Raw genomic sequence first — 72089 nt, 5'->3', positions numbered from 1 at the left:
ACAATTCATAATTCTTACTTCAAATTTACGGGAATGTTCTTTTATAAAAGGAATAGGCCTAGTGTTTATAATAATTTAACTGGTCGTTACACAACTACAGACACAATACATGAATTTTGAGTTGTACTTGAAATAAAAAAAAGATAATGCATAAGTACCCCCTAGACTATAACCGAAATTTCAGAGACACACCTAAACTTAACTAGAGTCCTATTACTCCCTAAACTAATTTAAAATGTAATAAATACACCACAAACGGTGACATGTCATGGAGAGTGTGCACACTCTCTTGAAGGCAAGTGATAAGTGCACAAATTGGGCACATGTCATTTTTTGATTGATAATTTTATAATTAGTTAGTACACATATTTATTGATAATAAAACTTATATATATTTAATTATTTTTATTTCTTTCTTTGTAAAATATTTATTTTAATTTCTTTTCACTTTAAAATTTTTAAATTAATTTATTATCTTTTCACTTTTATTTTATTTTTATAAATTATGTGTATTTTTAAATTTTTTTTAAAAAAGTGTCCTTTAATTTAATGTTTTAATATTTTTATGTTTTATTTGATTTTCTTCACTTATTTTGATATCCGTTTTGTAACATTTTGCAATTTAAAATAACTAGGAAGAAGCTAAGAATTTGAAATAGTCATTTTTTGGAAAGAAAGAAAATTTGGAAATTTTGTTAAGTTAGGAAAAAAGTGAGTTTTGAGTCAACTTCAAATGACCATAACCTCTAGCTCAGGATTATTTAGGAGCACTTCTAGTTATGGTAGGAAAGCTCTTGGAATGATCTTTCCAACGCCTCTGAGTTTGCGCAATTCTGAGTTCGTATGAGTAAGATATTCCCTTTGGAAATTGGGCTGTTGGAATAAGGAAGGTTCAATCCGAATTTTGGAAGGGTAATTTAGTCTTTTTCCTACCTAATTATTCTAATTCGTTCTTAGGAGTTTAATTGGGGTAAAGTTTGATTTTAGTCAGTTTTAGAAAAGTGAATTTCACGCTAGGGCTTGGAGAAAGGAGAAAAGAGGAGTAAGGAGAAGAACGTTCAAGATTCATCAAGATTAGCTTGTGGATTTCGTCGGGGGTGATCCCTACAAGGTATGTGAGATCACATAGCATTGGGTTAGTTCACCCACACGCCAATCATGATTTATTTCAGCGAATTTAAGTTCTTGAAAGCTTAGAAATTGAGTTCTTGATGGGTTTGTTGAAGTTCTATTAAATTCTTGATTCGTTGAAATTGTTGAGGAGTTGTTTGATCCAAATCCGCGATTTTAGGTTTGATTTTGAGTAGAATCTGATGTACTTTGAGCATATAGTCGATTCTATGTGTTTGGGGAAAGAACCCATGGAGTTTAGAGGGTTTAGAGCTGGAAGATGAAGAAGAAATGTCGTCGATTGAAATTTGGCAGTGCCTCCGCATCGCGAAGCTAGTCCCCAGTTTTGGGAAAAGTCGTTTCTCATCGCGGAGCGGTCACAGACCGTTCTGCCTCAAAAATTATTTTCAAAACCAAAAATTAAATGCTTCTCTGCGTCGCGAACCCACCCTCAAAAAGTGAATTCTTGATCTTTTCTCATGTTTAGCTATCTAGAATCATTCCAAAACAATATGAGATTCCAATCACAAATCACAATCCTTGAATCCATAATTCAATTCAAGGATCAGTTAAGAGTCAAGCCAAGAGAAGTTAAGAGTTAACTTAAGATCAGTTAAGAGTCAAGTCAAGAGAAGTTCATAGAGTCTTCCAAAAGTCTTTTACAAATGATTTAACCTTGTTTTAAGACTTGAGTTTTGAGTTGAGTAAATAGTAAAGTTGAAGTTCATTTCTTCAAAGTATATGGGGACTATGTATTCCCAAAGAGTTAAAATATTTTCACATTAAACAAAAAATGAAATCTTGATTTCCAAAGAGTCTTTGAGCTAGTTGTTTAGTAAAGAGCCTATGAGCTAGATTTTCTGTAAAGATCCTTTGAGCTAGTTTTTCAGTAAAGAGCCTTCGGGCTAGTTTTCAGAAAAGAGTAAATGCTTTCACAATAAAGCAAGAGAGGAAACTTTGATTTCCAAGATAGCCTTTGAGTTAAGTTTTTGAGCAATTATCTTAAATCACAGAAAGAAGTTTTTTGTTTTAAAAAATAAGATCTAGTATCATATTTTGGGAGTAGTATTGAGTACCGTATGGGGGAGAGTTCAGACAACTCAGAGCCCTCATAAACCATGTAGCTACCATGGGTAGAAAAGGGTCATACTTTTTAGATAATTCCTTTAGTGTTTTTTAGCATAGACTAGTGGATCCACTTAGTGAGTTAGGTTCTATACTCCCGGCAAGGTATAAGACGGTCCTTGGCAGCGTGAGGTAAAACGTTGTATCATCACTGTAGCTCTTAAGTGATGGTTGTGATTAGAGAAACTCCCACAAAAGTATTTTGTATTTTTATATACAAATAGAGTTCATATTGTAACTTTGAATACATACATAGTTATTATTGTATTTCTAAATACACAGAGTTGACATCATGTTTTAAACAACTTTTCCTTATATTGCACTTGTTTTTAAATTGCTTTATATTGAAATGAGTTCAATTATGTTGAGTTGAGTTGAACCAGGTAAGTTTTTCAGTTCCTTTCATATTCCTTTCAAGCCTATGTTGCGTTTAGCATTCCAACTCGCATACTCGTACATTCAATGTACTGTTGCCAGTTGGCCTGCATCTTTTTATGATGTAAACGTAGGTAATCAGGATCAACATCCAGCACATTGTTGATCCTGTTGAACTTCAGAGTTGTTGGTGAGCCTCCTTGCATTCCAGAGGATCCCCTTTTTTCATTACTTTATCATTTCAGTTCATTAGGATGTCGTGGGCCTGTCCCGACATCCATCTCAGTTGTTTTAGAGGATTCATAGATAGTCAGTCAGATGCTAGTTCATTCATCATCATTATGTTATTGGCTTATGTTCAGATATGAGTTGCCATTTTGGCTAAGTTAAATGTTCATTTTGAAAACATTATGAGTTCAGTATGAGACAGTTGAGTTATTTAGCATATGAATCCTTTTCTTAATGCTTAAAGTCTTCTGCTGAGTAAGTAAGCCAGACCAATGGTTCACTTGGGGCCAACAATTGTTCTCGAGTGTCGGCCACGTCTAGGGTGTAGGCTTGAGGCGTGACAAACTTGGTATTAGTGCATAGAGTTTAAGAGCTATAGGGAGTCTATGAAGCCGACATGAGAGTGCGTTTATTTCCCCGTGAGCTAAGAGGAGAAAAGAGATGGTTGCTAACGTGAAGATCAAAATAAGTTTATTCATTGTTGGGTTGACTAGTCTGTCAAGTAAGAAAAGTAACGCAGCCATGCTAATAGGTGACATGGGCATAGTAAGACTAATGATCCATGTGCAGCAAGTTTAGGAGGATAAGCTGAAGGATAAAGAAGAGTTTAAGAACAAGAGAGCTAAGACATCAGGAAATAAATCCGGGCAGAAAAAAAGTAATGCGAACCGGTCTTCTTTCCAACATAAGTAGAAAGGACCTGCTCTATTATCTGCTAGTGCACCTGCACCAAAGGAACAAATGTGACTACAATAGTCAAGATTCTCAGAACTTCAGAGCTAGACCTACGCATTCACAAGGTAGTAAGGCACAAGGGGTAGTAAGCCTCCTGCATGTGATAAGTGTGGAAAAAACCACTCAGGTATTTGTCGTGAGGGCTCTATTGGTTGTTTCAAGTGTGATCAGAATGGTCATTTTATGAGAGAGTGTCCTGAGAACATACAAGGTAATGGTAATAGGGGCAATAGAGCCCAATCTTCATCAGTTGCTCCACCAGACAGGACTACACCTAAAACTGCTACTTCCGGTACTGGCGGAGGAGCAAACTGCCTTTATGCGATCACTAATCGCTAAGAGCAAGAGGATTCGCCAGATGTTGTCATTGGTATGATCTAAGTCTTTGACTTTACTGTTTATGCTTTGCTAGACCCATGAGAGAGTTTATCTTTTGTAACTCCATATGTTGCTATGAATTTTGATGTTTTTCTTGAGCAACTTCTTGAGCCCTTCAGTGTTTCTACACCTGTTGGTGAGTTTATTCTAACAAAAAGGGTCTATCGTGATTGTCCCGTTTCCATCAATCACAAGAGTACCATGGCTAATTTAGTTGAGTTAGACATGGTATAGTTTGATGTCATTCTAGGTATGAACTAGCTTCATGCCTGTTATGCATCAATAGATTGTAGAACTCGAGTAGTCAAGTTCCAGTTTCCAGTGAACCAGAGATAGAGTTGAAAAGCAGTTCAGCAGTGCCTAAGGGTCGTTTTATTTCGTACCTTAAGGCGAGAAAGTTAGTTTCCAAGGGGTGTGTCTATCACTTAGTCCGAGTTAATGACTCTAGTGTTGAGATACTCATATCCAGTCAGTTTCAGTAGTAAAAGAGTTTCCAGAAGTTTTTCCAGATGTTCTACCCGGAGTCCCTCCTGAGAGAGAAATAGACTTCGGTATCGACCTTTTTCCAGATACTCGTCCTATATCTATTCCGCCATATAGGATGGCACTAACAGAGTTAAAATAGTTTAGAGAGCAGTTGAAAGTAAGGGAATGTGATGTTCCAAAGACAATATTCAGGACCCGTTATGGTCATTATGAGTTTTTAGTCATGTCCTTTGGCTTGACTAATGCACCAGCAGCGTTCATGGACCTTATGAAAAGAGTCTTCAAACCTTATTTAGATATGTTTGTTATCGTCTTCATTGATGGCATACTAATCTATTCAAGGAATGAATAAGGTCATGCTAGTCATCTCAGAATAGTTCTCTAGACTTTAAAAGATAGAGAGTTGTATGCCAAGTTCTCTAAGTGTGAGTTTTGGCTTGAATCTGTGGCATTCTTAGGCCACATCGTGTCTGGAGAGGGTATTAAAGTTGATACCCAGAAGATTGAGGCAGTGCAGAATTGGCCTAGACCCACCTCTCCAACTGATATTAGGAGTTTCTTGGGTTTAGCTGGCTATTATAGAAGGTTCGTAGATGGGTTATCATCTATTTCATCCCCATTGACCAAATTGAATCAAAAGACAGTTAAGTTTCAATGGTCTGAAACTTGTGAGAAAAGCTTTCAGGAATTGAAAAAGAGGTTAACTACTGCCCCAGTATTGACCTTACCAGAAGGTACGCAGGGCTTTGTGGTGTATTGTGATGCATCTAGAGTTGGTTTGGATTGTGTATTAATGCAAAATGGCAAGGTTATAGCTTATGCCTCCAGACAGTTGAAATCTCATGAGAAGAACTACCCAACCCATGATTTAGATTGAAAATATGGCGACATTATCTTCATGGTGTTCATGTGGATGTGTTCACCGATTACAAGAGCCTTTAGTATGTGTTTACTTAGAAAGAGATCAATCTCAGATACATGAGGTGGTTAGAATTACTCAAGGATTATGACATGAGTATTCTTTACCACCCAGGTAAGGCTAATGTTGTTGCTAAAGCCTTAAGCAGGTTGTCTATTGGTAGTATCGCCCATGTTGAGGAAGAAAAGAGAGAGTTAACAAAAGATGTGCATACACTTGCATGCCTGGGAGTCAGACTTGTGGATTCTGCACAAGGAGGAGTAGTGGTGATGAATGGGTCTGAATTGTCATTAGTGTCAGAAGTAAAAGATAAGCAAGACAAAGATCCTTTATTGCTTGAATTAAAGGCAAGTATTCATAAGCAAAAAGTGATGGCTTTTGAACAAGGGGGAGATAGTGTATTGAGGTATAAAGATGGATTGTGTGATTGATTTCAAGGGTAATTGGGATGATCATTTACCTCTCATTGAGTTTGCCTACAACAATAGTTACCATGCTAGCATCAAATGGCTCCTTACGAAGCTCTTTATGGGAGAAGATGTAGATCTCCTATTGGATGGTTTGAAGTTGGTAAAGCAGGGTTGATAGGACCAAATTTAGTTCATCAAGTTATGGAGAAGGTGAAAGTGATTCAAGAGAGGTTGAAAACAGCGCAGAGTCGTCAGAAATCCTACACTGATGTTAGGAGAAATGAGTTAGAGTTTGAAGTAGATGATTGGGTATACTTCAAAGTTTCACCCATAAAGGGTGTTATGAGATTTAGTAAGAAGGGGAAGCTTTGTCCTCGGTATATTGGCCCTTACAGAATATCAAAAAGGGTAGGTAATGTAGCTTATGAGTTGGAGCTACCACAAGAGTTAGCCACGGTTCATCCAGTCTTTCACATCTCCATGTTGAAGAAGTGCATAGGTAATCCTTCATTGATCATACCAAATAAAGATATTGGAATCAAAGATAGCTTATCTTATGAGGAGATTCCTGTTCAGATTCTAGAATCACCAAGTTCGCAAGTTGAGAACAAAAGAGGTAACATCAGTTAAAGTCCTTTGGAGGAACCAATTTGTTGAAGAAGCTACTTGGGAACTGAGGAGGATATGAAGAAGAGATATCCACATCTCTTCAAATTCGGAGAAGTTCCGAATTAAGGTACTAATCCTTTCTTAGTATATATGTATAAGTTGGCATGTTGTTTCACATTTTCTTGTGGGTATTTGAGCTGAATGTTGCATGTTACACCCTTAGCCTAGTAAGAGTAATTTCATTCGAGGACGAATGTTCCCAAGGGGGAGATATTGTAACATCTCGCAATTTGAAATAACTAGGAAGAAGCTAAGAATTTGAAATAGTCATTTTTGGAAAGAATGAAAATCTGGAAATTCTGTTAAGTTAGGAAAAAAATGAGTTTTTGATCAACTTCAAACAACCATAACTTCTAACTCAAGATGAGTTAGGAGCACTTCCAGTTATGGTAGGAAATATCTTGGAATGATCTTTTCAACGCCACTGAGTTTGCACGATTCCGAGTTCATATAAGCAAGATATTCCCTTTGGAAGTTGGGATGTTGGAATAAGGAAGGTTCAATCCGAATTTTGGAAGTGTAATTTAGTCTTTTCCCTACCTAATTATTCTAATTCGTTTTTAGAGTTTAATTGGGGTAAAGTCTGATTTTAGTCAATTTTAGAAAAGTGAATTTCACGCTAGGGGTTGGAGAAAGGAAAAAAGAGGAGAAAGGAGAAGAACGTTCAAGATTCGTCGAGATTAGCTGGTGGATTTCGTCGGGGGTGATCCCTACAAGGTATGTGAGATCACATAGCATTTGGTTAGTTCACCCACGCGCCAATCATGATTTATTTCAGTGAATTTAAGTTCTTGAAAGCTTAGAAGTTGAGTTCTTGATGGGTTTGTTGAAGTTCTATTAAATTCTTGATTCGTTGAAATCGTTGAAGAGTTGTTTGATCCGAATCCGTAATTTTAGGTTTGATTTTGAGTAGAATCTGATGTACTTTGAGCATATAATCAATTCTAAGTGTTTGGGGAATTAATCCATGGAGTTTAGAGGGTTTAAAGCTGGAAAACAAAGAATAAATTTCGTCGGTCGAAATTTGGCAGTGCCTCCGCGTCGCGGAGCTAGTCCCCAGTTTTGGGAAAAGTCGTTTCGCATCGTGGAGCGGTCACAGACCGTTCTGCCTCAAAATTTGTTTTTGAAATAAAAAATTAAATGCTTCTCCGGTCGTAGACCCACCCTCAAAAAGTGAATTCTTGATCTTTTCTCATATTTAGCTATCTAGAATTATTCCTAAACATCATAAGATTCTAATCACAAATCACAATCTTTGAATCCATAATTCAATTCAAGGATCAGTTAAGAGTCAAGTTAAGAATCAAGTCAGGAGAAGTTCATAGAGTCTTCCAAAAGTCTTTTACAAATGATGTAACCTTGTTTTAAGACTTGAGTTTTGAGTTGAGTAAAGAGTAAAGTTGAAGTTCATTTCTTCAAAGTATATGGGGTCTATGTATTTCCAAAGGGTTAAAATGTTTTAACATTTAAAGAAGAAAAGGAAACCTTGATTTCCAAAGAGCCTTTGAGTTAGTTTTTTCAGTAAAGAGCCTTTGAGCTAGTTTTTCAGTAAAGAGCCTTCGGGCTTGTAAAACCTCAAAAACCAGGCCTAGAAAAAATTTGCAGAATTTACCTGAAACAGTGAACCACAACAGGGTTCACGGACAGTGATAAGGTCCACTGCCCGTAGACCTGCCCGTGGTCTAGACTTGGACTTCACCAGGCCCAGGAATCAGACAACGGGACCCTTCACGGACCGTGGTCACGACAACGGGACCCTTCACGGATCGTGGTCACGACAACGAGCCGTGGTTGCGACAGTAGTGTCAGACTAGTAGACCCCCAACATGGCCCTAGAACCCCCCAGGTTTAAGTGAAGACCACAAACACTTTTGTGGTCCGTGGTCCTTCACACGGTCTGTGGGAGCCTCCGTAGAGTTTAACCAGTAGACTCCCAACATGAAGCCTCTACACCTCAGCCCAAGTAAGGACCGCGAGGACCTTCACGGTCCATTGTCCTCTACACGGGCCGTGGTAGTGGCCGTAGTCCAGACCCCCAAATTTTCAAAACCAAGTCCAGATCACGACCGACTTCACGGTTCGTGGTCCCTTTCACGGTCCGTGAAGATGATCGTGGTCAGCCCATCTACAGCTTTAAGTAAGGGTTATTTCGGTCTTTTCCTATTTCGTTGGACCTCTAAACTACGTCATTTTAACCCTAAACTATGTGGTTTTGATTAGTTTTAGCCTAGAAACATAACTAGAACTTACCTAAGTCAGATCATTCTTCAAAACTTAGAAAAATTAGAACGCTAAGAGGAGAAAGAGGTCAAGAACCCTAGTTCAAGAACGCAACAAGATTCCATCAGTTCCAGCCCCGAAATAGAAAGATTTCTTCATGGAATTCGTCACCAGATATGTGGGATTTCACTAGTGGGTTCCTTTCACTCATTAGGTCCCTAGTTTTCAGTCAGCTTCTTGATTCCCTTATTATGACTAGACCTAGGGTTTATTGAATGTTAGAATTATTGGGTTCTTAGCTGTTAGAATGATCCAAATTAGATTAGTATATTAATATTTAGTTTATTGCATGAATTCCAGAATCGTAGCTATGTATTTCTTTAGTTCTTGAATTACACATACTAGGTCAGATATTTCAGTTATTCAGTTATACATGCCTCAATTATTAATGCATTAATATCAGTTAATTGTTGCATACTCAGTTTGCATGTCCAGTTTGAGCTATCCAGTAACTTACAGAAATTCAGTCATAATGTGTTAATCACTTAATCCATTAGGAGTAGCATAATGCCGAGTTGGACTAGGGTTCATCGTACCCAAATAGTCCCAGAACTACTAGCCACGTAGGTTGTAAGTCCCCTCTGTGGGCATCATTTCAGTGATCATGCCAGTATTCCTCTATAACTCTGACAGGGTATATTGGGTCCTCTCGATGAGGCATATACATCGGACACCACATTTAGCTCATGTGGTTTTATTATCGGTTATTAGTAGCTCCCATAGTTCAGTCAGATTCTATTGCATTGACCATGTATCAGTATATTCAATATTCAGTCTCAGTATGTTATAAATTGGTCATTGCACTCAGTTAGCTCAGTATTCAGTATCTATATCATGTTCGGATTATATCATTGCTTATTTGCTTTGTTCAGTTATATGTTATTTTCGTTTTATTCTATAATGTATGTTCAGTACCTTTCAAGTACTGAAGCATACTCTGCACTACATCTTCTCATGATGTAGGTTCAGGTTCTCAGCATCCAGATCACGCTTAGATCGGTTCTCAATCTCTAATTCAGCAGAAATTAGTGGTGAGTCCTCATTCTCCGAGGACAAGAGTCATGTGTTTCTTTCAGTATTTTTAGTCCTTTAGTTTCAATTTTTCTAGACTTAGTTGGGGCCTGTCCCAGCATTTCTAGTCAGTTAGAGGCTATTTTCAGACATAGTTAGATTCAACTTAGTATTGAGTTAATATCTTCATTGTATTAAACTCATCAGTTTTCATTTATCTCAGTTATAGTATATGGGTATTCCCCATCTTTTCAATTTATTTATGATTTAGCTTCCGCGTCAATTTATTATCTTTAGTATGCTCGTGATCATGCCAACATGGTTAGCTTGGGATCACTTGTGGGCCTAGGTCCCGTGTCCGCATCTCGGAGATAGTTCGGGGCGTGACATGACTAGTTTTCAGAAGAGAGTAAATGCTTTCACAATAAAGCAAGACAGGAAACTTTGATTTCCAAGATAGCCTTTGAGCTAAGTTTTTGAGCAATTATCTCAAATCACAGAAAGAAGTTAGTTTTTTTGTTAAACATAAGAGCTAGTATCATATTTTGGGAGTAGTATTGAGCACCGATATGAGGGAGAGTTCAGACAACTCACAGCCCCCATAAATCATGTAGCCACCATGGGTAAAAAAGGGTTATACTTTTTAGATGATTCCTTTAGTAGCATAGACTAGTGGATCCACTTAGTAAGTTAGGTTCTATACCCCCGACAAGGTATAGGACAGTCCTTGGCCGCGTGAGGTAAAACACTGTATCATCACTATAGCTCTTAAGTGATGGGTGTCGGTTAGAGAAACTTCCACAATAGTATTTTGTATTTTTATATACAAACAGAGTTCATATTGTATCTTTGCATACATACAGAGTTATTATTGTATTTCTAAATACACATAGTTGACATCATGTTTTAAACAACTTTTCCTTATATTGCACTTGTTTTTAAACTGTTTTATATTGAAATGAGTTCAGTTATGTTGAGTTGAGTTGAACCAGATAAGTTCTTCAGTTCCTTTCAAGCCTATGTTGCGTTTAGTATTCCAACTCGCATACTCGTACATTTAATGTACTGATGCTAGTTGGCCTGCATCTTATTATAATGTAGACGTAGGTAACCAGGATCAACATCCAGCGCATCGTTGATCCAGTTAAGATTCAGAGTTGTTGGTGAGCCTCCTTGCATTCCGGAGGATCCCCATTTTTCATTACTTTATCATTTCAGTTCATTAGGATGTCGTGGGCCTGTCCCGGCATCCATCTTAGTTATTTTAGAGGCTTCACAGATAGTCAGTCAGATGTTAGTTCATTCGTCATCATTTTGTTATTGGCTTATGTTCAGATTTGAGTTGCCATTTTGGCTAAGTTAAATGTTTATATTTAAAACATTATGAGTTCAGTTTGAGACAGTTGAGTTATTTAGCATATGAATCCTTTTCTTAATGCTTAAAGTCTTCCACTGAGTAAGTAAGCCAGGCTAAGGGTTCACTTGGGGCCAGCATTGGTTCTCAAGTGTTGGCCACGTCCAAGGTGTAGGCTCGGGGCGTGACACGTTCAAAATTAACTTATTTTAAATACAAGATATTTGAAATCAAATCAAAACAAAAGACAAAGAAAATAAACTCAATAGAAAAATAATAGAGAAAAAACAATGAATGTAAGTAAAAAAAAAGTTTTGATACAAGGTAAAAAATGTGTATTAACTTAATTTAAATACAAGATAAAAAAATAAGAATATTTTTTCAAAAAAATTGAATTTTTTTTTTATTTTCTTCAAAAAATAATTTTTAATAAAAAAAATAATTTACACACATGGCAGGGGAGTGTGTACAAACACAACCAACTTGGGTGGTTGAATGTGCCACATCAGCACAAAAGGTGCATAAAAATACGAAAAAAACGAGTTCAAGGGTGTAATAGGATCTTAGTTAAGTTTAGGTGTGTCTATGAGATTTCGATCATAATCTAGGGGCTACTTATGCCTTATCCCTAAAAAAACAATTCTGAATTGTAATTTGATTGAATAGAGCGTGCTCTTAAACTAAAACATTAGGGAATTAATTTGCGAATAAAGGATAGACATACACCTATTCGTAGTGCTTAGCTGAATAGTGCAAGAAATTAATAATACATTATTTTTATCTCTGATCTCATAGGTAGGTTTAGGACAAGATGAATAGCGAAGTATAAATTAATAAATTTGTATGAGTATTATCATTTTTATAGGTTAGTAATCTAGATAAAAATTGATTAGCTAATGTAATTTCAGAATTCAATAGGATTGTTAAACAATAACATAAACTTGAAAAATCATTGAAATCTTAGCTTTCGTGCTAAGTGTGTTAGTTATTAATTACTCTTTCTCTTTAACTATAACTTAGTGGTTAGAATTAATTACCAAAATCTGGAAACATGTTGTTGACTAGATAAATCTCTTAAAATGGAAATATTACAAAGACAAATATTTGCTATGCATTTACTATAAGTCTATAACATCTATAATAGAAATTTTTTTTACATCACATAGCTATACTTAGGATTTTATAACAAATCTCTCATCTTTCTCAAACTCGTGCCCGCCTCTCTTCTCCCCCTCTCACTCCCCTCTCTCCCTTAGGTTTCTCGCTCCCCTATCTCCCTTTCTCGTCCTCGCTTTATTCAAATGGGGATATTATTTATATTAGGTAAGAGATGGTAGAGACCTCTCTTCTTCCTCTTCGATTTCATATACTCAACTCTCAATATGCCTCAACGAGGGAGAGATACAATATTGTATCAATCGTATTCTAAAAGAATTTATAATATATGATACAAATATATAACAAGGACAAAATACAATTGAATACAGTGATACAAATATATAGCCACTTGATACGAAGCGAATATACAAGGAACAAATACACTTGATACTATTGGATTCGTTGATACTATTGTATTCTCTAATACAATTTGCTATAGTTGTATTCATTGATACAAATCAATTGTATCAATTATATTCATGATCCGGTATTGTAAATACAACGTGCATTTTTTCTCTCCCTCAAATCTCGCTCGCCTCTCTGCTCTTTCTAATATGCAGCTATAAATTGTAATTAAGCAAATCATAGTTATGAATCTCTAATTAAGGTCAAACTATTATCATTTTTTAAAGTTAATCGTAAGTTCTCATATGGAAATGATACTCACTCTTTATTACTTGATTGACTGCTTATTAGTCATGCACAACATAATTTTGCTTGGTAAAAGCATATTCATACCTAATATTTACATCAAACGAATACATACATAATATGTACTGTTTGTAAATATATTTCTACGGGAGATTTGATTTTATCGTCTTTTACAAAGTTGTTTTTAGTTTTATGTTTTTATTTTGTGAGAGATCTTTACTTTTACATATACAACAACTTCACTTTTACCATAAGAGATCTAAAAAAAACTATTTTCTTCTATTTAATTAAAATCGATGCGGAGTTTAACATTCATTTCTACAATGATATTGAAATGAAATTTGTATTTGTCCCACTCCCCTCTATATAACTTTCTAAGAAAAAGAGAAAATTTAGTGAAATGGAAGTGCATTTTTTCTCTAAAAGACAATTGAACTACATATGTATTGAAAATGTCTATAAACTTGTGAAGTCTTTATGATTAGAAACTTAATGTACTCTAAAGCTCAAAAACATGATCTGGTGCCATACTCAAAATTTAGGCCATGCTCTGGATGATATTGGAGAGAGCTGAATACGAACCGATCAATGCAGATGCAGTACCTATTGTGATAATAAGGACACATATTGTAACCTGCGCGCATAGAAAGGAAAGTGAATAGAACTGTTTTAGGCATAACTTAAACATATAATGTGAGAACGCGTGCTGAAACTTGTCTTATCTATACCTGAAGGTGGCTTATTTTCCCCTTCAAGATTCTCAGAAAGCAAACACAAGGTAGTATTAGAGTCTGGAAATAGAGCTTTCATTAGTACAGATATATGATGACAATTAAATACATTAGCAAATAGAAAACAAACTTAAGAGAACACGGTATAGGACTCACGACTAGCATTGTAAGTAAAGATCCAGTTAATGCCAGCATTAAACCTGCAGAATAAATAGTAATGTAAGAGAAGGAGCACAGATATAGTTGGAAATGAAACCATCTGAAATAGGCAAATGCAAATTGCTGAGAGTGACAGCACCAAAAAAGGGAACAGCAAGACCAACTAGTGATGTGGAGATTGTCAATGCAGTTCTAATGAGGATTGGGTACACGTGAGATTTGGCATGTTTTGGTGGCAACAATTCCTCTAAACTCATTGCTACAGGAGACAGGGTTAAAGCATATTTTGTAAAAGGATTAACAACCTGCAAAAGAAGGATATACAAGTTAATTACATCTTCAAATGGTGGTAAAGAAATCCATCAGAATGTTAGTTTTACTTACAGTTGTCCACACAGCAACCTTGGAAGCTATTAATCCTTTAGGCAAATTTAGAGTGAATTGGGATTCAGTTGAGTCCCCGAACATCAGGTATCCCAACACAGCTGTTCCACCATACAACAGAGTTACCATAACAAAACTGCATACAAAATAAGAAAAAACACGATTATCAAAACAAACTCAGGGAAAGCAGGATCATTTTCAGCGAAATCTGGTTAAGTTGGCGTTCATAATGTGCTATTGAATGATATTACAGAATGATACCTGGTCAAGAGGACTGCAGGAAACTGACTACGATCTGCTAGGGATGTATATATATTAGGAAAGACAGCATGCCCACCGAAACAAAATCCATAAAGCCCAATAGCAACAGGAAGAGTTGGTAGATTAAGTACAGTCCCTTTGCTTTCAAAGCCTACATGATCCACCAAGCCAGCCCAGTACAAGCAAAGGACAACCAATACGGAAGCAATAACTCCTCCAACTGAAAATTACAAAATGAATGTCAAAACATCAGAAAAAATGAATTCTGTTTACCGGAAGGCTTCTTATGTATGTAGCTTGCATAAGGATAGCCCAAATTAATTTGTAGATATCTGCATCAGATATGATATAACCGTGGGATTATTGAAGTACAAATTTCTCCTTCAATCCTCAATAGAAAACATGTGAACTTGTTCATGAGTACAAGAAATCTATATACATACCCATATATCTGAATTTTTTTCTTGTAGGATTACTGTATAAATTGTCCTCTTAACCATTGTATCATATGGGTGCATTGAGGCACACGCGAATGCTATCAGATTATATTTTTTTACAGTTCAGAGATGAATCTGCTAGTCCATGATGTTGATCACTCACCTGAAATATAACTTAGGACGCTGAGGTCGCGCATCCAAACAGTAGGAAGAACAGCCAGGGTGGTTAACACAACAAAAAGGTGGCGAGCATCTAACTCAAACCCACCCAGACTTAAATGTGCATTTGGAAATATAGCCGACAAGTTATCACCCTCCACGATTATGATATCAACACAAGAGGCCTACAAGTGAAGGATAAACATATAGAATGACTACATAAGTTAGAAATGAAGCAATATCAAGATGGACGAGATACTTGGATATTAAAACAGCAACTCATATCAGTTTGCTAGGAAAAGCAAAAAGAATAACAAACTTCTAGGCCAGATGAACTTACATATAATTCCACATATAAGATTATCTGCATCCACAAAAATACAACAATACGAAAACGGATCAGTATCATGAACAAGAAATGTTTCTAAGCATTTATCAGATATAAGATATCTAGCCAAAAGATATAATGAGGAGATTGGATTTTTTTAGTGACAAAATACCTTAACGAGTTATTCTTGAAAAATCAAACTGAGTGTTTCTCTTTTACTTATGATTTTGGCCAACAAAAAGTAAACTAAGAATAGGAATTGGTTTGACTCAGGTACCATGTTAAAAAATTGACCTTGGACCTTACTCAACCTCAAAAGCTAGCCCCGGAGGTGAGAATTGTCCAAGACAATAAAAGGAGACAACGACCCATTTCCCTCACCAATATGGCACACTTGGCATGTCAAAGTCAGCAAGGCCTTCAATATAGCCTGATGTATAAGAATCAAAGAAAACTTTAAGTTAATGGAACTTACTGATACAAAAATTCGTCCCGTTGTACCAAAAGCAGCCTGGCCAATGTCTGGGTACGTCTCAATCCCCGGTTGGCTATCCAAGCAGTACCTCAGGAGCATGCCAGTATAGAAAGAAAGCACACCAAAAATGAATAATATTGGAAGTCCGGTCCACCCACCTTCCTTCACAGCATAAGGAGTAGAAAGGATTCCTACTCCGCAGAGAACATTCATGCCTGTATATAAAATCAACCAAAGAATGTATGAGAAGACTTGTGGCTCACTATCTCTGCAGGCAATCAATTTAGATAGAGAAATACAACCAAGAGCTTTCCTTTTGGTCAAAGACATAACAGGCGTTAGAAAAAAGACTGAAAATATTTGGAGCTGTATTTGAAGTCTGAATATTATTAAGCAAAATAAACAATCTCATGCAATGATGATAGATATATTAGACGGATAAATTTCATTCAACATTAATCCGAAGAAGTGAATACGATATCATGGCTATGACACCATAGAATAAGCTAAATGGCAGCACTTGGGAAATGGGAACTGTTCACTACAGTGGCATGTCAATCCTCTGGTGGCATAGTGCTCATCAATAAACTGAAACATGCACCATGACTTGAAATTATATACATGAAACATACCATTTACCACTGCTTGGCCATAGGAGCTTTGACGAGAAATTGGAAGTCCATCTGCATCCTTGGAGGGTTTCTCATCATGAGAAATATGCTTGTACACTGCTTTTTCTTCTTCTGCTGGCGGTATGAGAGGCTTGTGAAGAGAAGGCAATATCTCAGGAGTGTTTCTTCTTATGAGAGATGAGCCAAAGAATGAGCTTCCTAGCTGAGATAATGAAGGTACTCCCAAGAAGTCAAGACTTGGAGATGATACATTACTGTATAGGTCCATAGATTTCCTACAAGAGGTACTCAAAACGATTAAAAATTGGGAGTCGATGTTCAATGCACTGAAGTCCTCATGGATGATTGGATTCATGTGCATAAGTAACGAAGTTTGATAAATATAGTTGACTTGTAAACTTAGTCCATGTGCACAAGAGATGAAATTCAGTATTCCTTGTCAAAGCTTTACGTATGATCGATCATTGTTTTGTACACATCATAACAGTAATTTGACAACATATCAAATGGCCACAATTAGTTTAGAGACAGGACAAGAAGTACAAATGTCTGATAATTAAAGAAAACTCACTAAAATATGAAACATTAGATGAAGAGTTAAACACCTGTAACTCTGAGGCCAAGCAGAGGTTAAGGAATAATTGGGACGATTATTTTCATCATCATTATTGTCTTCATCGGAAAAATCAGATTCATTTTCATCATATTCCTCTTCTTCACTCTCTATGTAGAAACTCTCTTCACATACAGAATTCTTCATCATCTTAGCTCCCACAAACCTACGCACCAAATTTCATCAAATCAAACAAAAAAACGTAACCGTTGTTGAACTTTGCTTCTAGCAATCTAATTCCGTACACTTACAAGTGGAGAAACCAATTAATTACAAGGGGAAAAATAATAAGAAAGAAAATTAAATAAAAACTTGCTATAAAAGAGCAGAAAAGAAGTTCCAATATATATATACCAGACGAAGACCATGAATGGAAAAAAGAAGTGAAAATTAAAGGAAAGAGGTAGGCTTTTTTAAATTTCTCTGCAACTAGCTAGCTACTAAAATGTTCAGACTTGAATGTGCTATTTATATGGGCAAGATGTGATCACGGATTGACCCTGGATATTGAGAAAATTTTATTGAGAGGGTCACTTTCAAATGACTGTGTGTAGTGGTAATTCAAATTTAGTTGGGACTCTAATGCGGAAAAAAATAATACAGGAAAATATATACTTTCTCCATTTCATATTAATTGAATTGTTGAGGTGTTTCACATCCTTAAAAAAAATTAAGACATAAATTAAGCTTAACTTTTCATTTTTATCCTTATTAATTATTATCAAAATTATGATTAAAATAACTAAACATTAATTAATAACTAATTTCAATACTAACTAATGAAGGGTAAAGTTGGAAAAACATTTAAAAAGTAATCTTGAAAATTAAATAATTATATTAATTTAAAAAAATGAAAAAAGTCTCAATAATTCAGTTAATATGAAATGGAGTTAGTATATAATGAGAGAGAGGGCGAAAATGCCTTAATTTACAATCATGTTTTTGGAAAGGGCTAATTAATTGAGTTGAACAATTTCTAATCACGGCACCGCCACTTGTATTAATTTGGTTTTTCGTTAGTCTTAAATATATTTAATTATTTATTTTAAAATACGTACTTCAGTACAATTTCTACATTACGTTATTGAATTTACATTCTAGATATTTTGTTTTAGTTCGATATAACCTTTAGACTCTAAAATCACCTTTTCCAAACTTTCAACTTAGCTATCACTTACTTCACCATGTGTCTCATCAATCATTACTATGTTATTAATTCGTGAATAACATACACCATGATACTCCCTTTGAATATCTCGTGTCAATTCATTGATCACCACGGCAAATAAGAATAGATTCTTGGTGCAACACTATCAAAAAAGAAAAGTGTTCTAAATCTTCTCCCAAACCCCAATATTGTTCTAACCCGAGTCTTGGCTCCATGCATGCCTCCATTATACATGTCCGTAATATGTTTGTCTCATATTTCCTTTTTAATGGTTGTTTATTGTGAACACGAAACACCTAATTTTTTACCATATCTAAATCTTTTACACAATATTATCACTACTATTTATTTTTGGCTTAATTTTGATGTTTTTATTTTGTTTTGAGCAAGTTTTACTTGTAAAAAATTTAAAATAAAGTCACATTTTAGGATGCAAGTTTTACTTTCATTTTCAAAAGAAAAGAAAATTTCCATGTTTTCTTTTACTTTAAGTTTTAATAAAAAATTAGTAATTGATATATTTTTATGTGATATTTTTATATTAGTTTAGCTATATTTTATATTCAGCCACAAAAATATATATTTTTCCAATCTTTTTTGCACACTCATGTCGTTACATACTCACAAATCACATTTTAATCACTATTCAAGGTCTCCGGTTTAAACATTCATTTGGTCAATGAGAATCAAACGTGTTAATGTAATATTCTTTCTTTAATATAATATAAAGTCCACTCGTAAGTTTCTTGATGTTCACATTGATATTATCATGCATTGATACAAATGAATGTATGCTGTATCATGTTTATCTGTTCTTTGAATTGTTATTCATAATTTATTTTTGAGAATAATCAGTGAATTCAAAAGAAAATTTTACTAGAAAATGGACTCATTCAATTAAATTGCTCATGAATTGAATATTAAACATGAATAAAGGAATTTGTGTAAAATGTTCTATTATTTTTTTTAATTTATGAGGGTTGACTAAGTTGGTTGAGTGAGCGATTTCCTACTAGGAAGATTTGAGATTGATTCCCTTGATCACCAGCTAGTAGTTTTCTAAGTCAAATCTAGTTGGTTGCACTGAATTTGCCTAATTAGTGTAATTTATATTACGTATGATTTGCGAGCTATTACACAAAAGCGAATTTATTCAATATGCATCCAAACGATAAAGATTGTGAATTCCCTTACGGTCCCCCCTCCCCCCCCCCCACACACAAAGAGAATGTTTAGGATGATGAAAAGAAAAGGTAAGGTGTTGAGGTATATCGAGCTTTAAACAAATATAGATACATTTAAAAGACTTCTTGCAATTAAAAATGGGATTACACACTTTTTCAAGATGCATAAAAAGAAGTCAAAGAATGTGATTATGCATCTCGACTAAATTATTATAAATAATCAAAGGTCTTTGACTTAACTCAAGATGTATAATTAAACAAAAAATATTAGGCGATATATACACCAACAAAAGAATGATTACACTTTTAGGTCCGTGTATCACAAAACTAAAAGTGCAGTTACACATCTAAAGTGAGATCAATAAAAAGTCAATAATAATGAAGCAAAATAGGTAAGCATATACAAATAAAAGTAGTTTTATCCAAATAACTATTTTTAAAGGTATAAGTCAATCATGCAAAAATTACGGGACTGGAAGGTACCTAATACCTTTTGGTAAAATTATTTATGAACTCATTAGGTAAAGTATTTATCCAAATGAAATGACCTAACGCAATATATTTATCTTGATTGGACCCACATCTCAAGCTATTTTGATGGTATCCATCAGAAATTAAACAATTTTTTTCACTAAAACACTATGTATTCCTCCTTAATGCCATCAAAGTATATAAATATATACTCTAATGGTATCAAAAAGTAACTAAGTAGTGTTTTCACTAAATCACTATTTTTCCTCTTTGATTCCATCAGAGTGTGTGTGTATATACATACATACATATATATATATATATGCACTTAAAAAATATTTAAAAATAAAATTAAAATTAAGTTTTCACTTATGTTAGAGGAAAATGGTATATGTGAGTCATTTATATGATAATAGGGGTATATATGAGTCACTTTAATAACGATTGGTATATCAGCTCTAAATAACAAAGTTAAGGGTTGTATCAGGCCTTTTCCTTTAAAAAAAAAAGTAGAACATTTATTTCCAAGGCAAGTTGGATTTTTTCTTGTACATTTTGTAACGACCTGATTTCCGTCGTTATGGAAAAGCCAATGGGGAAAAAATTGGGGCCAGAAAATATTTTCGTAATAACTTGAGATTTCCTAGACTAGTCCAGATTTGGACAAAATAGGAGTCAGTGAGGTCTAGGGAAATCTGGTAACAACTGGGTGACTTATTTATGATTTTGATTACATGAGTAGTTAGATAAGTCGTTATGGAACCCGTACGACTTTACGGAATTGAATTCGGGTAAGTAGAACTCTCGAAATCGATTTTAGCGTGAACGGTGTTTTCTGAGCATCGTTGGTTAAAGGTGTGTTGTGAAATGGGGGTCTTGGAATTATTAAAATAGCTCACTGGTTCTGTGCAAGCCACTGGGGTGGGATTTCTGCCGCCAGGGTAGGGTCGCTGAGGCGGAATGAGGGTCGCTGTGGCGGGCCAGACGCGACTTAAGGTCGTAAATAAACCCCTAAACGACCTCATTCTGCACTTTTCGATTTTTAGAGCTAAGGAACGAACCCCAATCGACTCCTACTCATTTTTCACCATTCTTGAGGCTAAAGGTAAGCTTTTCACTCATCGAATCCTTTTTCGGATCCGTAGAACGTAAAAGAATGAGTGAATATTGATGGGGGAGGGTTTTGTTATAGATTCTATGGTGGAAACAACCTTAATTTGGATAATTGAGATCATGAGTTTGATCTAGGGTTCATAGAATTGTTAGTAATTCGGGTAATTAATGGTTGTTTATTGATTCCCGTATTCTATTGATTGTTTGTAGACCAAGAACAAGCAGAACGAATCCGAAAAGGGAAGGATCAAGTTTCTTAGGGTTTCAAGTTTGTTTCGAGGTAGGTGATGGTTGTGATTCTATGATTGTGTGATGTATATTTGTTCTTGCTTCATTATGATACATGTATGTATATGAATGTTGCACTATTGATCACATTTGTTGTAAATGAGATAGATCAATGATGGTTACCATGAAATCATAATGTATGATCTTGAGGATATACTTGTGATTGTGATTGTGGTATATTAAATGGATCATCTGCCACGTTCCGACATAACTAACTTGGATCAGTTGCCACGTTCCGGCATAACTAACTTGGATTGGTTGCCACGTTCCGACATAGCTAACTTGGATCGGTTGCCATATTCTGGCATAATTATGGGATCAGTTGCCACGTTTCGGCATAATCATTGTATCGGGTACCATGTTCTGATATGCTAACTGTTTGGGTGTGGGTTCCATGAGAGGACCATTGAATTGTGGTGTGTATCTACTTGTGATGAGTTCGTTCATATCTAATGACGATTGATATTGGAAGACGGTATGTTGCTCTAAATTGATATAATTGTGATATGTGAGAATCGTGAAGTTGTTTATTGTTCATAAATGTTGATGATATTGTATATGTTTGATATGTGCATGTGATTATATTGTTGTATTGACTAATGTATGTTACACTTATTGGGATAACCGTGTGATCCTACCAGTATATTGTGGTTGTGTACTGATACTACACTTGCTTGTTCTTTATTGAGTATAGGGCATCTTCAGGCGACTATTGATAGACCTCAACTAGGTGACTATTGAGTGTGATAAGATTCAAGGGTGAGGCAGTTCTTTCAGGCTGCCATGGATCTTTCTTGTTTAAGTACACTCTTTTCGAACTCAGACTATTTGTTTAAGGTGTTGTTTAGTTTCGGGGTCGTACCCCTTGTTCTTAGACTTGTCGTTAGTAGAGTTTTGGTACAATGACTTTCAGGTTCTGGGGGTTGAATTCCCGCATTAGTTTGGTTAAGTTATTTGTTTAAAACTTGGGGAGTTTATGGAAACTCAGTATTTCTTTTAGTCATTTAAACTTGCTTTCGTATCTTTAAATGCCTTAGTTTTCATAAAATTTGTTTGTTTGGGTTGTAGTAATGGTTCTCCCACCGGAGGGTTAGTGTGGGTGTCAATCACGACGGTATGGGTCGTAACAAAGTTGGTATCAGAGCCCTAGGTTCGTTGATCTCATTGTACTAAAATGAGTCTAGTAGAGTCTTGCGGAATGGTACGATGACATCCGTACTTTTCTTCGAGAGGCTATAGGACTTTAGGAAAAACTCACTTCTTTCTACTCTTTCGTGCTATGACTTGAATCCAATTGGTAACTGGGTGATACAAATTGGTATCTTTCCTCCTTCACTCTATGGTCCGAGCTAGAGCAGCAAAAGTGGTAACACCATCACTAGCAAGAGAGGATGTGTATAGACTATCGACAGTTGAATAAGGTCGCCATTCAGAACAAGTATCCATTGCCTCAGATAGAAGACCTTTTTGACCAATTGCAAGGAGCATCGGTTTTCTCTAAGATTGATTTAAGGTTTGCTTATCATCAATTAAAGATTGAGGCAGTTAAGAATTGGATTTGACCAAGTTCATGAAATTAGCAGTTTTGTGGGACTCGCTAGCTACTATTGTCGCTTGTGGTATGATTTGAGTCCAATTGGTATCTCCCGATTCCAATTGGTATCTCAACGAAGTGAACTAGACGCCTTAGTCCCGACTAAAGGGACACAAGCAAGTTAATTGGAACTGAGAAGGTTCCAATTGGTATTTGGCCTTAGGGGCCGTATAAGGCATAGTAATGGTCGTCTATGGAATGAACTAATTAAAGAATTTGGGCTTGTCTGCAAGTTGTAATTACTTAAGTGTCGTAAAACTTGTTGTGAAAGGAAAGTCATCACGAGATTAGGTGCAAGGGTCTAGATAAATTACTATGTGGTTCGTAAGCAAGAAATATGGACGTGCGTTGCGACCAACTGATAACCGTGTGAGAGTCTGGGTATATCCTAGGGACGACGATGTTGTAGTGTTAAAGTAACGTAAAGGGATTTTGGAGCGTGTATCGTTGGGTTGACTCGAGGTAGGCAACGATTATCCTAGCTAAGGGGATTGAGTACTCTAAAAATGCATGTGTTATAGTTAGGAACCTTTGGGGGAAATTGGGCAAGAAAAGAAACCCAGAAAAATTGTTTACAAGGATTCTGTTTCCGTTATGGCCGCTGGGGCTGGATTTTCCTGCCAAGGCGAAACCACCAGAGCGGGATTTCTCTTGCCAGAGTGGGACAGGGCCTGTTTTCTCCTAGTCACAATTATGGACCCCGAATCGTACCCGAACTAACCCGCACAATCTAATTCAGTGTTCAACAATAGAATATAAGTTATAAGGTGTGTTAAAATTGTGGAGAACCTGGGCATATGAGGAGGAAATCAGCGAGGCCGTGGAGGCCGGGGAAATGGTAATGCAGGTAGAGAAGTAGTGCAACCAGGGAATGAGGTTGTCTGTCAAGACAACATGGCTCAATTATATGCTTTTCCGGGCAAGACCGAGTTTGAAGGTGTGATGTAGTGGTCACAAGAGCTACTCTTGTCTGTGCCTGGATGACTATTGTTTTGTTTGATGTGGGTTCTACTTATTCGTATGTGTCAGTTCAATTACCTTGGGATTTGATGTGGTTTGTAATATACTTGATGCCTCCATCCACGTTTCTACCCCAATTGAAGAGTCACTCATAGTCACTCATGTGTATCGTGTTGTCCTGTTGTGGTTATGGATTTTCAGATTTGGGTTGATTTGGTTGTGCAGATATGACTGATTTGATATAATCTTAGGCATGACTTGGTTGTCCCACCCTATTATACTGGGCTTAATTGTAATACTAAGTCGGTAACTCTAGAGACCCCCAGTAGGGAAAGATTAGAGTGGGAAGGGGTGTACAAGCCTAAGCTAGCTAAGATCATATCCTCCATTTGGGCTAGGAAACTGGTAGGGAAGGGTTGTTTGGCTTATTTAGCTCATGTTTGGGATGTTGAGGTTGAGTCTCCCTCTATTGAGTCTGTTCCTGTAGTGTCTGAGTTTTAAGGAAGTGTTTCCTACAGATTTGCCTAGTATACCTCCATATACAGATATAAATTTCTGCATTGACTTGAAAACTGACACTTGCCTCATTTCCATCTCTCCGTATCGTATGGCTCCAACAGAATTAAGAGAGCTTAAGGCTCAAATCCAAGAGCTTCTTGATAAAGGGTTCATCCGTCCTAGTGTTTCCAAGTTGAGTGCTCCTGTCTTGTTTGTTAAGAAGAAGGAGGGTAGTATGAGGACTGATGATTTTATCTTAATCCATAAGGGAATGGATTAATACCAGAATGACAAGCTTATGGCTAAAGAAAGTTCCATTGAGTATACTTGGGTGAAGAAAATTGAAGATTTTTAGTAAGAAAGTGCGTACCAAGTTTGGGTTAGTCCTTTAAATTTGATGAGTATACCTGAGTTTTAGGTGTCAGGTTGATGAAAAGGTTGATTTCATAGTGATAGTCAAGTTTGACTGAGTGTAATGGTAATAAGAAGCTGCGATGGATTGTGATGGGATGCAACTATATAATAAGATTGTTGGTTAAGTGAATTCTTGTATAGTAATTACGACTTGCGAGTATCTAAGGTTATGGTTTTTCAATATTCTGTGAGTAAAGTGGTTGTATGAAAAGTTTTAAGAGATGGTGGGACACCACTCGAATAGAATTTAAAAGAGCTAGGGTCATGATGAAGAAAGATAGTGGAATGTAGTACACCTTTAGAGAGAGGCGAGAGCAAGAATATTTTATTTGATTCTTAAGGCTAAAAAGTTATCTTTAAAGGAGTAGATAATTGGGTTCGGAGACACGTGATTTCATTCGTTTTGTTGTGGCTATGGTAATAGTATCACAAGTCCATCAGATGGGTCAAAAACTATCGAAAAAGATTTGAGAAAGGAGTGTACGGACATTAGCTTGAGTGTGTGGCAAGTGCTTGGTTTTGTTTTTGAGTCTAGTAATGAGTATGATTGAAATTTTAGCGAAATATATGGTAAGATCGATGGAGATGCGATCAATGATAAGCAGAGATCCATGAATTCATAAAAATCTTCAAGGTACAAGCTAATGTTGATAGAGAAAGGGATTATGTTATATGGTGGAAATTACAATTCAGATTTTTCATTGTGAGTCTACATTCGTGGTGATATATTTTGTCAAGGTATGAATTGACAGGGTGAGAAATGATCAATTGTATCCGGTATTGGGCATTTGAAAGGACTTACACCTGGGATGAGTCGTAAGTTTACTACTATTGGTTGTTAAGTACCTAAGAAAGGTTTAATTTTTTTAAAAGTGTTGGTTTATAATAAGGTAAAAGGTCGGAGTGTTTATGATGGTTGTTAGTGTTGTGAGTATGATTCACTAGCAATGCTCTAGTGTGTTTTCACTTTTGTGGGTGGATCCCTAGTGGTGGATCAGGGGTACCAAATCCTGCGATGTTCTCTTGGTTGAGTGGGAAGATTGGGAAGATTTGGTTATTTCGAATGACATAATTGGTGTTATCTTGGAGTTGTTAAAGTATTTTAGTGGTTCTACATGTACCACCTTGCTTATGAAAATTTATAAAAGAGCTACCATGCGTATTTGTTGTTGTCCGGCAATCTTAATATTTCATCTTGTCGTCGAGGTCATGTATCGATTATGTGTGGTTGAATATGGGGATCATTGAATCCAATTCTACTATTCTTAACAGGTAATCTACAATTACTAATTATAGCATTTTGATAGTGTTGGGGGAGGGTTTGTATGCTTGGGGATACCCTCGATGAGTATTTGATGTCTAAAGATCAAAATTTTATAACTTAAACTCATGGGAAATTGGGTTGTGAGATGGAGATGTTGATAAGAATTATGATTGTTTGGGTATTATGATTGTATGTTGGTTGGTTCAGGTTTACCTCTAATTGTCGAGTTTTAATTTAGGATTTTATCATGGTTGTGTGAGAAAAGATTCGTCCTGATATTTGTGTCAAGATGCTTGATAACATGTGGCAGACGTGTGTACGATAGAATTTGGTGGTTGTTGAGAATCGTTTTGTTGATTAGTTAAGTTTACATACAACAATATTTATCACTCGAGTGTTGAGATGACTTCATTGAGGCATTGTAAGGGAGGATGTGTAGGCATTTAATTGGTTGGTTTGAGGTTGGAGATGTCAAACCCTTAGGGGGTAACGAGATTCGGTAAGAAGGGCATGCGATACAAGTATCCCCAGTAATTCGACGATTCAGATACTACTCTACCCTTACTTTAGCCAGTCTTTCCTAGTTGATCACTCGGGGACGAGTGATGGGTAAATTGGTATCTATTGTAACGACATCATTTTCGTCGTTATGGAAAAGCCAATGAGGAACGAATTGGGGCCAGAAAACTTTTTCGTAGTAACTTGAGATTTCCTAGCCTAGTCCAGATTTGGACAAAATCGTAATCAGTGAGATCTAGGAAAATCTGGTAACAACCGGGTGACTTATTTATGATTTTGATTACATGAGTAGTTAGATAAGTCAATAAGGAACTTGTACGACTTTACGAAATTGAATACGGGTGAATAGAACTCCCGAAATTGATTTTAGCGTGAACGGTGTTTTCTGAGCGTCGTTGGTTAAAGGTGTGTTGTGATGGGGGTCTTGGAATTATTAAAATAGCTCACTGGTTTCGTGCAAGCCACTGGAGCGGGATTTTTGCCGCCAGGGCGGGGTCGCTGAAGAGGGATGAGGGCCGTTGTGGCGGGATAGACGCGACTTAAGGTCGTAAATAAACCCTTAAACGACCTCATTCTGCATTTTTCGACTTTTAGAGCTAAGGAACAAACACCATGTGACACCTACTCATTTTTCACCATTCTTGAGGATAAAAGTAAGCTTTTCACACCCCGAATCCATTTTTTGATCCGTAGAACGTAAAATGAGTGAATATTGATGGGGAAGGGTTTTGTTATAGATTCTATGGTGGAAACAACCTTAATTTGGATAATTGGGATCATGGGTTTGATCTAGGGTTCATAGAATTGCTAGTAATTTAGGTAATTAGTGGTTGTTTATTGATTCTCTTATTCTATTGATTGTTTGTAGACCAAGAACAAGCAGAACGAATCCGAAAAAGGAAGGATCAAGTTTCTTAGGGTTTCAAGCTTATTTCGAGGTAAGTGATGGTTGTGATTCTATGATTGTGTGATGTATGTTTGTTCTTGCTTCATTATGATAAATGTATGTATATGAATGTTGCATTATATATCAACTTGTTATAAATGAGATAGATGAATAATGGTTACCATGAAATCATGACTTAAATGTATGATTTTGAGGATATACTTGTGATTGTGATTGTGGTGTGTTGAATGGATCGACTACCACGTTCCGAAATAACTAACTTGGATCGGTTGCCACGTTCCATCATACCTAACTTGGATCGATTGCCACGTTCTGGCATAACTAACTTGGATTTGTTTCCACATTTCAGCATAATTATGGGATCGATTGCTACGTTCCGGCATAATCATTGAATCGAGTACCACGTTCCGGTATGCTAATTGTTTGGGTGTGGGTTCCATGAGAGGACCATTGAATTGGGATCCGTGAGAGGACCATTGAATTGTGTTGTGTATCTACTTGTGATGAGTTCGTTCATATCTAATGATGATTAATATTGGAAGACGATATGTTGCTCTAAATTGATATAATTGTGATATGTGAGAATTGTGAAATTGTTCATTGTTCATAAATGATATCATATATGTTCGATATGTACATGTGATTATATTGTTGTATTGACTAATGTATGTTACACTTATTGGGATAGTCGCATGATCCTACCAGTACACTATGGTTGTGTATTGATACTGCATTTGTTTGTTCTTTGTTGAGTACAGGGCATCTTCATGCAGCTATTGATAGACCTCAGCTAGGTGACTATTAAGCGTGATCGGATTCAAGGGTGAGCCAGTTCTTTCAGGCTGCCATGGATCTTTCTTGTTTAAGTACACTCTTTTTGGACTTAGACTATTTGTTTAATGTGTTGTTTAGTTTCGGGGTCGTACCCCTTATTCTTAGACTTGTCGTTAGTAGAGTTTTGGTACAATGACTTTCAGGTTTTAGGGGTTGAATTTCCGCATTAGTTTAGTTAAGTTATTTGTTTAAAACTTGGGGAGTTTATGGGAACGCTGTATTTCTTTTAGTCATTTAAACCTTTTTTTGTATCTTTAAATGCCTTAGTTTTCATAAAAATTATTTGTTTTGGTTGTAGTAATGGTTCTCCCACCGGAAGGTTAGTGTGGGACTGTTGGTGCCAATCACGACGGTCTGGATCGTGACACATTTACTTTTCATTTGTTGAATTTAAGTGCTTGTTTGAACTTTGTATTAACGTATTTTAAAAAAAATAAAAATTCTTCAACTATGCAAGCAAGTATACTCTTCAAGATGAAACACAATTTTAGGCATGGAACTAGATTGCGATGCCCGTGCTATGCACGGACCTAATAATATATATATGATCTGTTTTGGGACTAATAATGAAGTTTTAAGTTGTAAAAGCAATAGTAGGTTACTCAAGTTGAGCACTTCTTCATTTTGAAAGCAGTTGGTTATTACAAAGTCAATATTTTGTTTTAGCCTCAGAACAATTCAACTTTTGAAGCAATTGTTTGAGAGTGATAAGGAATAAGTGTTTCTTTATCACAAACTTGACATGAGATATACAACACATAAAAGAAAGGTAGTTTATTGTGTCATGCTTATGCCATTGAGTCTGTGATAAAATAAAGAAAAAAGAACAACAACAAATATTTGTGTTCATTTTCCTTTCTCTATATCTGGCATTTTCAGTCATTTCTTTTCAAACGGACTATGTGAATTGGACCTTCAGTTTTTCCAACAATAAAATAATCTATATTAAATTAATTGAAGTAGAACTTGTTTATCGTTCATACATCAATTTAAGAATATTACAAAGAAGTCGTGAACATCTTTCGCAATAGTAGTAGGGGAAAGACGTTTGATGACTCGTGTTGTATAACTCCTAAACTGTAAGAACAATTAGATAATAGACAAGCAATATATATGCAGTTGATATGGCTGAAGAAAATATAAGAAGCAATACCAATTAGTTGAAAATCCATGAGTGCGCATTTGACTTCTGAATTGTTAAATATGCAGCCCCTCACCTATAATAACTGTCACGCCCCGAGCCTACACCCTGGGCGGGACCGGCACCCGGAGACCATTGCTGGCCCCAAGCGAACCCTTGGCCTGACTTTCTTAACTCAGCGGAAACCTAACTCAACAGAATAACTCAATACAAAGAAAGGTCATACAATTACTCAACTGATAAAATCTGGCCAAAAAGGCAACTCGAGTCTCAAAATAGAATATTTACATATATACATAGATGAGAGACTCAATACTAATTGACTGACTGTCTATGAAGCCTCTAAAATACTGAGATGGATGTTGGGACAGACCCCGCAACATCCTAATAAAACAAAATTTAAGAACACAAATAACCGAGTCCTCCGAAAAGCAAGGAGGCTCACCACTGACTCTGGAATGCTCAACTGGATCAACGGCGTGCTGGATGCTGATCCTGGGTACCTGCGTCTGCATCATAAACCGATACAGGCCAACTGACATCAGTACATTGAATGTACGAGTATGCGAGCTGGAAAGCTAAACCACAACTTAAGCTTGAAAAGAGTACAAAGGAACTCTTACCTTGGCTCTGTTCAACTCATGAATAACTGAACTCAATATATATAGCAATACGACACATGCAATATATAAAGCTTGTAAAACTATTTAAAACATGACGTAAAAATCATATTTATAATATCATGAAAATACCATGCTTCCTTTCAAAGTCTACTTGTGCAATGCATGAATGAAGTCCTATACCCCCATCCACACTAAGTAGAACTTCTCGAGGAACCAAGCTCTTTCTACTGTGGGAGTTCTTTAACCGACAAGCACCACTACATGCTTAAGTAGTGATACAACGTTTTACCTCACGTTGCCCAAGGACCATCCTATACCTTGTCGTGATATAGGAAGCTAACTTTAACTTTGGCTTAATGGATCCACTAGCTTAACTTTCGTGATCATCTAAAAAGTATGATCCAAGAAATCCCATGTTTGGCTATATGGCTCTTATGGAGAGTTGAGTTAATATGAACTCGTGTCCCCAATGCGGTACTCAAGACTACTCCCAAAAATACTTTAGCTCATTAGTGTTTTAAACACCTCTTTCTTTAGTTGAGATAATTACTCAAAACTTAGCCCAAAGGCTCTCGAAAACTCTTTCTAAAAACAACAAATCGAAACCATATTTTTAATATGATCATTGATGACTCGAGATACTCATACTGCTTAAACATTGATGGTATATCTAGAGACCATACTGTTTAAACATTGATGACATACTCGATTTTTCATACTAATCATGTTTTTAGAAACTCTTTCGCAAAACTCATCTTTTCTTTTTAAAAGAGATAGTGCTCAAACTTCTCAAAACTCTTTTGGAAATCTCAGTTTCCTCTCAACTTAAATGTAAAAACACTTATAAACTTCTTTGGGAAATACTTAGTTCCCTAATAACTTTTGAGAAATACCCTCAACTCTTGACTCTTGACTTATCTCGAAACTCTTGACTTAACTGGAAACTCTTGACTTGACTTGAAACTCGATACTCTTTACTCGACTTGAAACTGTATCTCTTTACTCTTTACTCTTTACTTAACTTGAAACTTGAGACTCTTTTCTTGCCTTGAAACTCTATACTTAACTTGGAACTCTATACTTAACTTGGAATTCGAGACTCCTCACTTAGCTTGAAACTCTATACCCTTTTTCTCGACTTGAAACTTGAACCTTAAAACGAAGTTGAAACGTTTAACAACGACTCTTGAAAAGCTCTAAAGACTTGCTTTGACTTGCTCAACTTCTAAGCTTAAGTCTTAAAACAAGGTTTAAACATAACTCTCAACTCTACCTTGAATTTGAATTATGAATTCAAGATTTTGATCATGTTAGGAATGACTTTTAGATGTTTAGAAGTAGCTTAGAGTAGTTAGAATTGAAAAGGAGTGAATGCGCACTTTAAATGAACTCAAACGGGGCAACCGACGACAACTAGATGGGGCAAGTGACCCTGGCGCCATGGGTGGCGCGGAGCGCCAGCCCCTAAACTTCAGAGGTGAGTTTAGGGCGCTCTGGCAGGCGCGTCGCGCCAGGCCCCCAACCCAGAAATTTCAGCAAGTTTATTTTCTCGTTTTCTCACCTTATTTCTCCTAAAATCGAATGGTTTCTTCCCCAAATCACATAGAATCATTAAAACCCTCAATATACCATAGATTCAACTCAAAAACTCCACCGAAAAAATACACCAAACCCACAAGAAACTTCAACAACACAACCACAAACTTCAACCAACACAACCATAAACTTCAACAAGAACAATAACTAACAACTTCAACAACAAATCCAATCTTTACTCAATAATAAAAAAGAGTTTTGTGTGGGGGGGAAAGGATCACCCAACACTAAAGACTCACATACCTAATAGGGATCACCCCCGACGATACCACGACGATCTTCTCTTTCTCCTCTTCTTCTTCTCCTTCTTCTCTTCTTCACTCTCAAGCCCTAGATTTCACTCTCTTAAAATGGAACAAAATGATCCCAATATCAACCTAACACAACAATATATTCCCAAAAGAAATGGCTAGGAAAAAGACCAAAATGCCCTTAAAATTTCCGGACGGATTCCCTGCCAACTGCCCAACTTTAAATGATATCTCACTCATACGAACTCGAAATCAAGCAAACTCGGTGGCGTTGGAAAGATCATTCCACAAGCTTCACAATCATAACTGGAACTACTCTTAACTCATCCTGAGCTAGGAGTTACGACAGCTCAAAGTTGGCCAAAAATTCATTGATTTCCATACTTAGCCAAATTTCCAAAAGGGAAAATGCATAAGTACCCCCCAGCCTATATCCGAAATCCCAGAGACACACCTAACCTTTACTAAGGTCCTATTACCCCCCCCCCCCCCCGAACATATTTTATATGTAATATTCTACCCCTTTTTTGCCTACGTGGCACTGTCATGTGGGCCCAGCGCATGTTGACATTTTTTTCAAGGATAGTGCCACGTAGCCCGAAAAGGGGTAGAATATTATAGATAAATTAAGTTTGGGGGGGTAATAGGACCTTAGTAAAGGTTAGGTGTGTCTCTGGGATTTCGAGCATAGGCTGGGGGGGTACTTATGCATTTTCCCTTTCCAAAACTTTAAAATTCTTTCCAAAAATGAAAATTTCCAATTCTAAGCCTCTTCAATTATTTCACATTGCCGGATGTTACAATAACCCTCCACCCGTCGGTAATTAAGCACACAGTAAAGAGGAACAACCGACAATAACAAAAAACCACAATTGTTTTTTAATAATTTCATTAGTTTTGGTGAGAGAAAGCCTAATACATAACATTCCGACTGTTCAACTCAGTCACATGTGTGTACAAATTTATAGGTTGTGAATACTTGCGCTTTCCAGTTAAATCAAGTTAGCTAAGGTATCCGGTGACATACTCACTACACAATCATAATAGACCTGTGTAGTTATGACACTCTCCTACTGGAGTCAATACTACAAATGGTTCAGATAACAACTCTGACTCTATTTCAAACTTTTTAGTTACAAGTGAAGCAATATATGAGAGAATAGCTCCTGGGTCTATCAAATTGTATAGATCATGCGAGAAAACAGATAAGGTACCTGTGATCACGTCTGGGGATGTCTCTGAATCTTGTCGACTGGCTAGTCTATACATATGGTTTGGGTTGGCATTTGAACCAATCCCTCTAAGGTGCTGATGATGAACAGGCTGCTGCAAACTCTGCAGGCTGTGCTTTATCACTGCTATTTCAATCTTTGAGTTGCGGCCAATCTCCTGTGAAATAGAGTTACTATTTAGGAATATGCATAAGTGCCTCTTAGTAATGTAAAAGTTTTCAAGGTTACTACTCTGATTAACAATGTACAAAGTGCAAAACACGCGAATTAAATAACTATCTTCTTTAGAGAAAATTTGAGGTGTGTACCACACTCACAATGGACGGAAAAGTTGACGAAGCAGCGATTAGTCATTTTTTTAGTTATAAAGTTGACAACAGAAGATAGCTCTTATGAACTTGCCAATGAGTTGTTGCCATGCCTTCCCAACTACACAAAAATTAGTTCATGAATACAACAATAATTTATTGCATTGAAAGTTTAATCTTTCCATCAGAAGCCATCCAATTCAATCAAGAAAATGAGAAAATTGAAGAGCACTTTAAAGGAACAGAAGAGTGGAAGACGAACTGAGAAAAAGAAAAGAAGATTTGGGTAAAAACATACCTGAGTTTGTAACGCCAATCGAAAGGATGAAAGGGATTGCCGGTATTTTTTGGGGAGCCGACAAACTTGAGAGATGAATTTATGTGGAAGCAGAGAAGCAAAGCGAAGATAAGCAGACAATTAAAAAGTAGATAATTTGTTATGATCGTCAAATGGGGCAACTATGGAAGAACATAGCGGAAGAAATGCTACATTTCAATAACAAAAGAGTACAAAAAGAATTGAAATACAAAGCTATGAATGGAAACAACATAGGGGAGGAAGAGAAAACGGCAGTGACACTATCATGCAATCAAGTTAAGCTACAACCCAAACAGTAAAATTGGAGAAAAAAAAAATTAAATCCATCGATAATGTGAATATGTTTACAGGCATACGTTCCTACTTGCACTAATCTACATGAATTAAAGAATATAAGTAGTGAGAAAAAACTGAAATTATAAGAAATGTAAGAAATTTTTCTTAGTTTGTTAACCATAGTGAGTATCATTATATCTATTGTATTGTTTCTTTGGTGAATTGTCAGCAGTAGATTCTGTGTATTTTTGAAGAAAAAGCAGGAATAAGATGAAGTTTAAACGTTTGCGTTGCAGTGTAAATTATGTGCAGGGCAAAATAAGATTATAATTATACAAATAAAAGTAAAATACCTGCATCATAATGGTGGACTGTTCTGTAGGACTTTGTTGAGTCTGAAGGCAGGCATTTCTAATGGAGGAGGTACAATCAAAAGGATTCAGTATTAACAGAACATATTCTTCTGCTACATTAAATAAGGTATTGTACATGGAAAGGTCAAAAAGAAAAAAATCTTATTAAGTGGTGGTGCAACAATAATAAGAATTGCGAAGAAATTGAAGATACTTCTTAACTTCAATAGCTCATAGAGCAGCTTTGTCCTGAAATAAGCATCCACATTTTGTTGATGTAATGCGGCAATTTGAGTATACATAACATTAACTTAAGCGTCTATAAACTTAAGTTGTCGTTCAACTCTACACAGTGAAGCAGTAATTAAGATTATGAGTAATTCGTTTAATTTATAGAGATAAAGTGTGACTATGACTTAAGTTTGACATTGGTATAACAGTTCATAAACTTTTAATCTTGAATACTACTTTCACATACCTATTTTTAACAAAGAAATCAAGCAGACGCAACTTGTAAGATTCAAATAGAAGTAACAGTAGTGATGAAGGTTTCTTAAAAACCTCAGTTTCTTGTTAGTACATATTCACTTTCCATGATTATGAACCAACAGTAAGGTATGAAAACTGGAGAAAGCTATGGAAGCTAGATCGATCCGAAGTAGGAAGAATATGTTTAACTAAAGACGGACAAATTCAGTGCACATCAGAAGAAATCCAAAGGAAGTATTACCTGAAATCAATGGACGAAGGATTAGGGAAATATGAGAAGAAATTAGTAGACGAAGCAGCAGAAATCACATCTTCTGAAGAAAGTTACATGAGTGCAGAAAGATAGATAAGAGTGTGAACACGCGGCAGAAGCTGAAATTATCTGAGACTTACTTGGGTAAGCTGAAATTACCAATTTGCCCTTATAATTGCCAGGCAAGCATGTTGACGTCCTGCCTGGTTCACCTAGTAAACTCCCTTTTATAGAATAATAGAAAAGAAAAATAGAAAAAAATATTTATTTTTTCAAGAACAATGACCACGTGCGTCATGCATGTCTAAAAGTCGAATACCATTTAATCATCTTCCGTGTTTATCAGGTACTTCTTTTGTCTCTAATTACTTGTCAATTTTTGAATTGACACATCTATTAAAAAAATAATTATTAATATAGTGAGTATATCATTTTAACCTTATTAATCATGAAGTGGATGGACTAAAAACTTAAGATTTTCAAGAAGTTCTATCTTTTTCAAAGTAATTAATTGAGGGTATAATAAGTAAAAACATTGTCTTTTCTTGATTTGTCAAAAATGAACAAGTAATTAGGAACAACTACAAAAGAAAAAGTGGACAAGTAATTAGGGGACAGATGGAAGTAACTACATACTTTCTCCGTTCACTTTTATTTAGTCAAATTTAGATTTGACATACTCAGTAAAAAAATATCAATCACATGACTATTTTATCAAACTACCTCTCTATTAATTGAAGTTTAGTATATAGATTTTGAAAAATAATTTTGGAAATAAGTAAATTAATAATAAAGATAAAACATAAAGAATACTACTTTCTCTGTCCATATTAGTTGATCATTTTCCATTTTGCACGATACTTAAGAAATCATAAATACGAAGATAAATTACTGATTCACCCATTAAAAAACTTGTTGGAAATTTTACAAACAAATATGAACACTTTTAAAAAGAATTATTTGCAAGGGTAATTTATGAAAAATTTAATTAATGTTTTCTTGATTTAGTAAGGTGATCAACTAATATGAGACAATTATTTTTAGTATAATGATCAACTAATATGGGACAGAGGGAGTAATAATTACTCCATCTGTCCACTTTTAATTGTCATGTTACGCTTTTGAAAGTCAATTTGACTAATTTTCAAAGTTAAATTAGATTATATTAATTTTATATTTTAAACAAAAAAATTTAGATATTCAAAAACTATAAAAAAGTATTATAAATTGCAATTTTTTGCATATTAATATGATGAAAAATACATCATAAAATATTAGTCAAAGTTCTTAACGTTTGACTTTAAAAAAAGAAACCATGGCAATTAAAAATAAACGGAAGGAATATCAAACTACATCTATTTATAAAATTACATTGGGGAACATCGAAAGGTGTCATAAACATGACATTAATCTGTGAGAAGGTGGGGAAAATTATGAGTTGATTTGCAGCTAAAAGTTATAGACATTCACAATTAAGATAATAATGTCTCTATCCCTAATTATTTGTCCACTTTTCATTTATTAGTTGTCCTTAATTACTTATCTATTTTGACACATTAAAATAGGACAATTTTTTTTTTACTTATTATACCATCAATTAATTATTTTGAAAAAGGTAGAATTTCTTGAAAATCTTAAGTTTTAAATTCATTCACTTCATAATTAATAGGGTAAAATGGTAAACTCACTATGCCAATAATTGTTTTTTTAATAGGTGTGTCAATTCAAAAGTGGACAAGTACTTATGGGCAAAGGGAGTAATATTTACAAATATTTACAACACTCCCCCTTTAGATATCCATTGATAGATAATGTGTTTTGTTAAAATCTTACTCCTCCATTCACTTTTAATTGTCATGTTGAGCTTTTCAAAAGTCAATGTGACTATTTTTCAAAATGAAATTAGATTATATTAATTCGATATTTTAAACAAAAAATTTAGATATTCAAGAACTATACGAAAAGTATTATAAATTGCATATTTTTTGCACATCAATATGATGAAAAAATACATCATAAAATGTTAGTTAAAGTACTTATAGTTTGACTCTAAAAAGGAAATTATGACAATTAAAAGGAGACAGAGATAGTACTGAATATTTTTTTTATATAAAAAGTATTACTATTTGTTAGCTCGTTAAAAATCTTGCTAGAAAAATCTAGTGGGACAAAATCAAACTAAGGGGAAAAGAGTATGACAAGTATCTTAGTGCTCCCCCCTATAAAATATCACATTATTTCTCTAAGACAACACATTTCAATTTTATGTGTTCTGTTTAAGCTTATGTCTTCTTTTCAAAGAAAATCACATATATTTTTATATGTGGAGTTACTTGGTTAATTGGTATCTTGGCATGCCTTATAAGTACCAATGTCTGGTTGTCTCGTCGAATATGATAATATGACAATATTCTCACATGTAAATACATAACTTTTATTATGTAGATTAAATTATCTTCTTGCATTTGCATAAATCCAAAATTTCTTGATAACATAAATTAATATCAATATTTGATTTAACTCAAATATCTCTACATAAAAGTGAAATTATGTCTTTATTGCACATTAACAAAAAATATTATCTCTTGTATAGTAATAGCAAGATATGTAAGTGAATCAATTTTACTAATACATGATATTTTCTAACCATTTTTATGAGATCGAAATCGATCTATCTTTTCTTTTATTAAGTAATCTCACAATTACAACCGTTGGGGTACTCAATAAAAATATCGCTATAAGACCTTTTAATTTTTTCAAGGATTTTTATATAACATTTACCGTCTAATTAGAAATGACAATTATTCATTATATGTATTCAAACACTTCATCTATTGTTAAAGTGAAAGATTAAATCTCATTGCATCCACCACAAGAGAACATATCTCTATACAATAATGTCAATACTTTTATGAAAAATCTTTATACTCCAAGGCATAGGTCGTACTTTATATCTTATAGTTATATTTTCCGCACAATAAGCTATTTGTACTCCACTGACATTATACTTTGACCTATGGATTATAAGTTCAACACATCGCTTTTTCAAGTGTAGTAAAAAAAATACTTGGATTGTATATTTTATTTGAATAATTTTTTATCTGTCCACACTATTTGACAGATTCAAACTCAAGATTGTTATTACCATTTATAAAATTGAGTGCTACGTTATATTGAAAATATCCTCTATGGTTATTTGACTCGATTTCAATACAACATAACTTATTGGGATCTTTCTATTTTCATCAATCTGAGGTAGTTGAACCTTTATCAAAGTTTTATAAAGTGTTATGTCATGGTTCTCTTTTAAAGCACTTGCCTAAGTATCATAATCATCTTGACCATATGGTGCTCTTTTAAAGCACTTGACTCATTTTCATGGTTATATATCTTGATCATTTGTTACTCTTCTTTCTTAATTAAGGAGTTTTATGTTTAGAATCAATTGGTCTATCACGCTTGAAGCATGCATAAACTCTATCTTTCAAGGACTTTCTATTAAAGCATTTGCCACTTAACTTAAATAAAGGGTTAGCAAATATATTTAACAATTGATTTGCAACATTTTACAAATGAATTATCTCTTAAACTTCAAGTTCACATTTCTTTTGACGAGAATTTAGATAATTCATCTTATACATAATTTTGTATAGAGTAAGTATTTATTTTGACTAATTTCACAAGTGATATCAATAATTGCAACTTTTTATTTGGTAGCTCCAACAATTAATTCTAAACTCTTACTACTCCGTCCACTTTTGATTATCATAGTTTCCTTTTTTTAGAATCAAACGATAATAACTTTGTCTAACACTAACGATATATTTTTTCACCATATTGATATGCAAAAAAATGAAATTTATAGTACTTTTTGTATAGTTTTTGAATATCTAATATTTTGTTTAAATCATCGAATTAATGTAATCTAATTGAACTTTAAAAATTAGTCAAATTAACTTTCGAAAAACGTAACATGACAATTAAAAATGGACAACGAGACTACTAAATTTAACATTTCATTTCTCCAATAACACTTCCACATAATGGGACTTCTTTTTATTCAAGTAACTGGTCTTGGGTAAGAAATCATACTGCTTCATTGGAGATCTCTCCTGTGTACGTATCGAAAAGAAGATTCCAAGACTGAATTAGCATGTAAAAACAAAATAACATATGGAATTTGCAATACAAATTGAAATGAGATTTGGATTTGTCCCCTTCAAATAACATTCTAAGAATAAGAAAAAAAATTAATGAAATAGAAGTGTATTTTTTCTCTCTAAAATACAACTGAACTGCAGATGTATTTAAGAATATAAAAGAATCATTATCAAAATCACTAGCCTGAAAATAGAGTATGGGCGCGATCTCTTCCAAGAAAATAGGAACTTGTGAAATCTATATGATTAGAAACTTAATGAACTCTAAGCTCAAAAACATCTGGTGCCATAGTATTACCAAAATTTAAATCATGCTCTGGATGATCTTGGAGAGAGCTGAATACGAACCGATCAATGCAGATGCAGTACCTACTGTGATAATAAAGACACATATGGTAACCTGCACGCATAGAAAGGATAAAACAAGTTCCATTACCTGTGAATACTTCCAGCATAGCATGGTTAAGTAGTTGAGATGCACATATTGTCATAATGTAATATTTTTGGGATAAGATATTTTTCAAGAAAAATATCTCAACTAATACAAAGTATGATTAACTAGTCAAATTGTAACGTCAGACACGAAAAGAGAATAGTAAAGGGATATGGGCTTCTCCATACCTGAAGGTGGCTTGTTTTCCCCTTCAAGATTCTCAGGAAGCAAACACAAGGTAGTATTAGAGTCTGGAAATAGAGCTTCGAATTAGTACAGATTTATGATGATAAATAGCACTAGCAAACAAACTTAAGAGAATGTGTAAAAGGACTCACTACTAGCATTGTAAGTAAAGATCCAATCAAAGCCATTACCAAACCTGCAGGATAAATACTAATGCTTAATTTATGCAATGCTACAAAGAGAAGGGGCACGTCTAGTTGGAAATGAAACGATCTCTGAGATATGCAATAACCATAAGTTATAGCAGGACCACTGAGTATTACTGTTCCCAAAGGGTTAATGGGATCAAAAGATAATTGCTGAGAGATAAGAATACGTGGAGTCAAAGCAGCAACACTCACCAAAAAAGGGAACCGCAAGACCAACTACTACTGTGGAGATTGTCAATGCAGTTCTAATGAGGATTGGGTACACGTGAGATTTGGTGTGTTTTGACGGCAACAATTCCTCCAAACTCATTGCTACTGGAGACAGAGTTAAAGCAAATGTACATCTAATTAAGGAAGACAATTTTTTTTTATTTTACAAGAGATATCACCTTAGAAAATTGCATTTATGAAATGAGACGGAATACAAAGAAAAGAATCTTTTGACAGAAGTGCCTTAAATTTTAGCTGATGACTTTTGCAGCAGCCAGCATGAAATTATCCAGGTTTTCAAATCTGTTCATTCTTAATGTAGCAGCAGCAGAAAAAAGTAGGATTCCTGTCTTTTAAGTATCATATTTTAACATAATAGCTGAGAACCAGAATTGATGATAAATTCACACCATGGATTCAGGAAAAGGATATTTTGTAAAAGGATTAACAACCTGCAAAAGAAGGACATACAAGTTAATTACATCTTCAAATGGTGGTAGAGAACTCAATCAGAATGTTAGTTACTTACAGTTGTCCATACAGCAACCTTGGAAGCCATTAATCCTTTGGGCAAATTTAGAGTAAACTGGGATTCAGCTGAGTCCCCAAACATCAGGTATCCCAACACAGCTGTTCCACCATACAACAGAGTCACCAAACCAAAACTGCATCCAAATTAAACCCAAAGTTTGCAAAATAAGGAAAAAACTGGACATCAAAACAAACTCTGGGAACACAGGATCATTTTCAGAATAATCTGTCTAAGTTGGCATTGATAATGTGCTCTAGAATTCAACCTTCGTACTGATTACTGAATGATGGGGTAAGGTTCCCGGTATGTCTTAAATTTTGCTTGCATGGATTGCTAGAGAGAGAGCTGGAACATGAATTCCTATCCTAGAGCATATCTCCAATTTAATCAACATCTATGAACAAATACCTGGTCAAGAGGACTGCAGGAAATTGACTACGATCCGCTAGGGATGTATATATATTGGGAAAGACCGCATGCCCAGAGTAACAAAATCCATAAAGCCCAATAGCAACAGGAAGAGTTGGTAGGTTAAGTACAGTCCCTTTGCTTTCAAAGCCTACATGATCCACCAAGCCAGCCCAGTACAAGCAAAGGACCACCAAAATAGAAGCAATAACTCCTCCAACTGAAAATTACAAGCAGTCAATTCAGAATCATAGTTCAGCACTTACAAATTGCATATCAAAACCACAGAAAACGTATTTAAGACTTCAAGAATTCTGTTGACTGGAAAGTCTATAGCTACAACGAAACAATCTACAAAATTGTAGATAAGTAATAAGTTTCTATGTATGCCGCATAAGGAATTAAGGATAGCCCAAATCAATAATGTAGACATCTGCATCAGATATGATATAATCGCAGGATCATTGAAGTGCAAATTTCTCTCCTCTATCCTCGATAGGCGCTATGGAAGCCTGTGAACTTGTTTTTCAGGAGTACAAGAAATCTTTATACATGTACACCAAGTACCCCCATATATCTGCATTTTTCTTGTAGGGTTACTGTATGTAGGCACTGTTTTATGAATTGTCCTCTAACCAATGTTATCATATGGGTACATAGGTGCATTGAGGCTATGTTGCTCGGACTCTTCAGAAATGTCGATGGGTGCGTGTTGGATCCTCCAAAAGTAGTGAATTTTTGAAGGATCCGACACGGGTGCGGTAGCAATTTTGGAGAGTCCGAGCAACTTAGCATTGAGGCACACGAGAATGCTATCAAATTATAATTTTGACAGTTCAGACATGAAGCTCCTATTGTAGGAAGTTGGTCACTCACCTGAGATATAACTTAGGACACTGAGGTCACGCAGCCAAACAGTAGGAAGAATAGCCAGGGCAGCTATCACAACAAAAAGATGGCGAGCATCTAACTCAAACCCACCCAAACTTAAATGTGCATTTGGAAATATAGCAGACAAGTTATCACCCTCCAAGATTATGTATTCAACACAGGAGGCCTACAATTGAAGGACAAATAGATAGAAAGAGAAAGCATAAATACTACATAATTTAGAAATGAAGCAATATCAAGATGGCCGAGATGTTTTAGATATTAAAACAGCAACTCATATCGGTTTGCTAGGAAAAGCAAAAAAATGACAAACTTATAGCTAAGATGAACTTACATATAATTCCACATATAAGATTATCTGCATCCACAAAAACATAAACAAATAAACAAATTAGTATCAAGAACAAGAAATATTTTTAACCCTTTGTCAGATATAACATAGTATTCAGCAAAAGGAAAATAATAAGGAAATTGGATTTGTTGGAGTGAAAAATTCCTTTATGAGTTATTCTAGAAAAGTAAGAACCGAGTGTTCTCTTTTTCTTAAGATTTTATCTATGATAAATGCATAAAAATATCTAATTTCAGTATTTTTGCACAGTGATGTGTTCAAATTCTACTAGCTTTATTTTTTATGCACTCATCAGTAGGTAACAATTTTATTTAGCCAAGATACCCACTAGTTGATAATACTACCTGGCTATTTAGAAGATGAAGATCACATTTCTCTTCAAACAGCAGTTTTTACAACTACTGGATCTTAATGGTGTGACAAAATTGTCTCAGAATACAGTCTACTAAAGATGAAAGCACCCAGGGGCGGAGGCAGCATATACTTAGGGGTTCATCCGAACCCCTTTCAACGGAAAATATTACTATTTATATATGGTTAAAGTTATTTTTTAGATATGTATAATAGATGTCAAACCCCCTTCCACTAGTTCGTGTGTTTACTTTTCGGATTTTAAACCCCCTTATTAAAAATTCTGGCTCCGCCACTTAAAGCACCACATATTTAAGAATATTAGATCCTCACCACATATTTAAGAATATTAAATCCTCACATTTTCTCCACCCTCCCAGCTAAATAGAAAACATTATTGCCTGTGCACATTCATTAGTTAAGAGTAGCTACTTTTGGATTGGGCATAACTCAACCCCAAAAGCTAGCTCAAGAAGTGAGGATTTCTCAAGAGAATATAAGGAGACGACAGCCCATTTCCTCCACCAATGTGGGACAAGTCAACAAGGCCTTCTATATAACCAGATGTACAAGAATAAAAAAAAGACAACTTAAAAGTTAATGGAACTTACTGATATAACAATTCGTCCCATTGTACCAAAAGCAGCCTGACCAATGTCTGGGTACGTCTCAAGCCCTGGTTGGCTATCCAAGCAGTACCGCAGGAGCATGCCAGTATAGAAAGAAAGTATGCCGAAAATGAATAATATTGAAAGTCCGGCCCATCCACCTTCCTTCACAGCATAAGGAGTAGAAAGAAGGCCTACTCCGCAGAGAACATTCATGCCTGTATGAAACAAAGAATGTATGAGAAAATGTTCCTCACTAACTTTGCAGGCAATCAATTTAGATAGAGAAATACAACCAAGAGCTTTCCTTTATGTCAAAGATGTAACAGGTGTTAGTAAGCAAAATGAATAATCTCCTGCAATGATGACAGACATATTCTGTGTAATACTTGCATGATCAATTGCATGCCTTACTTCAGCCTACAACAGCTATTATATATCTAAAGATGCTGCAATATAAAGGTTTGCTACAACTTTAGAAGGAAGAAGCCTCATATTTCTGGTTGCTCTATATTCATTTATTATGTAAGAGTATCAGTGTTTCTCAAGAGAAACTCCCAAAGATTAAAATTAATCATAAGATCCCCCATTTCACTTAAATCACAGCTCAAGAGAAATGAATTAAATTATCCTTTTACCTAACAACTAGAGGGCCAGATTTCATTCAACATTAACCAGTTACAAGCATGTCACCATAAGCACAACAGGATATACGTAATTAATGTCTTTAGAATAAGTCAAATGGCAGATTGGGAACTGTTGATGGCATTACAGTGGTATGTCGATCTTTTGGTGGCATAGTGCTCATCAATAAACGGAAAAATCCACTATGACATGAAATTATATTCAGGAAACTTACCATTTACCACTGCTTGGCCATAGGTGCTTTGGTTAGAAATTGGAAGTCCATGTGCATCCTTGGAAGGTCTCTCAATATCAGGTATTTTCTTAATAGAAGACTTCCTCGGATGTAGGGGAGGTATCAAACCATGAGAACTACGCCTGTGAGGTGCTTTTTCTTCTTCTGCTGGTAGTATTAGAGGCTTGTGAAGAGAGGGCAATACCTCAGGAGTGTGTCTTCTTATGAGAGATGAGCCAAAGAATGAGCTTCCTAGCCGAGATAATGAAGGTGTTCCCAAGAAGTGAAGACTTGGAGATGGTACATTACTGTATAGATCCATAGATTGCCTACAAGAGGTACTTAAGATGATTAGAATTGGGAATTCAATGTACATAAGTGCCAAATTTCAATTCCTTGTCAAAGATTTACATATGATCCAGCATTGTTTTATATACATCATAGCAGTAATTTGATAACATATCAAATGGTCAATTATTTTAGAGACAGTACCAATATCTGGGAACTAAAGAAAACTCTCTAAAATATGAATCATTACATGAAGAGTGATCTGCTTTGTTATAGATCAACAGCAAATAAACTGTTGCTTGTATGACTGCCTAGAAGCAAGCTCCCCACACATCAGGCATCATTTTGAATAATTATTGAAGGAAAATTCAGTTTAAAGAGGTTATGCATTAGTTTTCTTGGTCTCTCAAGGATCCCAGTGATTGGCCATATGTCCTTGTTAGTTTCATTCTCCTTCGTGTGGTTTCCAAATTTAAACTCCTCAATTAAGATACTCTTCAGACAGGGTTTCGAAATCTTAGGCCATGTCACGCCACTATAACTATCAAATCCAACAATTTTAGTAGTAAAACTGGATTCCAATAGTTAGAATCAAAATCGTTCAGAAGGTTTTAGCTCCAAATATTCCAGGAAACTGAACATAAGATGGTTTCCATTACTCATTAATAATAAATTAATCCAATTTCACATGCTTACATCAATCAACATGAGAAAAAAAAACGAGATCCAAGGATAAATTAAGATATAAAACAATGTACCTGTAACTCTGTGGCCAAGCAGAGGTTAAGGAATTTGGTCGATTAGTTTCATCATCATTATTATCTTCATTTGAAAAATCAGATTCATTTCCTTCTTCTTCATTTTCATGTTTTTCCAAATGTTCATCATCCTCTTCCTCACTTTCTATGTAGAAACTCTGTTCAGATATGGAATTCTTCATATTTTATCTTCCAGAAACCTGCACATCAGTCATCTAATCAAAATCAAAAATCCAATTATTTCCACATCGAATCTTCATATACACACGTGCATGTGGACGTAAAAATGAGATGTAATATAAGAAAAACACACTCACACAAAAGGAAAATGAATCAGAAGCGAGATTTGAGAGATACTATCAACTTTTCAGGAACAGATCCGAATTCGCAGATTCTAGTAGAGTAGTAAAAAGGAAGTGAAAAGCTCTCCTTTATGTGAAAAGGCTTTTTCAATGCAAAATACTAATAATGCTGAGTTGACGGTAGCTAGATTTGATGTTCTATTTATACAATAGAGGCATATTTATTGCATATATGATATTGATGAGGATTGAGGAGAGAGAAAATGTGTGAATTTACTAATCATCTTCACAACTTGAGTCAGAACATTTTACAATCACAAACACCGCACCACCACTTGTATTTTGGTTTTTCTTTTGTCTTCTTAAATACTCTTCCATTCCTATTTACTTGTTCACTTTTGAATTGACACACCTATTAAAGAAAATAATTATTAATATGATAAGTTTACCATTTTACCCCTATTAATTATGAAGTGGATGAATTAATATTTTTTCAAAGTAATTAATAGAGGGTATAATAAGTAAAAAAAAATTGTCCTTTCTTGATTTGTCAAAATTGCCAAGTAATTAGGGACAACTATAAAAGAAAAAGTGGACAAGTAATTAGGGACAATTTTAAAATATAAACAACCCTTTAGACATAATATATAAATATGCATTTTTATTTGGTTTTAATAACATTTATGTCCTTCAATTTTGGGTGTGTATCAGTAAACAATTAAACTTCTATAAAATTGAATAAATAGACACACACGTTTGACGTGACATAATACATGTAGGATACAACATAAGACAAAAAATCATCATGTAGGACATCACTAGTGGCAGAGCGAGAATTTTTAATAAGGGGGTTCAAAATCTGTGAAGTAAACACACGAACTGGTGGAAGGGGGTTCAACGTCTATTATACATACCTAACAAATAATTTTAACCATGCATAAATTATAAATATTTTCCGCCACCGAACCCCCTAAGTATATGCTGCCTCCGGCCCTGGACGTCACATATGATGAATTTGTCTGTTTGTTCAATTTTATATAAGTTTAAGCGTTTACTTATACACATTCAAAGTTGAAAGACATAATGAAGCAAAGTTAAGAGACATATTTATAATAAAATAAAATAAAATAAAAAGAACCCTAATGAAGAGTGCATTTTTTTTCCCATAGATAGGATACTTTCATGTCATTATTTAGGTTTTGATCTCATTTAAATAAATTTGGCTGCAAGAACTAACACATCACCACAAGTTTGAATTGACGGACAGAGACTTACCTTAACTACAAATTTGGCAGATTAATTACCAAGATTTGGATATAAATTTTATGGTAATTTGGAAATAACTTATTCACAAATTTTAACATATTATTGAAAGTTTCGAATGGATTAATAAAGACTTTCGTGACCATGTGTATTATCAATTCATCAGAACTTTAGTACAAATTTTATCATCACATTGAAATTAACTTGTTCAATAATCATCGCAAATCACTAGGACTAGCACACAAATTTCACAAATACATTTTTGCTTGAAAATTACTCCAAATTCGATATCCTACTTTCAATAATTCCCTATAATCACTTAATTTTGTTTGTCTTTCAAAATTCACTCAACTTTGTCAATTTAACATCTCTAGTCTTTTTAGCTAAAACTGTAATTCTCAACCCAATTTAATAACGTGTAAATTATAATTTATTTAATTAGAAATTATTTGTAATTGCAAACATTTTTAAAAAAAAATAAAAAAACACAAATATATGTGATCTATCAATGTGGTATCTTTCTATTACAAACTTTTAATTATATTAGGAAAAATGTCTGAAATATATCTGAACTTTGATCCAAATTACTGTAGCAATCTCAAACTTTGGGCATGACCTATTTACCCTCTGCACTATTTAATAGTGTATTTTAAAGATATATAGGTGTCCACGTGGATATCATAAATATTGCATCATTATAAATAGTAACTTGTCCAGCTGGACACTTATATATCTTTAAATACATTATTAAATAGTGCAGGGGTAATAGGTCCTACACAAAGTTTAAGATTGTTACAACAATTTCGATTAAAGTTCGAATATATTTCAGACTTTTTTCCCATTATTTTATAAAGATTCACTAGTCAACAATAGTAATAACTAACTATTATTTCCTATAATCTCTCTTCACATTGAGTATACATATATTTTTTCCAAAAATAAAAAATAAGTCTTGTTTTATATATATAAAATATAAACTTATTAATCAAATTTTATACTTTAAAATATTGAAAACAGAAATCTCAAATTCTACTTTTTTGAATAATTTAAAATTTAAAATCATTATCCGGAATAACACATCAAAATGTCGTCTAAATGGCTTCTCAGACAACGCGCAAATGTAGCACTTTCATGAATGTTACAAGTTATGTCATTTTCAATGGGTCGAAGAAGAGAATTATAGCCACAAAATTATCCTTTTTGAATTCTCAAAACAATGAAAAGACAAAATAAGGAATTCGGCCTTTCGTTTGCGGCTTTGGACAACTCCCTTCTCTACTGAAATCACACTACATCACAATTAAGGGGTTAAAATCGAACGGAAAATATATTTGGCACGATACTTTTTTGGCACGATCTGGCATGATTTTATATTTTTGGGGTAAGGCTGTAATTTCTGAGGGATGGTAAGGGTGTTAAGGTAAATTCATTTTTTTGTTGTACCCAAAATGCCTCTAAAGTAAAACCACTTTTGAAACGTCTAAACCTATACTCTTTTCTTTTCAAATCACACTGCCCGAAATTTTTTTATTCTTTCCAATACTCTATTGAGATTTGATAGCATTATATTTCTACCAAATTTTTGGTCTTTCTCCATTATTCTTCATTTTAAAAGCTCTTAATTTTTATTTGAAAAATTCAATCAACTGCAATACTCTATTGAGAGCACTATATTTGTTCCAAATTTTTGGTCTTTCTCCATTTTTCTTCATTTTGCAACAGCTCACAATTTTCATTGATAATTTTCATTTCATGGGAAAGTACGTCTATGTTGTTTTCAAGGGTAAAAAACAAAGTATATATTCAAGTTGACAAGAATGTGCAAATTTGACCATTTGGAGTTAGCGATAGTTTATACCGAAAATACAAGAATTATGATGATGTTGTGCAAGCTTTAGAAGATTGAAATATTCGAACATATGGAGTGAAATTAAGCTACGAAACTACTGGGATTAATGTTGTAATTCTGTGCATGTGGATGAAAAGAGGTTGTTAGCTAATGAACAATATGTACTTATGTTAGCAATGTTTTTTGTTGGAGTTGTTGTTGGAAAATCAATGAAAGATTAATTATATGTGTATTTGGATTGGACTTTTTTTTTTTGGATTTGTCATGATATTTTGAATTGGACCTGTCAACATAAGTACTTTTATTTACTAATTTAGACAGTAATTTATAAAGAATAAATAAATTATGTTTCGTGATTATAATCGAATGCTATTGCAGTGCGAATGATTAAAGCTTAAACGATTAGTCCATAGATCATGAGTTTGAGTCTAGGTTAGATCCCCGTTTTAGTTATTTTTTTTAAAACAACTCTCTTTGTAGGTTTGGGGATTTCAATAATTCTTAATTTCTTATTTTTTTTGGGTAAAAAAGAGTGTAAAAGTTTATATTTGGATCCTTTTTAGAACCAATGTTGATTTTTCTTTAGTATAAGTCAAGTGATTATGATGAAAATAAACGTAAATGATATAATGTTCTATGAGTGATACTCCTTCACAAATACAAGTCAATTGAATGTGATGAATATAATCGTGACCAAGATAATATTGGGTATATATCTTAATACAAAGAATTATGCTATATCTCAACCTTTGATCAATTTATTTTCACATTTTAGGGGTGATTACACTATATTTATTTATAAATTGCCTAGTTATATTGATTAAATAACTAATATGAAAAGAATACCTAGCTTTCGTTTCATGATTATGATCGAATGCTATTGCAGCGCGAATGGTTAAAGCTTAAACGATTAGTACGCAGGTCACGAGTTTGAGTCTTGGTTAGGTCCCCCATTTTAGTTAATTTTTTTAAAACAACTCTCTTTGTAGGTTTGGGGATTTCAATAATTTTAAATTTCTTATTTTTTTTTTGGTAAAAAAGAGTGTAAAAGTTTATATTTGGATCCTTTTACAACCAATGTTGATTTTCCTTTATAAGTCAACTGATTATGATGAAAATAAACCTAACAAATATATTATTCTACGAGTGATGCTCCTTCGCAAATACAAGTCAATTGAATGTGATGAATATAATCGTGACCAAGATATAATTGGGTATATATCTTAATACAAAAAATTATGCTATATCTCAACCTTTGCTCAATTTATTTTCACATTTTAGGGGTGATTAGACTATATTTATTTGTAATATCTTATTTATAAATTGCCTAGTAATATTCATTAAATAACTGATATGAAAAGAATACTTAGCTTTTGTTTCGTGATTATGAATAATGCTATTGCAACGCGAATGGTTAAAGCTTAAATGATTAGTCCATAGGTCACGAGTTTGAGTCTAGGTTAGGTCCCCCATTTTAGTATAAGTCAAATGATTATGATGAAAATAAACGTAACAAATATATTATTCTATGAGTGATGCTCCTTCACAAATACAAGTCAATTGAATGTGATGAATATAATCGTGACCAATATATAATTGGGTATATATCTTGATAAAAATAATTATGCTATATCTCAACCTTTGCTCAATTTATTTTCACATTTTAGGGGTGATTAGACTATATTTATTTGTAATATCTTATTTATAAATTACCTAGTTATATTTATTAAATAACTGATATGAAAAGAATACCTAGCTTTCGTTTTGTGATTATGAATGAATGCTATTGTAGCGTGAATGGTTAAAGCTTAAACGATTAGTCCATAGGTCACGAGTTTGAGTCTAGGTTAGGTCCCCCATTTTAGTTAGTTTTTTAAAAACAACTCTCTTTGTAGGTTTGGGGATTTCAATAATTTTAAATTTCTTAATATTTTTTTGGTAAAAAAGAGTGTAAAAGTTTATATTTGGACCCTTTTTACAACCAATGTAACAGATATATTACTCTATGAGTGATGCTCCTTCCCAAATACAGGTCAATTGAATGTGATGAATATAATTGTGACCAAGATATAATTGGGTATATATCTTAATACAAATAATTATGTTATATCTCAACCTTTGCTCAATTTATTTTCACATTTTAGGGGTGATTAGACTATATTTATTTGTAATATATTATTTATAAATTGCCTAGTTATATTCATTAAATAACTGATATGAAAAGAATACCTAGCTTTCATTTCGTGATTATGAACGAATGCTATTGAAGCTATCACGACCCAGGGATACCCCCTAGACGTAACACAACGTACTTGACTCCGAAGGGGTCGCATACAAGCCCTTAGCATAATCATAAACATAAGTCATAGAATAATGTGGAAAAATTAAAACTTTTACAATTGAAGTCAACTTCTCTTCCATAAACGAAAATAGAATGTAGACTTTGTTTCAATCACCATCTTAGTACAATATAGAGTACAAATAGGGTCAAAAAGCCCTTTACATCAACAAAGTCTCAAAATAGGGAATACAATAGAAACTAAGAAATGATAACATCTTGTCCTCGAACTTGAGGACTCACCAAGCCTAGGGAATTGTCGACCCAAGCTTCACTTGAAGTAAGAAGTGTGTCTCAACGACCGGAACCGACACTCATGGTAAAAAGTAGAAATATGGGTTAGCAAATAAAGTACTAAGTGTGGAAGCCATGCACAAAATCATTGAAATATGCATAAAACAAACATTTGGTTGAAATCTTGCCTTTATCAAGTTTGAAAACCAATATGCACATTTATGAAGAAACATATGTCATACCAACATACAAGCAACCCAAAGTCATACTAGTACAATGCAAAGGTAAAGTCCCATAACCCTACCAAATATTAAGTACCACACTTAGATTACCAACAACATACATATCTTACTTTTGGTTCATTCATAACCAACATACACAAGTAAGGAGACATTCATGATCATAATTTGTAACAAGTAAAGTTAACCTTAACATTCATACATAACATATATACATAATTCATCAGTCTTCATAACATACGAGAACCTAACCATAACTTCCCTTAAAGTCTACTTGTGCAATGTATGGGTGAAAACCCAAACCCTCACTCATACCAAGTACTACCTCTTAAGAAGTCATAATTAAAGTCCATATTCTTATTATAGTTCATATTCGTATCATATAGGGAAATTAACCTCAACCGACATAGACCATGTGAGTGACATGGAATTCGGTGTTCTACCCCCACACCTAAAAGAGGTGTCCTACTTGCCTAAGATAGGACATACATATTAGGTTCTAGGTGGATCCAATAGCTAAGTCCTATGTGGGCACATAGTTATGTGATATGGAGATTGCTTCTAGAAACCCTCACTCTAACGTGGAGGCTTCCATCTCATGAGACACTGTAATGTGAACCCCCCTACTAGTGTGAAGAAACCCATCTCATATTCATATTCACTCGGTGCTAAGCATAATTCCCTTTAAAAGTCACATTAAGTTGTTTCTTAAGTTTAGGTTCATAAAAGAATGCACTAGGCACTCAAACCAACATACATCATAATAGCTCAAGATTCATTAGAGTGAGAATGTCCTTTCAACCTTAGAATCATCAACATGTGAGTAAACCTTTCACATTATATTCGTAGTGTGTAACCTTTCATTCAACACAATAAGACTATCATAGTCATAACATGTTGTACATAGTCATATCATATCGTACATAGTCATATCATATCGTACATAGTCATGTGTAAGGGTATAGGGAAGAAGGATCTTGCATCAGTACCACAATATACACAATAACTAAACACCTCCACCTTTCAAGTGGATGAACAAGCTTAGCATAAACATACATACATACTTTATCAACATTTATAAACCCTAGTCATTGCCCTTCAAAGCTAAGAATCAAGATCAACCCTAACTTCAAGAATTACATCACTAGATAGGGGAATTTCAAGATTCAATAACATAATAAACATTGACAAGCTTACATGATCAATCAAACCATACCCTAGTTCATAATTTAAGAAGAAGGGGAAATAATGGGTCCAAGGAGATTTTCATCAAAATTCAACAATACTTCAACATTCCCATCATAAATCATCATAATCAATCATAATAAACCATAATTAAATAATGGAAAACGTTTTGGAAGAAAACCCATGTTGTAGATTGAAAACTATATATTTGGGGGATTTGAAAACATAATTTGAAGGGGCTTCTTGGGTGATAGCTACCCAAGAATGAAAATCATCCATTCCTCAAGTAAGAATCTCCAAAAAATTTGGGGAAGAACCTTGAAAATCTACAAACCCTATCTCCAATGGCTTCTTCTTCTTCCTTGAACTTAGAGAGAGAACTATTGAGAGAGGAGAGGATTTGGGGGAATTATTTGGGTGTTGTGAATTAGTGAGTAAAAATGGGTGAATTTGACTTAAAAACAATATATATACTACCCCTAAAAATACCCAAAACACCCCCACTTAAATTGACTTAAAAAGGAATTGACTTAAAAGTCCTCATTTAATTGTCCCCCGTCAGGGACCACAACCACCTCCACGAGCCGTGGTGTGGACCACGACCCATGGTCCCCCTCGTGGAGTTGGGGAAGTAGCCACCAATTTGGAGCACAATGATCCTTTGGCCAAGTCACTTTCACGGGAACCTTCACGTGCCGTGAAGTAGACCACAACTCGTGGTCCTGCCCGTGAAGGGCAGTAGCTACGCTTCCTCATACCCCCAAGCCCTCATGCCCAAGTCTCCTTTATGGAGGGCTCCACGAGCTGTGGTCAAGACCACGAGCCGTGGTCAAGACCATGAGCCGTGGTCCCTTCCGTGAAGTTGAGGCAGTGGCTTGGTTTTGGGTGGCCATTTTTCCCAAGGCCAAGTGAAGTCCACCACCCTCTTCATGAGCCATGGAGTGGACCATGACTCGTGGTCCCTCTCGTGAGGGTGGGGCAGAGTGCTTATAGCTAGGGGCTGTCTTGGGCTTTGGCCTTGGCTTGGCCCCTTTGCCTTGGCACTAGCCCCTTGGTCTTGACTCAAATACCCCTTTTTAACCTTAATTGACTTCCAAAAATTCAAGAAGTCATTTTACGACTTTTAACTTTACGTTTTGGCTCTAGTTTAACCTGTCATTTTTTCTGGGGTGTTACATTATCTCCCTTTTGGGAACATTCGTCCTCGAATGATGATTTAGACACCTTACGAAAGTAACGACTCAAGACTAGCAGCCCAACAAGCATGCAATATAACAAAAATGCACAATTCATAGCAGGAAACATCAACTCCACCTCAAGACATAATCAATGCAATCACAAGGAAGTTGGAAACTACATCTACAACCCATCATGCACTAGGTTCATCAATTCACATAAACATGGGAGGAACTACCTTCTCCAACTCAAAGCAAGCTCAACAACAACAATATAGAGCCAACATAACATTTCACCAAAAACCATAGCTAAGCATGTTCATCAATTCACCTCATGAAGTCAAATATGAAATCATCATACAAGAATGCAATTCAACATGAGGTACATACAAAACATGAAAACTCAAGTTATGCTAAATATGAATTCTCACAAGAAAATGCACACCATAAGAAAATCATAAAGGACACTTATAACACATATGACTTCCAAAATATCAAACTCAAGAAACTACTTACCTCAACTTGGAATAGGAGTAGAAGGAAAAAGATGAGGATAACAGGACTTCATATCGGCCTCGGCCTTCCATGTAGCACCCTCAACTAAGTGATTCCTCCATAAAACCTTAACCAAAGCTACTTCTTTGTTTCTTAACCTTTTCATTTGCCGGTCCAAAATCTCAATCGGGACTTCTTCATAAGAAGGGTTCTCATCCACTCCTAAACCCTCTAAAGAAAGGATGGATACCGGATCACCAATGCACTTCTTGAGCATGGAAACATGAAACACCGGGTGGACCGAAGCTAACTCAGTTGACAAGTCTAATTCATAAACAACCTTCCCTATGCGCTTCAAGATTTGATATGGGCCCACGTACCGGGGACTTAGTTTCCCCTTCGTACCTAATCTCATCACACCTTTCATAGGTGAGATTTTCAAGTAGACCCAATCACCAATCTCAAATTCTAGATCCCTCTTTCTAACGTCGGCATAAGACTTTTGCCGACTTTGGGCCATCTTCAACCTCTCTCTAATGAGGCGGACCTTTTCAATGGCCTCATAGACTAACTCGGGACCAAGTAGAGCAACTTCACCTACCTCAAACCACCCAACCGGAAATCACACCTCTTGCCATACAATGCTTCAAACGATGCCATGGCAATACTTGTGTGGTAACTATTGTTGTAGGCAAACTGAATCAATGGAAGATGGTCATCCCAACTACCCTTGAAGTCAATCACACATTTCCTCAACATGTCCTCTAAAGTTTGAATGGTGCATTTCGCTTGACCATCCGTTTGAGGGTGAAAAGCGGTACTAAGCTTGACATTGGTACCAAGCCCTTTTTGGAATGCCTTCCAAAAGTGTGAAGTAAATTGAGCACCCCGATCCAAAATGATAGATAAGGGAACCCGATGCAACTTCACTATCTCATTGATGTATAACTTGGCATAGTCTTCCGCCGAATAAGAAACCTTGACGGGAATAAAGTGGGTGGATTTTTTCATTCTATCAACAATGACCCAAATAGAATCATGTTGCCTTCGAGTACGAGGAAACCCCACAACAAAGTCCATATTCACATCCTCCCACTTCCAAGTGGAAATATTTATATATTGGGACAATCCTCCCAGCTTTTGGTGTTCGGCCTTAACTTGTTGACAAATCGGACATTTGGCCACAAAACCCACTATATCCTTCTTCATAAAATTCCACCAATAGACTTCTCGTAGGTCACGGTACATCTTGGTGGCTCCCGAATAAATAGAATACCGCCAACCATGAGCCTATTCTAGAATTTTCTCTCTTAAACCATTAACGTCTGGAACACATAATCTACCTTGGTACTTAAGCACCCCATCTCCCCCTTGGGAGAAAGCCTCAATGAACTTGTTGAGTAACGATTCTTTCAACTCCATTAATATAGGATCAAGGTGTTGCTTGGACTTCACATCAACCACAAATGAAGTTTCGGAACCATGATGAACCATGACCCCACCCTTGGTGGAATCCACTAGTCGGACACCTAACCGGGCCAACCTATGTACATCACGAACTAACTCCTTCTTCTCATCTTCTACATATGCCACACTATTTATGGACATTCAACTTAGAGCATCGGAAACTACATTGGCCTTGCCGGGGTGGTAAATGACACTCATATCATAATCTTTCGAAAGTTCTAACTACCTTATTTGTTGGAGATTCAAGTCTTTTTGGGTGAAAACATATTGGAGACTCTTGTGGTCGGTGAACACATCAACATGCACCCCATATAGGTAGTGTCTCTATATTTTCAAAGCAAATACCACCGTTGCCAACTCGAGATCATGAGTCGAATAGTTCTTCTCATGTCTCTTGAGTTGCCTTGAGGCATAGGCAATTACTTTCCCACGTTGCATAAGGACACATCCTAGACCCACTCGAGAAGCGTCACAATACACTACCAACTCATCGATACCCTCCGGCAAGGTCAAAATCGGAGCGGAGGTGAGTTTGTCTTTCAATTCTTGGAAGCTTTTCTCAGAAGCTTTCGACCACACAAATTTGGCCTTCTTTTGGGTTAAGGCCGTCAATGGAGATGCAATAGAGGAGAAACCCTCAACAAACCTCCTATAGTATCCGGCTAAACCCAAAAAGCTTCTAATATCGGTAGGAGTTAGAGGTCTAGGCCAACCTTTGACCGGATCCGTCTTCTTCAGATCTACCTCAATCCCCTTGCTCGATACAATATGACCAAGGAAGACAACCGACCTTAGCCAAAACTCACATTTGCTAAACTTAGCATATAATTGGTTATCCTTGAGGACTTGTAACACAACCCTCAAATGGTCCATATGGCCACTCTCACTCTTAGAATAGATCAAGATATCGTCTATAAACACAATGACAAACATGTCGAGATAATTTCAAAAAACCCTATTCATAAGGTCCATAAAAGTCGCCAGGGCGTTGGTTCGACCAAATGACATCACAAGGAACTCATAATGCCCATATCTAGTTCGAAATGCCGTCTCCGAAATATCAACCCCTCTAACTTTTAGTTGATGGTAACCCTAACGAAGATCAATCTTGGAGAAATAGTTAGCCCTTTGAAGTTGATCAAACAAATCGTCGATTCTAGGGAGAGGATACTTATTCTTTATAGTCACTTTGTTCAATTGATGGTAGTCTATACACATTCTAAGGGACCCATCTTTATTCTTTACAAACAATACCGGAGCACCCCATGGAGATATGTTTGGTTGAATAAAGCCCTTGTCTAACAAGTCCTTGAGTTGCTCCTTCAATTCTTTCAATTCGGCCAGAGCTATTCTATAAGGAGGGATGGATATGGGTTGTGTATCCGACAAAAGATCAATGACAAAGTCTATTTCCCATTCAAGAGGAATGCCAAGCAAGTCATCGGGAAAGACTTCTGGAAACTCACTCACCACGGGGACCGACTCTAACGAAGGGACCTTAGACTCAACATCCATAACCCTAACAATATGATACATGCACCCTTTGGAGATCATTTTCCTAGCTTCTAGATATGAAACAAATTGACCTCTAGGAATATAATTCCCCCCTTTCCACTCTAAAATTGGCTACTTTGGAAATTGCAATTTGACCACTCGGGTCCTACAATCTGTAGAAGCGTAACATGCATGCAACCAATCCATGCCCAAAATTGCATCAAAATCATGCATGTCTAATTCTACCAAATCTACCAAAGTGACTTTATGAGACAAAGAAATAGGACAACTCATATAGACTCTTCTTGCCACTACTGAGTCACCAATCGGGATAGATACCGAAAAAGGTTCTTCTAACACATCGGGGAGCATTTCAAATTTGATAGCCACAAAAGGTGTAATAAATGACAAGTCAAACCGGGGTCTAATAATGCATAAACATAAATGGAAAAGACTTGCAACATACCCGTTACAACATTCGGAGGGCTCTCTTGGTCACCTCGTGATTGGAGAACATAGAAGCGGTTCTTTTTCGGAGCATCATAATTTGAGCCACTTGGAGGGACTTGCTTGCCCTCTTTCCCTTGAACCTTTAGCATAGGACAATCTCCCTTCATATGACCATTCTTCCCACAATTAAAGCAAACATCTGTGCCAAGTAGGCACTTGCCTTCATGCTTCTTACCACACTTTGCACAATTAGGCCTATCAACATAAGAGCTACCACTATTACCTCCTTGTGTCTTAGGGTTAGACACCCTATCTTTGTTGATCCTTGGAGTTCTAGAGGATCTTTGGTTGGAAAACCTCTTCTTGAACCTTGGTTTACCTTGAACCTCAAATTTTGCCTTGGAATAATTTCCATCATCGGACCTTGCCCTCTTTACCTCTCTATTCTTCTTCCTAAGCCTTGTCTCCTCAACTTGTTGAGCATATACCATTAGTCGTGAAATGTCCATATTGTCATGAAGCCTTGCCGCATGACATTCTTCCTCAATTGAGTCGGACATAGCCATCACAAACCGGCTCATTTCATCTCTAGGATTAGACACCAAAGACGGGGCGTATTTGGACAACTTAGTGAATTTCAAGGAGTATTCTTGAACACTCATCCCTCCTTGACGGAGGTTGATGAACTCTTCAACTTTGGCTTCCCTCTTCTCACAGGGAAAGAATCTATCAAGGAACGCTTTCTTGAATACTTCCCAACTTATGGGACCCGCCCTTATAGGCTTATTATCTTTCCATTGCGCATACCATACTTGGGCCACATCTTTCAATTGATACCTGGCTAATTCAGCTTTCTCAATGGAAGTCACCCCCATAACATCAACTATCTTGTAGACCTATTCCACAAACTCTTGAGGATCTTCATTCACCTTGGAGCCAAAGCACATAAGAGGGCTCATTCTTGTGAAGTAACTCAAACTTGAGGCCATGATGCTCACATTAGGATTAACACGGGGCACAAATTCCCTATTTACATGAGCCGTCATGGCTTGGGCTTGAGTTGTCACAGCTTGTGCTTGTGCCATCATGACTTGAGTCAATGTTTGGAGAGCTGCCCTTATTTCCACATTAGTCATAGCTCCTTCATCATTAGGAACTTGAGGATCTTGAGGAGCTTGGGGAGGAAATACCTCATTGACATTATCCTCTTGTGTTCTCTTTGCAATCCCTCTTCTTGTATTCATTGCTTATAATCAAAAGAGAAGGGTTAGAAAAAGGCCTTCATAGAGTTAGGACTCCAAAGCATGACTAAATAGTAATGAAAGAAGGGAAAGTCCCTAAACATCTTATAGCCTCTCATTCATAAGTGTGGCGCGCTTCACACTCATGAACAATACTTTACTAGACGTGGTTCATGAGACATCAATCCTAAAATCATTCTAAACCTTGTGCTCTAATTACCAAGTTTGTCACGACCAAGGGGTCCCCTTAGCGTAACACGACGTACTTGACCCTGAAGGGGTCGCATACAAGCCCTTAGCATAATCATAAACATAAGTCATAGAATAATGCAGAAAAATTAAAACTTTTACAATTGAAGTCAACTTCTCTTCCATAAACGAAAATAGAATCTAAACTTTGTCTCAATCACCATCTTAGAACAATATAGAGTACAAATAGGGTCAAAAATCCCTTTACATCAACAAAGTCTCAAAATAGGAAATACAATAGAAACTAAGAAATGATAACATCCTGTCCTTAAACTTGAGGACTCACTAAGCATAGGGAATAGTCGACCCAAGCTTCACATGAAGTAAGAAGTGTGTCTCAACGATTGGAACCTACACTCATAGTAAAAAGTAGAAATATGGGTTAGCACATAAAGTACTAAGTATGGAAGCCATGCACAAAATCATTTAAATATGCATAAAAGGGACATTTGGTTGAAATCATGCCTTTATTAAGTTTGGAAACCAATATGCACATTTATGAAGAAACATATGTCATACCAACATATAAGCAACCCAAAGTCATACTAGTACAATGCAAAGGTAAAGTCCCATAACCCTACCAAATGCTAAGTACCACACTTAGATTACCAACAACATAGATATCTTACCTCTGGTTCATCCATAAGCAACATACATAACTAAGGAGACATTCTTGATCATAATTGGTAACAAGTAAAGTTAACCTTAACATTCATACATAACATAAATACATAATTCATAAGTCTTCATAACATACGAGAACCTAACCATAACTTACCTTAAAGTGCACTTGTGTTATGTATGAGTGAAGTCCCATACCCTCAGTCATACCAAGTAATACCTCTTAAGAAGTCATAATTAAAGTCCATGTTCTTATCATAGTTCACATTCGTATCATATAGGGAAATTAACCTCAACCGACATAGACCATGTGAGTGACATGGAATCCGGTGTTCTACCCCCACATCAAAAAGAGGTGTCCTACTTTCCTAAGGTAGGATTTACATATTAGCTTCTAGGTGGATCCACAAGCTAAGTCGTATGTGGGCACATAGTAATGGGATATGGAGATTGCTTCTAGAAACCTTCACTCTAACGTGGAGGCTTCCATCTTATGAGACACCATAATGTGAACCCCCTACTAGTGTGAAGGAACCCATCCCATATTCATATCCACTCGGTGCTAAGCATAATTCCCTTTAAAAGTCACATTAAGTCTTTTCTTAAGTTTAGGTTCATAAAAGAATGCACTAGGCACTCAAACCAACATACATCACAATAGCTCAAGATTCATTAGAGTGAGAATGTCCTTTCAACCTTAGAATCATCAACATGTGAGTAAACCTTTCAAATTATATTCGTAGTGTGTTGATGAGAATAACCCTTCATTCAACACAATAAGACTATCATAGTCATAACATGTCATACATAGTCATATCATATCGTACATAGTCATATCATATTGTACATAGTCATATCATATCGTACATAGTCATGTTTCAGAGTATAATTAAGACGGATCTTGCATCAATACCACAATATACACAATAACTAAACACCTCCACCTTTCAAGTGGATCAACAAGCTTATCATAAACATACATACATACTTCATCAATATTCATAAACACTAGTGATTGCCCTTCAACGCTAAGAGACAAGATCAACCCTAACTTCAAGAATTACAGCACTGGATATGGGAATTTTATGATTCAATAACATAATAAACATAAACGTAATCAATTGACAAGCTTACATGATCAATCAAACCATACCCTAGTTCACAATTTAGGAAGAAGGAGAAATCATGGGTCCAAGGGAGATTTTCATCAAAATCCAACAATATTTGAACATTCCCATCATAAATCATCATAATCAATCATAATAAACCATATTTAAATAGTGGAGAACGTTTTGGAAGAAGACCCATGTTGTAGATTGAAAACCCTAGATTTGAGGGATTTGAAAACATAATTTGAAGGGGCTTCTTGGGTGATAGCTACCCAAGAATTAAAAGAATCTATAGCTCAAGTAAGAATCTCCAAGAAATTTGGGGAATAAGCTTGAATATCTACAAACCCTAGCTCCAATGACTTCTTCTTCTTCCTTGAACTTAGAGAGAGAAATATTGAGAGATGAGAGGATTTAGGGGAATTATTTGGGTGTTGTGAATTAGTGAGTAACAGTGGGTGAATTTGACATAAAAACAATATATATACTACCCCTAAAAATACCCGAAACACCCCCACTTAAATTTGACTTTAAAGTCCTCATTTAATGGTCTCCGTCATGGACCACTACCACCTCCACGAGTCGTGGTGTGGACCCCGACCCGTGGTCCCCCTTGTGGAGTTGGGGCAGTAGCCACCAATTTGGAGCACAATGCTCCTTTGGCCAAGTCACTTTCACGGGCACCTTCATGTGCCGTGAAGTGGACCATGACTTATGGTCCTCCCGTGAAGGGTGAGCAGTAGCCACACTTCCTTATGCCCCCAAGACCTATGCCCATGCCTCCTTTACGGAGGGCTCCATGAGCCATGGTGAACACCACGAGCCGTGGTCCCTTCCGTGAAGTTATGGCAGTGGCTTGGTTTTGGGTGGCCATTTTTCCTAAGGCCAAGTCAAGTGTACGACCCTCTTCATGAGCCGTGGAGTGGACCACGACTCATGGTCCCTTTCATGATGGTGGGGCAGTGTGCTTCTAGCTATGGGCTGTCTTGGCCTTTGGCATTGACTTGTCCCCTTTGTCTTGGCACTATCCCCTTGGTCTTTACTCAAATACCCCTTTTAAACCTTAATTGACTTCCAAAAAATTTGGGAAGTCATTTTATGACTTTTAACCTTATGTTTAGGCTCTAGTTTAACCTGTCATTGTTTCCGAGGTGTTACAACAGTTCGAATGGTTAAAGCTTAAACGATTAGTCCATAGGTCACAATTTCGAGTCTAGGTTAGGTCCCCCCATTATAGTTTTGTTTTAAAACAACTCTCTTTGTAGGTTTGGGGATTTCAATAATTTTAAATTTCTTATTATTTTTTTTGGTAAAAAAGAGTGTAAAAGTTTATATTTGAATCCTTTTTTCAACCAATGTTGATTTTTCTTTAGTGTAAGTCAAGTAATTATGATGAAAATAAATGTGTCACTCCCCGAGCCTACCCCCTGAGCGGGATTGACACTCGTGAACCATTGCTGGACCGAAGCGAATCCTTGGCCAGGCTTAACTCATAGCGGAAGACTTACTCAACATAAAATGCACTTAAAAACAATCTTTAGAAAATAACATTCAACTTAACCAAAATGGCAACTCAGGTCTTTAAAATCAAACAACTGAAATATCAAGACTAAAGTACTCATATCTAACTGTCTATGTAGCCTCTAGATACTAAGAGGAAATGTCGGGACAAGATCCCCGATCATCCTAACAACTGAAATAGCCTAAAGCAATAAAACAAACCATAACCAAAGGGATCCTCCGAAAAGGAAGGAGGCTCACCAACTGACTCTGAGTGCTCGAATGGATCAAGAGGTGCTATATGCTGATCCTGATTACCTGTATCTGCATCATAAACTAGTGCAGGCCAAAAGGCATCAGTACATTGAATGTACGAGCATGCGAGGGGAAAACTAAACACGACATAAGCTTGAAATGAATCTGAAAAGAACAATTACCTTAACTTTATTCAACTCATGGATACTCAACTCAAATGCAAAAATAAAACAACAGTAAAGGTGTAGTTTATATGAAGCATTTAAATAGTAATACCAACTCAATTTACTCATAAAATAAAGTAATATAATCTGTGGGAGTTTCTCTAACTGACCAGCACCACTATGAGCTAATGCGATGATACAACGTCTCGCCCACGCTGCCATAACTGTCCTATAACTTGTCGGGATATAGAACGCCTTAACTAAGTGGATCCACTAGTCTATGCTAAAAGCATTAAGGTGTCATCTAAAAAGTATGACTCTTTCTACCTACGATGGCTACATGGTTTATGGAGACTTGAGTTATTATGAACTCGTCCCCATATCGGTGCTCAATACTACTCCCAAAATATACTCAGCTTATATGTTTTAAAACAATACTCTTTCTGTGATATGAGGTAATTACTCAAAACTAGCTGAAAAGCTCTCTTGGAAATCAGTGTTTCCTTTTTTGTTTAAATGTGAAAACCTTTTTAATTTTGGGAATACTTAGTTCCGTATAATCTTTTGAAGAAAAGAACTTTACTCTTACTCTTTACTCAACTCAAAACTCAAGCCTTAAAACAAAGTTAAGACATTTGTAAAAGACTTTTGGAAAACTCAATGGACTTCTCTTGACTTAACTCTTAACTTTCCTTGAATTGAATTATGGATTCAAGGTTCATAATCTCATGTTTATGGATGATTTCATGATGTTTAGACGTACCTTAGAGTGTAGAAATAGATTAGAAAACTTAGGTACGTTGCAAGGGAACTCAAATGGAAAGAAGTGGGAAAAGGTAGGGGACCTGGCGTCCCTGTCGCTCTGAGTGGCTCCTGGAGCCAGAGGCAAAACTTCAGAGTCTGGGTTGGGGCGCACTGGCTGGCATGGCACCCTAGATCCCTAACTTCAGACTCTGTCTTGGGGTGCTTTGACTGGTGCAGTTCCCCAGACCTATTCCGAGATTTTTGACTATTTTTCTTGCTCCTTTTTCAATTCTAAGCCCTGTAGATTCGATTGGTTCTTTCCCCAAACACTTATATTCGACTACCTAACTTAAATATGGAAGAATCTACTCAAAACGACATCTAGTTTCGTGAATTTAAATCAAGAACTTCTCAACAACTTCAACAAGCAAGAACCCAATAGAAACTTCAAAGAAATCCATCAAGAACTCTATTTCTATACTTTCAAAAACATAAATTTGCTGAAATAACTCATGATTGGTGCGTGGGTGAACGAACCCAATGCTATGTGATCTCACATACCTCATAGGAATCAACCCTTGACGAAATTCTCAAGCCTAGCTTCAAGAACTTGACGATTCCTTGCTTCTCCTCCTCCTTTCTCCTCTTCTTTTCTCTTTTCTCAAAACCCTAACTTAATTTTGTAAAGCGTAAAATGAATCCAATTAGTTTAGACTCCAACTTAATTACCAAAAATGAATTTAATTAATTGGGTTTAAAAGACCATAATACCCTTCTAAAATCCGGTTTTAACTTTCCTTATCTAGACAACCCAACTTTGAATGGCCATATCTCCCTCATACGAACTCAAAATCGAGCAAATTTGGTGGCGTTGGAAAGATAATTCAAATATATTTTCGATGGTATCTGATATTACAGCTAACTCATCCTGAGCTAGGAGTTATGATTGTTTCAAGTTGACCCAAAACTCATCCTTAGCTTAATTTTTGTCGAACTTTCCAAATTTAATTATTTCCAAAAACGGTTTCTTCCAAATTCTAATTCTTTCTAGTTCTTTCAAATAGCGAGGTGTTAAAATATCTCCCCCTTTGGAACATTCATCCTCAAATGAGATTACTCTTAGTAGGCTAAAGGGTGTAACGTCAAATATTCACTTCAAACACCCAACAAGCAAATCTAATACATTAAGCATATCAATTAAAGAGTACTTAGAAGGGAATTAGTACCTTGGTCTAGAATTTCTCTGGGCTCAAAGAGATGTGGATATCTCTTCTTCATATTCTCCTCAGCTTCCTAAGTAGCTTCCTCAACAAATTGATTTCTCCAAAGAACTTTGATTGATACTACTTCTTTCGTCCTCAACTTGCAAACTTGGCAGTCTAGAATTTGAATAGAGATCTCCTCATAAGACAAGCTATCCTTGATACCAATATCTTAAGTTGGTATGATAAGTGAAGGATCTCCCATGCACTTCTTCAGCATGGAAATATGAAATACCGAATGGACCGCTGTTAACTCTTGGGGTAGCTCTAACTCATAAGCTACATTACCAATCCTTTTGGATATTCTATAAGGGCCAATATACCGAGGACTAAGCTTCCCGTTCTTACCAAATCTCATAACACCCTTCATGGGTGAAACTTTCAAGTATACCCAATCATGTACTTCAAAATCTAAATCCCTTCTCCTAACACTAATGTAGGATTTCTGACAGCTCTGTGCTGTTTTCAACCTCTCTTGAATGACTTTCACTTTCTCCATAGCTTGATGAACTAAGTACGGTCCTATTAACCCATCTTCACCAACCTCAAACCATCTAATTGGAGATCTGCACCTTCTACCATAAAGAGCTTCATATGGAGCCATCTGGATGCTAGAGTGGTAACTATCGTTGTAGGTGAACTCAATGAGAGGTAGATGTTCATCCTAATTTCCCTTGAAATCGATCACACATGCCCTCAACATATCTTCTAAAGTCTGAATAGTACACTCTGCATGACCATCTGTCTGAGAATGAAAAAACAGTACTCAAGTTCACCTTTGAACCCAAGCCTTTCTGAAAAGATTTCCAGAATTTGTGCAGTAAATTGGGCACCTTTATCTGAAATAATCGATACTGGAACCCCATGAAGTTTGACTACCTCTTGAAAATACTACTTGGATAATCCTCTACTGAATAGGTAGTCTTTACCGGCAAAAAGTGGGTTGATTTTGTCATTCTATCAACAATCACCCAAATGGAATCATGTTGCCTGAGAGATCGCAACAAATCTGTAATAAAGTCCATATTAATCATCTCCCACTTCCATTCCGAAATCTCTATATTATGAGCCATACCACTGGGTCTCTGGTGCTCTACGTTAACTTGTTGGCAATTCGGGCACTCAACAACTAATCCTGCAATTCCCTTCTTCATACTACTCCACCAATAAACCTCTCTCAAATCATGATACATCTTTGTGGAACCCGGATGGATAGAATATTTCAAGCTATGTGCTTCTTCCATGATCCTCTCTTGGAATTCATCCACCCTGGTACATACAACCTACCTTGATACCTCAATACACTATCTCCCCCTTGTTCAAAAGCCATTACTTTTTGCTTATGAACATTTGCCTTCAATTCAACAAAAATAGTATATTGTTCTTGCTTTACTTTCACTTCTGACACAAATGATGATTGTGCCCCATTCATCACCACTACCCCTCATTCTGTGGAACCCATTAGGCGAACTCCCAATCATTCAATTCTGTGCACATCTTTCGCTAATTCTTTCTTGTCTTCCTCAACATGGGCAGTACTAACCATAGACAACCTACTCAAGGCATCAGCAACAAAATTAGCCTTACCTAGGTGATATAAAATATTCATGTCATAATCCTTGAGTAACTCTAACCACCTCCTCTATGTGAGATTAAACTCTTTCTGGCTAAACACATACTGGAGAATCTCATGATCGGTGAACACATCTACATGAACACCATAAAGATAATGACGCCATATTTTCAAAGCAAAAACTACGGCAGCCAGCTCTGGATCATGGGTTGGGTAATTCCTCCCGTGAACCTTCAACTGTCTGGAGGTACAAGCTATAACTTTGCCATTTTGCATTAAGACACAACCCAAACCAACTCTGAATGCATCACAATATACAACAAAACCTTGCGTACATTCTTGTAAGGTCAACATTAGGGAATTAGTCAACCTCTTTTTCAATTCCTGAAAGCTTTTCTCACAAGCTTCAGACTATCGAAACTTCATTATTTTCTGAGTCAACTTGGTCAAAGGGGATGAAATAGATGAGATTCCCTCTACGAACCTTCTATAATATCCGGTTAACCCTAAGAAACTCCTAATATCAGTTGGAGATATGAGTCTAGGCCAATTCTGCACTGCCTCAATTTTCTGAGTCTCAACTCTAATCCCATCACCGGAAATAATGTGGACTAAGAATGCCATAGACTGTAACGACCGATTCCCATCGTTAAAGAAAAGTCAACGGGGAAACACTTTGGGCCGAAATATTTTTTAGTAGTAACTTAGGATTTCCCAACCTAATCTAGATTTGAACGAAATCAGAGTCAGTAAGGTCTAGGGAAATATGGTAACAATTGGATAATCTAATTATGATTTAGATCACATGAGTAGATAACTAAGACGTTAAGGAACCCGTATGACTTTACGAAACTGAATTTGGTTGAGTAGAACTCCCAAAACTGATCTTAGCGTGAACGGGTAGTTTTTGAGTGTCGTTGGTTGAAGGTCTGTTGTGAAATGGGGGGTATTGAAATTATTAAATTTGCTCACTATTATGTACAAACCTCTATGGAGGGAATTTGTGCCGCCAGGGCAGGGCGCTGTAGTGGGGTGAATACCACTGTGGTGGGACAGAAACGACTTAAGTAAAAAATAAACCCCAAAAATGTTTTATTCTGCACTTTTTGACTTTCAGAGCTAGGAGACGACCCCCGACACATTCTTGACCGTTTTTCACCATTATTGAGGCCAAAAGTAACGTTTTAACTCCCATAATCCATTTTTCGATCCGTAGAACAAAATCTAATGGGTAATTATCGATGGAGGAGGGTTTTGATCTGGAAATTATGGTGGGAAAAAGCCCTAATCTGGGTATGGGGATCAAATGTTTGACCTAGGATTGATATTATTGATATAATCCGGGTAATTATTTATTGTTTTTTGATTTCCGTGTTATTATGATTGTTTGTAGACCAAGAACAAGTGGAACGAATTCGGAAAAGGAAGAACCAAGTTTCACAAGGGTTTCAAGCTTGTTTCGAGGTAGGTGATGGTTGTGATTTCATGTTGTGTGATGTATGTTTGTTTTTGCTTCATTACAATACATGTATGTATGTGAATGTTGCATTATTGATCGCACTAATTGTAAATGAGGATAGATGAATAATGAATGCCATGAATCATGACTTGATTGTATGATTTGCGAGTATACTTGTGATTTTGATTGTGGCTTGTTGAATGGATCGGGTGTTGCGTTCCGACACACTAACTTCGATTAGTTGCCACGTTTTGGCATAAATATGGGATCAGTTGCTACATTCTGGCATAAATATTGGATCGGGTACCACGAACCGGTACACTAATAGTTTGGGTTGGGGTTCCATGAGAGGAGCATTGATTTGATATAATTGTATATATTGAGAAATGTGAAATTGTACGTTATTCGTGAATGATGTGGATATTGTATATGTTCAGTGCATGCATGTTATTATTGTGTCGTAATGGCTTATGTATGTTTCACTTAGGAGGATAGCCGCGTGATCCTACCAGTACACTGTGGTTGTGTACTGATACTGCACTTACTCTTTCTTTGTTGAGTATAAGGCATCTTCAAGCGGCTATTGACATACCCCATTTAGAAGATCAGTGATCGTTTCGAATTCAAGGGTGAGCCAGTTCTTTTGAGCTGCCATGAGTTCTCTTTTTATTTATGTCCACATTTTCGGACTTAGACTAGTTCTTTAGATTTCTTATATTTAGTCTGGGGTTGTACCCCTTTTTGTTTAGATTTATGGTTGAACCTTAGATCTTTTGGTTGTTAGACTTTTGTTTGGAGTTTATGGGAACTCCCTATTTGTTTTCCTTAGCATTTAAACCTGCTTCAGTATCTTTAAATTCCTTAGTTTTTCGTAAGTTGCTTAGCTTGGGTTGTAGTAGTGGTTCTCCCACTGGAGGGTTTGTGTGGGTGCCAATCACGATGGTGTGGGTCGTGACAAAGTTGGTATCAGAGCCTAGGTTCGTTGATCTCGATGTACCCAAATGAGTCTAGTAGAGTCTTGCGGAACGGTACAGAGACGTCTTTATTTTTCTTTGAGAGGCTATAAGACTTTAGAAAATCTCTCTATTTTCTCTTGTCTCTTTTCGTGCTATAACTTGATTCCAATTGGTATCTGGCGATTCAAATTTGTATTAATCTCCTTCACTCCTCTGTCCGCAGATGGTTAACACTAGGTTCAAGGACGTCAGGACTGTAGCTCCTGTCAATGCTTCGACTGAGGAATATGCAGCGAGAGGTCGCAGTCGAGGTAGGGGTAGAGGCTGAGGAATGGTGGTACCTACTACGGATGAAGCACCGATTGAAGATGCTCCCATGAATGAGCTCTTCCTTCGCATCATGAAGAGGATAGGAGAATATCGAGGTTGAGAATATAGGACAGAAAGAAGAGGTGCAGGCTGAGACTACATGTATTCCTCCCATAGATCCAATGGTAGCTCAACAGATTATGTCGTTCTTGAAAGGATTGGTTGGTCCTGGAGTGCTTCCCTTTGTTTAAGTAATTCAAGCTCCCGCCAATCCCTCTATTGCTATCACTGTCCCTAAGGTGGGTGGATATAGGTATTCTTCCGTGCTTTGTTGGGTCCTGTTATGACTGGTAATGAGCATGAGATGTTGACTAAGTTCTTGAAATTGAAACCGCCTGTGTTCCATGGTTTCGAGAGCGAGGTTGCATATGAGTTCATCCTAGATTGCTATGAGAGGCTTTATAAGTTGGGAATTGTCCATCAGCATGGGGTTGAGTTTGTGACTTTTCAGCTTTAAGGTGAGGCTAAGTAGTTGTGGATAGCCTATGTGGAGTGCAGATCTTCAGTTTTACCCCCACTTACTTGGACCCAATTTCATGCTTTATTTTTAGAGAAATATGTGCCTCGGACTTTGAGGGATCGTAAGAAGGACGAGTTCATGGCTTTGGAGCAAGGTGGTATGTCTGTGGCTGCTTATGAGGCCAAGTTCCATGCTTTGTCCAGATATGCTACCCAATTGGTGACTACTGAGGAAGAAACAATCTGTTTATTTATTAAGGGACTAAATTCAGAGTTGCAAGTATTGTATGTTCATATGACCTCTGCAGGAAAAAGTTTCAATGAGGTAATAAACTTTGTGAAGAATGTGGAGGGGGTGAGGTGAGACGGTCAGGCCAAGGCATTGGCTAAGAAAGGCAAAAATTCAAGCAACTTTTAGGGATCTTACTCCAGAGGTTCAGGGAGGCCAACACTTGCAGCCTGGCCAATTCAGTCCGCTATACCCGCTTCTACAGGTAATTACTTCGGAACTCCACCTCAGAATTTGATTCAAGATAGCCAAGGAGCCGCACTTTCAGTGGGCAACAAACCATCTTTTGATCGTACATGTTACAACTGTGGAGAACCTGGGCATATGAGGAGAGATTGTCCCCAGCGGTGCATGTTGGATTTCGTGCAGCAACAATCTAGAGTAATGGTACCCGCGAGAAATGGTAATAATGGTCGAGGGCGTGCACAAAGTTGGCGAGGAGGAAATCAGCGAGGCTGTGGAGGTAGGGGAAATGGTAACACAGGCAGAGGTGCAGTGCAGCCAGGCATGAAAGTTGCCAATCACGATTATAGGGCTCAGTGTTATGCCTTTTCGAGCAAGACCGAGGCAGAGGAGTCTGATGCAGTGATCATATGTACTATTCATTTCAGTGATCGGATGGCTAATGTGTTATTTGATCAAGGTTCTACTTATCCTTATGTATCCGTGCGATTTGCCTCAGAATTTGCTATGATTTGTGATATACTTGATGCCCCCATCCATGTTTCTACCCCAGTTGGAAAGTCTGTCATAGTCACCCATGTCTATCGTGCTTGTCCTACTTTTTTTATGGGTTTTCAGACTTGGGATGATTTGGTTATTTTGGATATGACTAACTTTGATATATTCTTATGCATGAATTGGTTGTCCCCCTGATATACTGTGAGTTTACGGTAATTCAAATACATTTCACTTTAAGAGTTGTGTGTGTCTAAGGCCATTTTGTATTGGTATTTATGTGGTTTTATCATATTTGCAGGATATAAGTTCGGACGTGGAAGTTGAGAGACATAACTAAAAAATGTGCAGAAAAGGGCATCTACGGACGTGACGTACGGACTGTAAGACTAGTCACACCCCATAGATGGTAGATGTAGATGGGCAGGCAAAGCTAAAGGTAAATCAGGGAATTCTTGACCAAGTGTGGAACCACGGTTGCAAACGACGGACCGTAGGTCGACCTACGGGCCGTTCTACAAGTCCGTCAAATGATTCAGAGAGGGGTTCCAGTACCTGATTTTGAAGATTCTAAGTATGGAGCTACGGAGTAGGATCCATAGACTGTGGATTGAACCACGGTCCGTACTGTTAATTAGTCGATTGCGTCAGAGATGAAGATTTTTGAAGTTGGAAAATTTGCCTAAGTCCTAAACCAAGGAAGGGACCTACGGACCATAGGTCAGTCCATAGTTCGTAGGTCAGTGTCGTAGATCGAAATTGCGTCCTGAAACATTATTTCCTTATTATGTTTCCATTTTAGTTGGGACTTATTTTTTTATATATAGGGCATGTAAACCTCATTTTTGCGGGGTTAGACTTTATTACTTTTATTCTAGTTTTTGGCTTTGGAGATTAACTTGCAATTTTAGCAAGTCTTGATTTCCTAAGTTCGTTTTGAAGATTGTGACTTTGAAATTCAAGTTGAGATTCTAGGTTTAATTTTCTCAATACGTAAGTTCATGATTTCTTCATCTTAAAATATGAATTGTGTTCTTGCTACTATGGGTAACTAAATCCACAACTAGGGTTGTGGGAACCGTGAGCGATTAACCAAGTATGAATAGTAACTAAGTAATTCTTGAATAGTGTTATTGCATGCATTGATAATTCTTTCGTTTAGAAGTCTTTTTAGTGGTTGCAAACGTTAGACCTCGCCTTATTACTACTTGCCGGACCAAAGAGGTATTTAATAAGAAAAGAATTATCAACATAGATTTAGTGTGATACTATCTAATAGTCTAATGTCGATTGGTGTGAGGG

At 36.1% G+C, this 72089-nt stretch overlaps 1 protein-coding gene and 1 pseudogene across 2 annotated transcripts; one reads left to right on the top strand and one right to left on the bottom strand.

The window, feature by feature from the left end:
- Positions 1 to 13355: 13355 nt before the first annotated feature.
- On the bottom strand, positions 13356 to 45829 carry LOC125827819 (amino acid transporter AVT1C-like). 2 transcript variants are annotated; one of them, XM_049507177.1, is made up of 13 exons: positions 45686 to 45829; positions 45369 to 45568; positions 44323 to 44651; positions 43467 to 43681; positions 42487 to 42510; positions 42138 to 42318; positions 41262 to 41481; positions 40851 to 40986; positions 40730 to 40773; positions 40304 to 40455; positions 40055 to 40098; positions 39905 to 39967; positions 39272 to 39683 (listed from the first exon to the last, which is right to left on the bottom strand). In XM_049507177.1, exons 2-13 carry the CDS (start codon positions 45548 to 45550, stop codon positions 39588 to 39590), a joined length of 1686 nt encoding a protein of 561 aa, XP_049363134.1. In that variant the 5' UTR covers positions 45551 to 45568; positions 45686 to 45829; the 3' UTR covers positions 39272 to 39587. The 2 variants fall into 2 exon arrangements, with proteins under 2 accessions (XP_049363126.1, XP_049363134.1); XM_049507169.1 differs by lacking the exons at positions 39272 to 39683; positions 39905 to 39967; positions 40055 to 40098; ... (8 more) ...; positions 45369 to 45568; positions 45686 to 45829 and adding exons at positions 13356 to 13523; positions 13618 to 13680; positions 13777 to 13820; ... (6 more) ...; positions 16456 to 16730; positions 17061 to 17292.
- Positions 45830 to 70493: 24664 nt separating this feature from the next.
- Positions 70494 to 72089, top strand: part of LOC125827857 (uncharacterized) — a 10583-nt pseudogene continuing 8987 nt past the window's right edge.

Source organism: Solanum verrucosum, unplaced genomic scaffold (assembly GCF_900185275.1).
Source record: "Solanum verrucosum unplaced genomic scaffold, falcon-dt-bn FXZP01000290.1, whole genome shotgun sequence".
NCBI classification, from domain to species: domain Eukaryota; kingdom Viridiplantae; phylum Streptophyta; class Magnoliopsida; order Solanales; family Solanaceae; genus Solanum; species Solanum verrucosum.
Note: the sequence above shows the minus strand (reverse complement) of the source record. Positions and strands in the feature narration are given on the sequence as shown.

What these genes read in the sequence shown, in the direction of transcription:
- LOC125827819 (XM_049507177.1), bottom strand. Translation starts at nt 45,550, where the DNA reads ATGAAGAATTCCATATCTGAACAGAGTTTCTACATAGAAAGTGAGGAA. An exon ending in CCTGCAGTCCTCTTGACCAG is followed by an intron (nt 40,987 to 41,261) that starts GTATTTGTTCAT and finishes ATTTGGATGCAG; the next exon opens with TTTTGGTTTGGTGACTCTGT. An exon ending in AGGTTGCTGTATGGACAACT is followed by an intron (nt 40,774 to 40,850) that starts GTAAGTAACTAA and finishes CTTCTTTTGCAG; the next exon opens with GTTGTTAATCCTTTTACAAA.